Genomic DNA, 58184 nt, shown 5'->3' on the forward strand with positions numbered 1-58184 from the left:
ATCCCATCCCATTCCATCGGATCCCATCCCATTGTATCCCATTCTATCCCATCCCACTCCACCCCAGCCCATCCCAACACAACCCATCCCCTTCCAAATGGATGGAGCTCCTGCCCCTGTTTCCTGAGGGGAACCCTTCACCCTCTCTGTCCCCACAGTGCCGACGGGGAGTTTGCTGTGACTCACATGACAAAGGCCCACCTCTTCTCCAATGGGAAAGTGAAGTGGGTGCCACCCGCCATCTACAAGAGCTCGTGCAGCATTGATGTCACCTACTTCCCCTTCGACCAGCAGAACTGCAAGATGAAGTTTGGCTCCTGGACATATGACAAGGCCAAGATCGACCTGGAGAACATGGAGCACCACGTGGACCTCAAGGACTACTGGGAGAGTGGCGAGTGGGCCATCATAAACGCCATTGGCAGGTACAACTCCAAGAAGTACGACTGCTGCACTGAGATCTACCCAGACATCACCTTCTACTTCGTCATCCGCCGCCTCCCGCTCTTCTACACCATCAACCTCATCATCCCCTGCCTGCTCATCTCCTGCCTCACCGTGCTGGTCTTCTACCTGCCCTCCGACTGTGGTGAGAAGATCACACTCTGCATCTCCGTCCTTCTGTCCCTCACCGTCTTCCTGCTGCTCATCACCGAAATCATCCCCTCCACCTCTCTGGTCATCCCGCTCATTGGCGAGTATCTCCTCTTCACCATGATCTTTGTCACGCTCTCCATCATCATCACTGTTTTTGTCCTCAATGTGCACCACCGCTCCCCCAGCACCCACACCATGCCCCACTGGGTGCGTAGCTTCTTCCTGGGCTTCATCCCCCGTTGGCTCTTCATGAAGCGACCCCCTGTGCTGCTCCCTGCTGAGGGGACAACGGGTCAATATGACCCTCCGGGGACCAGGCTCAGCACCTCCCGCTGCTGGCTGGAGACCGATGTGGATGACAAGTGGGAGGAGGAGGAGGAGGAAGAAGAGGAAGAGGAGGAAGAGGAAGAGGAGGAGAAGACGTATCCTAGCCGTGTGCCCTCAGGGGGATCCCAGGGCACCCAGTGCCGCTACAGCTGTGGACGCCAAGCGGGCAAAGCATCAGGGGGCCCAGCCCCACAGGTGCCCCTCAAGGGGGAGGAGGTGGGCTCTGATCAAGGGTTGACACTGTCACCCAGCATCCTGAGGGCCCTGGAGGGTGTGCAGTACATCGCGGACCACCTGCGAGCAGAGGATGCTGACTTCTCGGTGAGTGGGGGGCAATTGAGGGCTGGGGGCAAGGGGGACTCCCCAACCCAGTGCTCCCTCCATGGGGGTGGGGGGTCAGTGATGGGGATATCTGTTTGTATCCGTGCATGCTGAGGGCCTTAGTTCAGGAGATCTATGATCACCCCCTGGGAAATAAGGGGTGCACTGAGCAACATGGTCTAGAGCAGTCACAGCAATTACAGGCGTGGTCAGGCTTGATGGTCTTAATGCTCTTTCCAACCTTAATGATTCTATGATTCTATGAAATACGGGCTCTGGCAGGTCAGCTCAATGTTCCTCAGGCTGCAGGGTGCAGGATGCCCCTCTCCCAGCCACACTGCTCTACATAATGTCAGTATCCATCACCCAGCTCAGAGCCTGCACCCCAACCCACAATTTGGGAACACCTGGGTGGGGTTTGCTGTGCCCCCAGAAGCCCTGTAGAGATCCATCCCCACACCTTATGCTTGAGACATCTCCTAACCCTTGGAGGCTTCACCCTCTACCCACAGCTCACAGCCCCTCTCCTCCTGGCAGGTGAAGGAGGACTGGAAGTACGTGGCCATGGTGATAGACCGCATCTTCCTCTGGATGTTCATCATCGTCTGCTTGCTGGGAACCGTGGGGCTCTTCCTCCCACCCTACCTGGCAGGGATGATTTAGGGATCAGGGGGTAATGTGGGTACCTCTCACAGCATCACGACCATGGAGGTCACTTGGGTGAGACATGCAGCAGTGTGGGGGGAAGCAAAAGGTGTGCTGGGAGTGCCCTGCTTCCTGCTGTCCTGCTCATGGTGGTGGCCATCCTGGCCTCAAGGAAAGCTCAGCACAGCCTCTCCACCAACAAAACGTGGGATGGAGAGATCTAGAAGAGGCATCCACTTCCTTCAGCTGCTGCAGGTTCCATCTGGAACCCAAGGGACACATCTGGTTGTGACTCCAAGAGAGGATATCACAGCTGCTTCTGGATGCATCCTGCCTCAGAACCACAGCCAACACAATGTGGGGCAGGACACAGTGCTTTGGGGTGTGACAGCAGGAAGGGGCAGAAGTTCCTACTCACACTACGCAGCTCAGGGGCTCTGCTCTTCTCTGCTGTGCAAAGCCCATCAGCACAAGCAACCCACGTGTATGCTGGTGGGTTCATCAGCACAGGGATCCTGGGCAAATTGTCCTCTCTATCCTATACCTGCAATAACAAGCAGACCCCCAATCCCCTTGCTCTGATGACTACTGCAACCCAGCTTTAATTTCTATCTTCCATGCATCCTCAAGGACTCGTGCTTGCAAAGATCTACTCTTATCTGTGCCCCGAAGCCAGGCTTTCCCTGCGGGGTTTTTCCTCCAGGAGACCAACCCAGGAGCTGGATGTGACCTGACGGGTTTCAGAAAACACTTTGTGCTATCAGGAGTGAAATGGGCTGGAATAAATGATTCCACTGAGAAAAATGCACATCCCAAGGGTGTTGCAGCTGCTCATGCATTCTCTGCTGTGTGCACACAGGGCTGAGATAAAGGATATGGGATGTGCAAGGCAGCAAGCTGTATGTATGCATGGGTCTGTGTGCATCTGACCCAACACATCTCAGTTTTGTGGCTCTGCAGAGCGCGGTATGCTCATCTCCTCTCCACATCAGCCCTTCTAAACTCCTTGCTAGTTGCCTCCAGAACCAAAATCCCTCTTTCAGCAAAGCTCTGCCTGGCTGGGGATGGAGCAGAAGCTCTGGAGTGAACGTCAGTGTGACACAGCAAGCACCCCAAACACCCTTCCCAATGGGGCACCCATCCTCTTGACTGTACTATTCCCCAGAACATCTCCCAGCTGCCTCCACCCTGAACTTGCCATGATTTCCTGATGCTCTTTGAAAGGCAAAGTACAAATATCCAAAAATAGTTTCGCTTAGCAAGACCTGGGATGGGAACAGGGAGAGTGGCACCTTGCATGGATTTGGGAGTTGGTGGGGCTCCAGAGCTGGCAGATCCAGGTTGGATATTAGGAAACATTTCTTCTCCAAAAGAGAGCAGTGCTGCAGTGGCACAGCTGCCCAGGGAGGTGGTGGGGTCACCAAACCTGGAGATGTTCCAGAACCGTGGGGATGTGGCACTGAGGGATGGGCATGGGGGGGTGGGTTGGGGTTGGACTCGTGGATCTTGGAGGTCTTCTCCAACCTGAATGATTCAACGGTTTTATGACCAGAGGTGAATAAGAGACACCCTTGCTGCAGGGTTCTGGAGTCCAGCCTGCATTCTTTTCCAGGAGAGGGGGATGTCAGCAAGCAAAGGCACAGCAGGACTTGGTGCATGGTTTATCTCAGCCAGCGCAAGCAGCGTTGTGGGAAGATGCTGGGGAAAAGCCCAAACCGTACGAATTCCAATTCAAGCACAAACCAAACAGAGAATTTGTTGCTGTTGTCGTTTACATGGAGTAGCTTGGAGCAAATTCAGCTGGAAGAGGCCCCATCCTCCCGACTGATTTGTGGCATTGACGGCTGCGGGCACAAGGACCCACCCCTCCCACACTCCCCTGGCTGGGGCTGGACGCGAGAACCGACCCGACGCACGCCCATCATTAAATAAACTCTTCTATATAATGTACAAGGAAATGCAAACAGTCCCTCCAGCGAGCCCCTCCCGGGAAGCCAGCTCCCCTGGTCACTGTGTCCCCAGCTCCCAGCACTGAGCAGCAGGGCGCAGGGCCCCAGTTGGATGTGCTGTCCCTGGGAGGGGCCATGGGACGGACATGGGGACCCATTGGATAGACACATGGACCCACTGGACAGGCCCACTGGGCACACTGAATGGACACACAGCCCTGTTGGTGCCACCGAACCCAAAGGGACCTTCATCCACCCTTGGGGACAGCCAAGCCACCCCCAGTCCTTTGGAGGGATGCGTCACCAGGCACCTCCTTTCTTCAGAAGACTGATGAGATGATGCTAAAGACACAAGCAGCTGCAGGAGGAGGGGGACATGGAGGACAGGGCGGCGAGGCCACAGGAGACACACAGAAGCCAGCTCGTCCGCACCACTCTCCTCCCATTGCTACCGACCAATGCGGCGCTGCCTCTCCTCCTCTTCTCCTTCCCCACCCCTTCATATTCCCTCACTCCACGCACAGCTTCACCAGGTTGGCCTGGACCTTGGCTTGGTCCACAGCGTCCAGCAGGTTCTTGGCGTCCACAGCCAAGGTATGGGAGGCCGTCAGCATCTGCTTCTTGCACTCCTCGCTCAGCGAGGTGACGGCGTTCTGCTGTGCCAGGCGCATCTTGTTTATGAGCTCAGCCAAGTCCTTGTTGAGCAACTTCTGGGTCCCTTCAATCTGGCCATGACGTGCAGAGGTTATAGCTGGGGGTGTCCCCAAGCCCCCTCCCCCATCCCCATCCCCATGGGGCATGCTGCAGCCCTACCTCGGTGCGGGAAGTGGCGGGCAGGATGGGCAGGATCTCATCCACGCTGCCGATCAGCTTGCGGAGGGACAGGCCCACGTTCTGTGGGGTGATGGTAGGGTTAGAATGGATCCAGGCACCAAACAGTGGTGCACAGTCCCTGATGCTGATTTAAGGATGCCAGTGGGGAGAGAAGAATGGGAGGAAATGCTCCCCTTGGACTCAAGAATCCAATGGAGGAACAGGGCGTACTGGAATTGACACCTGGACACAAAGATGTGTTGGAAATGCTCTCACCATTGGTCCAAGGACTCAGCAGAAGAAAAGCGTGGGGTATATTGGAAATGCTCTCCCATTGACCAAAAGAAGGAGCAGGATATATTGGAGGTGCCCCCATCGCTGACCCAAGGATGCAACAGGATCAGGATATATTGGAAATACTCTGCATTGACCCAAGGACCCAATGAAGGAGCCAGACATGTTGGAAACACTCCCACTCTTGACCCAAGAACCCAAGGGAGGAGCACAGCATGCTGGAATTGCTCCTACCACTGAACCAAAGACTCAGTGGAGGAGCAGGGCTCATTGGAATTCCTCCTGCTATTGGTGCAAGGACACACTGGAGGAGCAAGACATGTTGGAAATGCTCCTCTACTGACACAAGGTCACAGGGAAGGAGCAGGGCACGTTGGAAATTCTCCTGTCATTGACCCTAGGAGCCACTGAAGGAACAAGACATCCTGGAATTGCTCCCACCATTGACCCAAGGACCCAAGGTGTGTTGCTAATGCTCCCTCCTATACACGTAAGTCTTTCCAAAAAGGATTCTCGGTGGGAGCTGCTCAGCAGACTGATTCCCAGCTCCCTTCATGATCCCTGCAGGAGGCCTGCTTTCCCTTTGTTTCCCCTACCTTCACCACGAGGATGTATCCCTCTGGGGGCAGGAGGCTGATCTCATTCTTCAGCTGCAGGACAGCTCTCACCAGGTCCATGACGTTGCTGTACACCGTGTCATCCGTGCGGTCCAGATTGGCAGTGGGAGCTGGCTGGATGGACTGGCAGAGAACAGGGCTGTGGTGGGCTCAGGACAACAAGGGAGCAGGGAAGGAATAGACCAACATCGGTGGAGAGCCCTGGCCAATCTCTGCACCCCAGACCCATCCACCTCCCACCCGCAACTTGGACACTGCTTAGTTGGTCCAAGAAGTCCTATCTTGTAGATGAACAGAAGTAAATGGTTGTGGAGGAAGACTTGGACCACAATGGCTGTCTGAGGAAGTCTTACCTGTGCCCCAAGTCTTGGAGGCTTCTGGGGGGGGGGCCGTGAACTCTGCTACACCATCAGTAAGGGAAAGGAAGGAGAGTTACTCTGGATGCTCCCTGGAAGTGTGTGCATGTTCTTCATGCCCCACACCACTCAGGACACCCCAACTTGACACAGCTGTATGCCACCTTCCCTCCACCATCAGGGCAAGGAAAAGGGGATGCCTGCAGCTCAGCCTCCCACTTGTGGAACAGGCATAGCCTTTGGGGCAGGCAGAGTCACTCGTGGTGATGATCTGGGATTGCTGGAACAGGGCTTGTGCAAAAGGCAGAGGGGACACTCACTGTAATCCATCTCCTTCTCCGGGAGCAGCTGCAGGGGAAGAAACAGCAGCAAGTGAGAGGTGGGAAATCCTGTTCAGAGGAGCAAGAGCGGAGGAGGCACTGCCTCAGGGTGGAGGCATCCTCATTCCAGAGGGCTTCAGGGGGCAGGTGTGGACTGCAAGCATTGTACCCCATTAAGAGTTTTGGACAAGTTTTCTGCAATTGGGGGACAGGGATTCCCCAGCATGACAACAGAAAGCAATTTGATCCCAGCAATCCCTAAATGCTTCCAAGAGCAGGGCTGGAAAAGGGCAGCAGGGACCATTGCAAGCTGTATGTATCTTCTGCCCACCCCCAGGGGAAGGGCCCCTCTGCAGATGAATGCAGTCAATAGGGTTCTGGGGCTGGCAGCACTCACCAGAGCAGTGTTGTTGTTCATGAACACTGTCGGGTCCTGAAAAAGGGGAGAAGGTTTGTGAGAGGTGATGGGAAAAAGGAAACATAAGGGAAAAGGGAAGGAAAAGGAAAAATGGGGACCTCCGGAGAACTGTTCCCTTCCCTCTACTCCCTTCATGGCAAAACTTTCCCGAATTCTGATTCTTTCATCCCAATTCCTAACAGAAGAAGAAGCATTCCCCCCTTCATTTTGCCCAACATCATCCAGGAGAATCCATCTCTGATCTTTGGAGACCTTTATGGTTTTCCTGCCTCCAGAAGTCCCCAAATGCACACCCCAGGAGCACGGCCCATCTCTGCAGCCCCACAGCCCCCCATGGCCCTGTCCCTGTCTTCATCCCTTCCATGGGGCACCAGGACCCCGAGTTGCTGCTCCCCAAAATGCTGCTGCAGCACCAGAGCTGGGCATTGCTCCACGGCTGCGTCAGTCGTGCTAATAAAAGATTTTCCATCTCGCTGCCGCTGGTGCATTAGTCACACATTAGCTACCTTGATGCTGGCTTTAAAAAGCATTATAAAAGCTCGTGAAGACGCAATGGCGTTTAAAAAATTGCGCAGGTGTTGAAGTGTTTGCTTCCCATCGCAGCTCGGCGAGGTGCAGAACACAGAGAGATGTGAGTGGGTTGGTGATGGGGGCTGCCCTGACACCTCCGGCTGTGCACAAACCGCTGGAGCTGCACACCTGCTGTGAGACCTGCAGCATGCTGCAGGTGTGGTTATATTGCATGAAGCAAGCTGCAGCTTGGTGCATGGTGGCAATGGGAGAGCTGGGAGCACCCAGCCCAAAGTCTGTCCGCAGCCCAATGTTACCCACCAGGGATTTCTCCTCCTGCCTCAGCCATTGGTAGTCCTCCACCATCTGCTTTTGCTGCTTGTCCAGCACCTGCCGCATCTTCAGCCTCTCCATCTCCCACAGCTTCTGTGCTTCTTCCCTGCTGCTGGGACGCAGGAAGTCTTCCTCCTGGCACATGGAGCAGGCAGAGATGGGGGGAGCTCAGCACCAGGAGCCTCCCCATGCGGTGTTGGCACAGCTCTGCACATGCAAAGCCATGCTCTGGACTCCTGGGCATGCAACTCAGCACCAGAGCAGTGCATTCTGCTCGCGGTGCAGATGCTCACAGTGCTGGGATTGTGTCAAACCATCCAGCAGATCATCACCAGATGCAGGGCAACACCCTGCCCCTGATTCTGGGGCCATGCAGTGGTGCTGAAGAGCTAAACGCCAGAAGACAACGCTGCAGCCACCCATCCCCGGAGCACCCCAGCTGGATTTTGGGTACTCCACGCCAGCATCTCCTCCACCACCACACCTCCACTTTGGTGTGCATGCATGCAAACATCATGGCAGCCCTTCCAGCCTCAAGCAGTGCGGCGCAGGATCGGGTACACGGCTGGAAGCAGCAGCAGCACCAAGCACAGAGCGCTCCCCCGCCGAGCCCCTTCCTCGGCGCGGTCCTCGTGATGCCCTCAGCTCCTTCTCTTACCCGCATGCTGTGGCGCTTGAAGACGTGGTGGCGGTGGAGCGGAGGGGTGTGCAGGGAGCTGGCTGGAGACTGGTACTCGGCGGGGCTGGTGAGGGTGGGTGAGCTCGCACACAGACCCTCGGGCACCTGTGGCAAGGCGGGCACGGGACAAAGCCATGGGAGCAGGCAGACAGACGGACACATGGACAGAGCAAAGAGTGTGGGACAGGGGCTTTCACAGCAAAGCATCACAGAGGAGCAGCATAGGACCGTCTTTACCACAACGCTTGCTCCCAAAACTATGCTCCTGCCCAAACCCCTGCCTGGCTCCAAAAAGCATCCAAGAGTGTAGGGATGCTCCAAGGAATGGTGCAAACTCAGCTGCAGGCAGCACTAGAGTGCAGCAAACCTCCTTTCCTTGCGGCTGTGCATACACATGGGACTGCGAGAGCATTGCCAAAAGGACCGGGGAGCACTGACAACAGAATGGCAAGAGCATTGCAAACAGGATGGGGGGAGCATTGGCAAGGGGAGGAGGGGAGCTTTGCAAACTGCCCTGCCCTGGGACAAAAGCCACTCCTGGAGCTCTGAGGCAGAGACAAGGCTGAGCCCAAAACAGTGCGCTGTCCTACTGGCACTTGGTGGCTCTGAGACCCAAAAGCTACCAGCTCTGAGGACTGGAGCTCTGGGCACAGCTTCCTGGGAACAAGCCCTTGTGCTCCCCGTGGATCGCTTGGGGCATACAGCCTTACCTGGAACTGCAGCTTGGGTGCCAGGAGGTTGCTCTGGGGTGGAGGTTTGTACCTGGGTCTGCTGGGCTGTGGGAGTGGAGGGAGAAAGGTGAGGGGGGGGTGCAAGCAAGGAGATATTTTGCCCTGCAGCATTCTGCCCATGTCCCACCTTGGGGGGTGGCTCCTGGGAAGTTGGTGGCTCCATGATTTTGGGAGGCCGGTGGCGGTTGTTCCGCTCCTGCTCCTTGGCCAGCTCCTTCTCCATCAGGTAAATGTCACTGCAGGGGGACAGAGAGGGGACCTCAGTGCCATGCCCTGATGCAGGGAGATGAATGGGATGGATGGGTGGAGGAGGAAGGTGCCCCAAAATCTCTCCCATTACCTCAAGCTGCAAACCAGGTCCTTGAACTTGGGCCTCTCGCTGGGGTCGTAGTCCCAGCAGCGCGTCATCAGGGTGTAGAGGATGGGTGGGCAGAGGTCGGGCTTGGGCAGGCGGTCGCCCCTCTCCAACACCCCGATCACATCCTTGTTCTCCAGCCAGAAGAAGGGCTGCCGGCCATAGCTCAGGATCTCCCACATGCACACAGCTGCAAGGCACAGGGGAGAAATCACAGATGATGCCAGTTACCAATCTAGGGACCATCCCCTTGCCCAAGGTTTTGGGGACCTGGTGACAGAGCTAGGCTCTGGATGTTTTCAGGGAGTAATGTTTAATCCAGATCCTTGAGCATCTCAAATTCAGTACGCCCTCAATGATGGTTGAGCATCTTGAATGCAGGATGCCTCCAGTGATGGTTAAGCATTTCAAATGAGGGATGCCCCCAATGGCAGTTGACATCTTGAATGTGGGATGCCCCCAATAATGGCTGAGCACCTTAAATGTGGGTTGCTCCCAATGATGGTTGAGCACCTCAAGTTTGGGATGCCCCCAGTGATGGTTAAGCACCTTGGATGTGGAATGTCCCCAGTGGCAGCTAGAATCATAGAACCATAGAATAACCAAGGTTGGAAAAGACCCACAGGATCACCCAGTCCAACCATACACTGATCACCAATAGCTCTCACTAAACCATGTCCCTCAACACAAAGTCTAAACGTTCCTTGAAAACCTCCAGGCTAACGGGTTGACATCTTGAATGCAGGATGCTTCCAATGATGGTAGAGCATCCCAAATTGAGGAGTTGGAACTGCAAAGGTTCTGCTCCAGGAGCCCTTCCCCAAGGCTGAGCTACCACTGCCACACCAGAGCAGGATATGTCCCTGCGCACCATGATGCTGCCCCCAGATGTACCCAGGATCCGTCCCACCTCCATCCCACTGCCTACCAAACATCCAGACATCACTGGCTGTTGTGAAGCGTCGGAAGTTGATGGACTCAGGGGACATCCACTTGATGGGGAGACGGGTGACAGACGCTGGAGGGACAGATAGATGGCAGCCATGCTCACGGCTGCAGATGGGCTGACACAAGCCCACATCCTACACTGCTTTACCTTTATAGTACTCCTCATCTTCGATGTACCTGGAGAGCCCAAAGTCACCCAGCTTCACACACTCTGGGGATGCCACCAGGATATTCCTCACTGCAATGTCCCTGCAAGGACAGTACTTTGACTGGGAATGAGGGCTGGACCATCACATCCAGAGAAACCAGCTCCTCTGACTGAAAAATGACCCTGCAAGGGGTGCTACCAGCTCCTGCTGCTGCCCTGCTGCTCCCACCTCACCTGTGCACACAGTTGATGGCCTCCAGGTACGCCAAGGCTTTGCTGATCTGCAGTGCATACAGGACGAGCGTGGTCACAGCAAGGCAGTGCTTGTTCTGCTCCAGGTATTGACCCAGCTGCAAGAGGACAGGTGGGGGGCTCAGGGGCTAAAAAGTAGCACCAAGGTGGGGGAACAGCCCCCAGCAGCATCAGCCACCGCACCTCCCCATAGGGGTACAGCTCCATGATGATCCAGGTGGGTTCTTCCTCTGCAATGCCAATGAGCTTCACGATGTGTGGGTGGTCCAACTTCTTCATCAGCACTGTGGGGAGACCCTGTCACAGGTTCCCTACCACAGGGGAACCTCCAGCAGCCCCAACCCCACCAGGGGTGCAGGGGAAGCTCTGTGACATGCAGACAGAGCCAGACCAGCAGGAACAGCCAGGGAGCTCCTGCTGTCCACAATAGGGTTCCAAAGGGTTTACGCACAGACGGTGCCCACCTCCCCTCACACAAGATTCCAGCAGATTTCTTCCCCCAAAAGATCTGGGGAAACCCTGTCACAGCACAGAGGGTATGGGACCCCTTCTTCATCCTGCTCTGCATTGCAATGACATACCTGCCTCGCTCAGGAACTTGTCCTTGTTCTCGGGGCTGCAGTCCTTCTTGCACGTCTTCACAGCCACATTCACCCTCTCCCCTTTCTGCAAGCAGAGATGGGGGCAGATCAACCCCACTCCCCCCGGGGAAAAAAGGAGGTGGGTGGGATGGAGGCAGCACTGCACACCCACCGGGTTGGTGTAGGTGGCCTCGTACACCTCGCCAAAGAAGCCTTCGCCCAGGATCCTTCCCAGTGTGATGTCCTCCCTGCAGATCCCATAGTGCTGGACTGAGAGGAAAGGGTTGCACTGGTGGGCATTGGGGCATGGAGAGCTGCTCGCACCCCTCCCCGTGCTAAGAGGGAGGTTTTTGAGTGCACATCTGCTCCATTATCCCGTTGGCCAAGACAGAGACCCATGGGTCCTGCTCCATAGTGTGCACCTCCAGGAGGTAAGGTGGGTAGAGTGGGCAAAACTTAGACCCCAGATCTGGTGGGGTTGGGGTGGGGAGTGGAGAAGGGGAAGGAGAAAATATGAAGATGGTGGGCATAGGGAGATGAGATGATGGACACAGGGAGAGGAGATGTATGGCATAGGGAGATGATGGACATAGGGATTGGAGATCATGGGTAGGGTGGGCAGAATGGGCAAAACACATTTTGGCACTGTTGAAGATGGGGTGGGAAATTGGGACAAGCAGGAGGAAGGGGAGAATAGGGAGATGGTAGCTGGAGGGAGATGGGCAGGAGGGCACCCAAGGGGTGACACCCACCTCCAGATCTCGGGCGTGAGGTCTCGTCAGGGATTTCAGCATAAATCTCAGAGTCTGGGGCAAGAAGAAGGCAGCAGGCAGAGATGCAACCAGGGAAAGCCAAAGTGCCCATCCCAGAGCTCCCCACCCACAGTCCATGGAGAAGAAGGGGATCCCCAACTCACCAACACTGAGGCTGTCAGACACAGCAGAGTGTCGCTCCTCCAGGTGCCTGCAGGCCGGGGGAGGTTGGGGTCAGCAAGCAGGGCACAGTGGGGCAGGGCAGGGGTCCCAGCACCCCCTGTAATACTCACGGGATGGGAATCCGTGGAAGGCTGCTCCTCTTCTCCCTCTCTGTGGGAGGACAACAGCCAGATGGGCTATGCACCCCAGGGGGTGCAATTGTGCATGCTGTGTCCCTCCTTCCAATGCAGACAAGGGGCAGCCACCTCCCTGCTCCCCAGCAGCTCCCCATGTTGTCAGGGAAGGTGTTAGGCCAACTCTTGCTATGGAACTGTCACCACCGCTTGGCTAGAGGTGAACTGGGTGCAAGCATGCATGCAGAGCGTGTGCAGGGTCTCAGGTTGGGCTAATGGCTGGGAAATTGAGGATGATGTTGTAGCTCGAGAGAAAGCCCTCAGAGCAGGGGAGGAAGGCATGGAATGGGGCATGGATGGGCTGCCAATGGGGCTTGGTGGGGACATCCAAAGCAGGAAGGTGCCTGCACCTATAGGTACCCATAGACGACTCACCTCTCCTGGGGAAGACGATGAGGGATGTGTCCAGGCCCCCTTGCAGCCGGCAGTAGCCATCAATGAGGTCAGCCATGTTCTCTGCCTCAGCCAGAGACGATGTTTTGATGGCCAGGGACTAGGGCAGGTGATAAGGACAATAAACAGAGGCTGTTTATTGCCTCCAAATCCTGGAGCTCAGGGGATGTCCCCTCTTCTGCACCTTGGGATGATTTGGGTACCACCTCCCCATATCGTACAGCACCATCCCAGCTGGCACCCCATCCTCAACCCCATCCCCTGGCAGGGCCACTCCAGGCATTTTGGTGGGGACCAGAGCACCATCATGGCCATATGGCTCTAGGAGGGAGCCCTAACCCTAACTTTAACCCTGACCCTAACTAACCCTAACCTAGCCCCCAGTGGGAATGGGGCTGTCCATTGCAGGGACAAGACACCAACCCATGGCCATCCCCACCCCACCTACAAAATCCTGCAAATGTATCCCCCCAGTGCCAAAGCTGCCTCACCTGGGGGGTACCGCTGAGCCCCAGCTGCAGCACAGCCTGGCCATCCTCCACGCTGGAGCATTTGATGGATTTGATGTGTTTGAACTCGGCCAGGCAAGTGGGCTGCAGGCAAAAGTGCTGTCAGACCCCAGCATTTGCCCTGGGGGTGTCCTCACCCCTCTGGACCCCCCTACCTTGGCCTCCTTGCTTGTCATCTGCCGGATGCCCTTCGGCCCAATGACAAGGTCCACTGTGATGTTCCACCCTTGCTGTGCATGGGACAGAGGGAAGATGCACATTTTGGGGGGATTTTCCCCAAATCCATCTCTCCCCTCCCCACTGTGATGCCCGGGAGAGGCAGCGCACACCCACCTTGATTGCCTGGGTGCAGCAGCAGCCCCCCCACAGTGCCCCCATCCCCAAAAAGACCCCAGTGGACCCTTCACCGTGCACTCACAATGAGCTCACAGCGATAGCTCTCCTGGTCAATGTTGGCAAAGGTGGAGAGTGTATGCAGGAACTTGAGGATGCACTCCTCCTCCCGCAGCAGCGCGTACTGCTGGAACGTCTGCTGGATCATCTTGCGGAACTGCTTGGGCTGCGGGCAGAGCAGGGACGTGGTGTATGCCATGGGGTGCACACAGACGTGCATGCACTCAGCTGCAGACATGCACATGCATCTGCATGCACAACCATGTGTGCACACACACATGACCACCCCCAGGCACTGACACGTGCATGCACACCCAGCCTGCACCCAGAGCTGCCCGTTGCAGATAATCAGCTGTCCTCATGTGCACGTCCCTCACCTTCAGGTTCTCCTGCATCTGGCTGGGGAAGAACAGGTCCAAGCCCACCTCCTTCCTGCAGAGCAGAGACCATGCACATGTCAAAGGCCACGTGCAGACTGAGAACACACTGGGGGCTGCAGCAACAAAGCAGGGGATGCACGGTGCAGCAGGGCTGCTCCCAGCACAGGGCTGCAGAATGAGCTGTGCCTACTCACTCCAGGAACTCAAAGTTGGACTTCTTATCCAGCGCATTTTGGGGCATGTCCTTGTAAAACCTCCTGCAGGAAGGGACAGTTGTTCGTGCATTCTCGTGCACCCCTTCTCCTGCTTCCCCCCAGGACTCTGCCCCCCGAGCTGGGTGCTGCAAGCCCCCCTCCTGCTCCCGCTCCCCAAGCACCCAGCAGCACGTACCTGAGCTCGAGGCAGCCCAGCTGCAGGGCCATGCCCTCGCTCACCTTGCTGGCGTAGTTCTGCATGTACTCGCTGCGGAGCTAATGGGGAGAAACAGAGCTCAGGGGGTGGGGGAAGGGGTTGGGGATGCTCACAGGGGTGCATGCGCTTTGGGATCCCTCCTTGGGGTGCGCTGGGCTGGGGGAGAGGTGAAGCCCAGCGATGCCAGGGGTGGGTAGGGGGCTCTGGAGAACCTGCTGGTAGAAGTAGAGAAGCGTGGTCCTGTCCTCTAAGAAACGCTCCATGTAGTCCTCAGGTAGATAGCGGATCTGCAGGTCGTACCTGGGGGCACAGCACTGAGCTGTGGGGGGGCACACAGAGGGACCCCCACCCCGTGCCCAGGTCCCCATCCCCTACCTCCACTCGGCCTCCAGGTGCAGGCACTCGTACTTCTCCTGCACCTCGCCCACCGTCAGCTCGGGGTGCAGCCAGTGGATCTCATCTGACTTGACGTGCTTCAGGCGCAGCCCGTAGCACTCGGACAGCTGGATGTTGGGCCCGATGCGGCCGCTCACTAGGATGGATCTGATCACCTCCTGGGGGCAGGGATGCAGCAAGTGGGGCTCAGAGCCCTGCAGCTCCAAGGGCTGACCCCACGGTTGCTGTGGTTTCGCCCTTACAAAGTACCGCGTCCTCCCATGCCTCTCAAATACAAACTGCCCCTGTGAAAGGGACTCGATCCCAAGCCTTCATGTTCTGCATGAGTCAACAGATCTTAGAAACGAGGAGGAAATGTTACAAACCCACAGTCCCTTTGCAAGACCACAGCCCCTGTGGTCTCCACCTGATGTTCCGGAGATGCCTTCAGCCCATCCTACACCAACCCACAGCTTGCACGTCTCACCCGAGCTCTCTGGTGTGTTGTAATGAGGAGTAAAAGCCTGATCAGGTCGTTCCCCCCCTTGTACCTCAGCAGGGCTACCCCTGATGCATAGCATCAGCTGCAGCATGCAGAGCATTGTGTGTCTGCAGTAGTGTCTGAGGACAGCAGGGACACTTTAGGACAGAGGTGATGGCCTCAGCTTGCACCAAGGGAGCTTCAGGTGTGATATTAGGAAAAAATTCTTCTCCAAAAGAGTGGTGATGCATTGGGAGAGGCTGCCTAGGGAGATGGTAGAGTCCATCCCCGGAGAAGGGCAGGGGAGGTCTCAGCATCTCCCCATGGATGTGGCCCTTGACATGGAAACATCACACCACGCATGCAGGGAGATGCTGAGATATCTCCAACCCCTTCTCCACCAGGTCTTTGGGGTGGAGGGAACACAGGGGCTGCTGCAGACCCAAGCCTCCCACAGAGCTATGATACCATCCCACCCCTCCAAGCATCCCAGGACGCCGTTTAGTGGGTATGGTGGTGATGGGCCTACGGTTGGACTTGATCCTGGAGGTCTTTTCCAACCTTAATGATTCTGTGATTCTATTTAGGGACGTGGTTTAGAGGGTATGGTGGGGATAGCTCAACAGTTTGGACTCGATGATCTTAGAGGTCTTTTCCAGCCTTAGTCATTCTATGATTCTGTTTAGAGATGTGGTGTGGGCATGATGGGGGTGGACCAACAGTTGGACTTGGTGGTCTTGGAAGTCTTTTCCAACTCCACTGATTCTATGATTCTATATGAATCGGCATGGTGGTGATGGGTTGACTGTTGGACTTGATCCTAAAGGTCTTCCAACTTCATTGATTCTGTGTCTACACCACGGCATGGGAACTGCTCTTTGCTGGCCAGAAAGTGGCCTACTGGGCTGCTGGTCGTGTCTAGATCATCTCTTTGCTCTCCAGGTTTTGGAGCCATGGGACCATGGGACCATGGACCTCTGACACCAAAAAGGTCAAAAGGACAAAAAAGTCCCTTCCACCTTCCCCATCCCCATGAGACCCACGCCTACATACCCGGATCTCTGTCGTCACGGGGCACTTGATCAGCTTGAAATTCTTGCCCATGTTGAAGCTGTTGCTGTAGAAGCACACCTTGAGGATGCGCATCTCCTCCCTGTCCTCCTCCAGAGTCCCCATGCCCAGGTTGGCCTCCAGAGTCCCAGCCAGACTGCGGAAGGAGCTGCTCCGTGGGCGGCCCAGGGGCTCAGGAAGGGCTGACATGCTCATGGCCGGGGGGGTGCTAGGGGCTGAGCATCCCTTCCCTGCAGGGAGACAACATGCGTCACCACATGGGGACACCTGGGGCAGGAGGGGAGAGGGGGAGAGGAAGGAGGGATAGGAAGGAGAAGATGGAGACAAAGGAGTGCGACAAAGGGGACCTCTGGAGAATCACCTCTGCATCCATGTCACTTCCAGAGTAACATCTCTGTATCTGTTACCCCCAGAGCAATGCTCCTATGTTTCCAGCACCTCCAGAACCAACACCTCCACTTGTCCAGCACCTCCATGGCAATGTGCCCATTTGGTCCCAGCACCACCAGTGCAAAATCTTTACATCCCCAGCACCACCAGAACAATGTCCCTATGTCCCCAGCACCTCTGGAGCAACATCTTCGTGCCCCCAGCACGTTTTTGCATTTCTGGAGCAATGCATTTGTGTTCCCATCACCTTCAGAGCAACACTCTTGTGTCCCTACCACCTCCAGAGCAACACTGCTGTGTCTCTGTTACCTCTGGAGCAACAGCTCTTTGTCCCCATCATATCTGGAGCAATGTCCCTGTGTCCCCAGAACCTCCAGAACAACGTGCCCACATGTACCCAGCACCCCTGGGGCAGCACCTCTACATCTCTATCACCTCCAGAGTAACACCCTAATGTCCCCATCACCTCTAGAGCAATATCTCTGTGACCCCATCCCCTCACTAACAGCATCTTTTCACCCCACCACCTCCAGAGCAGCACGCCCATGTCTCTCCATCTCCATTAGCTGGAATAATGAACCCCTCCTGCTCCAGCATCCCTCACCCAGCCCCTCACTCACCCCCAAAATCCAAGGCAAGCCTGTTTGTGCTCTGCAGCGTGGGACAGTGCAGTGTGACCCCCCCCCCCCCCGGCAGAGCTGCATTTAGCAGAGGGCTTTTTGCAGAGCAGAACAGGGCAAGCAGCTCGGACTCATCCGCACCCGCAAGGGCGATAGTTATTTATATTGATCAGCTCTTTTATTTTTAGAGGGCAAACAATCTAGAAGCTTGCTCAGAAATGTCCCTTGGGCCGGAACTGAAGTGGTTTGGCTTTTCATTTTGCTGAGAACTACTGGAAACCACATCTAGCCAGCGTTGATCTAACAGATCCCAAGCAAGTCTCGGTTGTCCGCCTTTATTTTGTGGGGAATTTCTGGGCTGTGAGCAGGGCACAAGGGATGGCAAAGGCACTGCTTGCCCCATTCCTTTGCATGCAGCCGGGCTGAGGCCGGGCACACTCAGTGCACACATATCACCAGCAGTCAAGAGGCACTTCTCAGCTATGAAACAGCCAACATGGAAGTTCAGCCCAGGGGCCTCTCCCTCCTTGAGCTCAGCCCTCCAGTTACTCATTAAACAGGTCCAGAGCTGTTTGCAAACAGGAGCACAGGTGGCCCATGCGTTACCCCAGGTTTGCTGCAGGCAATGGCCCCAAGGAGGGAGTCCTGGGCATGGGGAGGAGCTGAGAGGGACTGGGAAAGCACAGAGAGGACGGGGACTATGCTGGGGGTCTGCCCTGCAGCAGGTTCTATGGGGATATGGGAGCAGGTGGATGACATGGGGACCTGGAGGCAGATGGGTGACGCGGGGACCTGCAAGCAAGTGGGTGACAATGGGACCTGGAGGCAGATGGGTGACATGGGGACCTGCATGGTGCTGCAGGCAGGGCACAGCGTGGGTGGCACCAGCAGGGTCTGTGCTCTCCCCATGGCACTGTGAGGTTGTGACACCCTCTGGTGCAGCTGGGGACAGTGTGACAGCCATCCCATGGTGCCCCAATGGACGCCAGCAGGGGACAGGCAGCATTTCCCAGGGTCTGGCTTTGCTCTGGTGGTGCTACAGTGCAACCACAACCTGGGGGGCCACCAGCACGTGCACGTGCTCTCACACATGCTTTCACACCGGGTTATTTCTCATTGTATGAGGGGGGTCTTGTGGTGCTAACTGGTGGCTTCCTGCTCGCTGCGCTGAAAACAGCCATAGGATTGAGCAGAATTAGCAACCCCTGGCCCAACCCTCAGCTTTCCTTTTAGGGTTTGCCACAAAAGCTCAGTGCACGTAAGTGTCGCCTCTTCTCCCAACCTTGGTTTCTCGCCTCACCAAATTTGTTCACACAGCATCACCATCCCAACACATCCCTTTGTGTGGGGCTGAGCTGATGTCCCCTTCCTCTGGGTACCCCCACGAGGACCTGACCACTTGCAGCCCTTTGGGTGGAGAAGGTGCCCCAACCCCAACCCCATCCCCTGCCCCCACCTCACATCAGCACAGTGACACAGCCCACAGCAGCACGGCTCTGTCCCCAGTGTGGCAGCAGCATTTGGGGACAACCTGCCAGAAGGGGACAGAGATGACCATGCAACGCTTCCACCACCAAGCCCTGTTCCCCCACAGCCCCTTCCCAACCCCTCAGGCTGGGACACCCCCGACATCCCCGTCGCGCTCTGCCCCATACCAGGAAGTCCCTCTGGGTGCTCCCACGCACTCCTGAGACGTGGAAAAGTGTCAAACTCGGCACTGTTCCCTCCAACCCTACCCCAAATCTCAGCCGCACCATGGAGTGACCCATCCTCACACACGGGGGGATGGATTGAACCCCCCTGGACCTCAGCTCGGAGTGACGAGATTGCCCTTTCTCAGCTCGCCTCCCACCCCAACACCAGCGCAAAGGGCGAAGGTTCTGTGCCCCACTGCTCCCTATGGGGCACACGGGGCAAGGGTAAGAGGGGGTGAGAGGCACTTACGGTGAGGTGGCCGTTCCTTGTCCCCACCCCGAGCTGACGGAGCTGCTGCTGCTTCCTGCTGTGTGCGGAGGCATTTGCATAGCACCCAACAGGCGGCTCACGCATGTGCCCACATGTGCGTAGGTGGGGAAACTGAGGCACGGTTCACCCAAACCCCCACCCCCACCCCCCCACATTGCCCCAAAACTACTGCGTTGCCCCCAACCCGTAGCATTTCCACCCCCTAAGTGCCAGCTTTGGGGCTGCAAGCTCCCCTCCTTCCAAAGCGCAGGGACAACTAGGACCCACCCACCATTTACCTCGTCCCTTCAGCAGGGTCCCGTTTCCATGCCGCGGTGTGGGACAGACAGGGGGACCCTACAGCCGCACGCCTCACCCCGGCCCTGCCCTGCCCCATCGGTGCAGGTATTTCAGTGACTCACGGTGGATTGTTATGGTTCCGGGGGAGCAGAGAGGCTCCTGCAGGGGTTGAGGCAGTGGCACCTATAGCATTGCACCGCAGCACCCACACCTGGAGGCTGTGTCCTATAACCGGGGCTGCACCACCACGCAGACCCACAGCACAGGCTGCGTGCCTCAGTTTCTCTTTCCTTCTGTCAGCCCCGGGGCAGAGGAATCTGGACACCAAGGAACACTCTGGGGCACACCTGTCTTATCTCAAACGCCTGCTCCCCATATCTGCCCCAATCTGCCCAGCTCCCATCCATCACTTCAGCCCTGTCCCCAGCGGGGAGCAGGATGTCACCACCCAACCCCCCTCCTCATGCATCCAATCCCCAAATCCAGGGGTCTGCATTCATTCCAGCCCTGTAGCGGGGCAGTGGGGAGAAGGAAAACCCTGGCAGCAACTTCAACAGGCAGTGTTGGTTCTGGATGCTGGCTGGATGGGTTTGGAGTGCTGGGTTTGGGCCACATGTGACAGCCCCATCAGAGGAAGAACGTGTTTCGCAAAGCAAAGGAAGTGACACACACTGCAACGGTGGGACAGGTTGCCCCAGGGGGGTTGGAGGGCTGCCCTCTCTGCTTGCAGACCCCAAAATCATTTGCAGATCCCAAAACCACTTGTAGATCCCCAAAGTGCTGGCAGACAGCCCAAAACACCAAAAACTCAACAGCCCAAAACGCTAGCCTCAATAAGCATCCACTGGACATCCTCACCATCAAGGCTAGCTCCTAATACATTTCCACCCATTTGATTCTTTGCTTAGTGCAACTACAACTCCCTTCGTTGTGCCTCCTATGGAGGGTTTAAGCATTCCACCAGGATGCACTCCTGTTTTCAGAGGTGCACCTTCATTTTCAGAGAATCACCCCCACTTTCAGAGATGCACCTCCATTTTCAGACGTGTGCTTCATTTTCAGAAATGAACCCCCATTTTCAGAGATGCACCCTTATTTTCAGAGACGCACTCATATTTTCAGAGATGAAAATCATTTTCAGACATGTACCCCGCTTTCAGAGATGGACCTCTGTTTTCAGAGGTGTGCTCCCACTTTCAGAAAATCACTCCCATTTCCAGACATGTACCCCAATTTCAGAAATGCACCTCCATTTTCAGAGACACGCCCCCATTTTCAGAGATGCATCCCATTGTTCAGGGAGGCATTCCCATTTTCAGAGATCCATCCTCATTTTCAGAGACGCACTCCTATTTTCAGGGATGCACTCTCATTTTCGGAGAACCACCCCTATTTCAAGAGAGGAGCTCTTATTTCCAGAGAGGCGCCCCTATTTCCAGAGATGCACCCCATTTTCAGAGGCATGCCCTCATTTTCAGAGATGCAATCCCATTTTCCAAGTGGGAAAACACTGCTACGGGTGTTTCTGGGTGCAGGAACAGCTCAGGAAGCCCCCTCCCCCCAGCCCCAGCTCTGCACCAAGCAGCTGGGTACGGCAATACGTGCAGCACTGCTGAGGAATCAGAATCGAGACGCTGTGCTGCCATCACGCCCACAGCCGGAGCTCGCTGAAGAGGTGACTCAGGCACGGGGGAAAGATCTGCGTGTTCTGTCTGCGTTGTGTTTCTGTCCCAGCAAGGGGACAAGGCAGGGCCATCTGGGCTCCCTACGAGGCTCCCTCACCAGTACATCACCCCCTCCCAGTGCAAGGCAATGGGGAGGGGAAAGCGAGGACATGGCTTTGGAGGCAAAACGTCCCCAGTGAGCTGCTGTCAGCTCTCCCCTTGAGGGGGTCTCAAACCTGAACCCACTGCAGTGCCCATGAAGAGTCCTCCCTAAAAGCCTCCAACATCAGCAGCAACCACGTGCAACCTGCAGTTTTCCATCACAGCCTTGAGTGAAATGGGATAAAATCAACCGTTTTCCCTGCTGAATGTTTTCAGTGTACGGGACCTGCAGGACCATGTTCCCAGGGCCCCGTAGGTTGTGCCCTAACCTTGCACTGAATCTCAGTGCTCTCACTCATCCTCACAATTAACACAATTACTACTTGGCCAAGTGATAATGCAACTACCACTTGGTTATTTCTTGGATTTCCCCAAGCAAACCAAGGCACGGCAGCACGGAACACAAGGGGTTGAGCACACACCAGCAGCTCCCAAAATCAGGCTGGGCGGGGAGTGGGTGAGGGCATCCATGGGGGATGAGGGTGGAAGGGGCTGAGAACAGCGCCAGGGCAGCAGCGGGGTTCAGCCGCAGCCTTCCCCATCCAGCACTGCTCCCGCAGCTCCGCCAGCCTAAAAATAATCCCGAGCAGCACCGAAAGCTTGGGGAGGGGAGCAGCTTCCCAGGAACAGGGTGGGCGTATTTCCCGGTAACCTTTCAGCGCCAGAAGGAAGCGGAGGGCTTTGCAGCATCATTGGTTGGCACAGCTGGTACTGGTCGCTAGGCATCCCTGTCACCAGGCAACCTGCAGGAACGCGATGCTGCTCCTGCATCCTTGGGGTGGGTAGGGAATGGGGGCAAGGGGCAGGAGCTCTGCTTGTGTCCCACCCCACTGCAGGCGCTGCTACAAACCCATACGGCCCCCAGTACCTGTTCCTGTCAGGCTGATGGATGCTAGAGCTAATTACACTCCTGATATTCACGCTAGCTTCATTAGGGAAACTCATCTCCTCCAAAACTTTAAAATTCCCAGGCAGGCCGGGGCATTTTTGGCAGAAATCACACAAAAGAATGCAAAGCCGCAGGTTCTGCAGCACAGCCCTTCCCCTCCGGCACCAGGAATTGTCAGAGATGCATCCCCATTTTCAGAGATGTACTCGTATGTTCAGAGATGTGCTCCCATTTTTGGTGATCCACTCCTCTTTTCAGAAATGCATTCCTATTTTCAGGAACGCATCTCTATTTCCAGACATGCACCCCCCATTTCCAGAGACACACCTCTGTTTCCAGGCACGCACTCCGTTTGCAGAGATGCACCCCTATTTTCAGAGATTCATCCCCATTTTCAGAGATCCGATGCATTTCCAGAGACACATCCCTACTTATAGATATAGTCCTATTTTCAGAGACAGACATCTCCCATTTTAGGAGATATACCCCCATTTCCAGAGTTGCATCTCAAGCCCAAACCACAGCCCCAATCCCTGGAAAAATCAGTCACCCCACACTCAGGAGTCACCCCTGAGCCCCTTCCCCAAGCAATTTCTCCTTCCCAATGGCCACAACTCACTACAAAATGTTTGTGCAACACTTGCAGGATCACACCCCGCAGTGCCCCTCACATTATCTGGGCTGGATGCAACGTGGCTGCATCTGCATGGTGGTTGTGCACGGTGGTGGTCGTGCACTGTGCTTGTTAGACGTGCACTGTGTTCATTAGACATGCATTGCATTAGTTGTGCATTGTATTCGATGTGCACTGCGTCAGATCTGCACTGTGGTGGTTGCACACTGTGGCAGTGCAGGTGCACAGCACTGTGTAGATGCACAGGGCTCAGGAAGTGGTGCAGCACCCAGCTGTGGCCGCTGACTGAAGCTTCAGTGGGGACTGGGAGGTTTCCCAGTGGCTCACGGGAGCTGTGCGCATCACCAAGTGTTCCTCTTCCCTCTTTGCAGCCTCTTCCCCAAACAGAGCACTGTGGCCCTTCCCTCCAGCAGCGTGCTGCCCCTATATGAACACAAACCCCCAAATTTTGCCCCCCACACTTCCATAGGGAAACACATCCCTGTGGGTTTTGGGCTGAGCCCCCTTCTGCTGCTCCTCAGAGAAAGGGGCCTGAGCACGGCATGCTGCTGCAGGTTGGAACGTAGCAACACTTCCCACGGAAGGTTCACATCTATTCCTCGTGAGTAATAAGTGTGCCAGGGAAAAAGCAACATGATTCAGATGGCGTTTCCCCAGCCCCCATCGCCTGCACGAGCCTGAGCACAGAGCACTGAAAAATGGCTGAACACAAAGGCATGGAGATGTGGAGCCTGGGGACAGCAGCACTGCGCCCCATGCACGCACCAACAACGCCATGGGCTTATGCATCCCTCCCTGTCCTTTGCAGACTGGGAGGCCTGCAGCCCCTTGTCCCACTTGGGTGCTCCTGTGTGGACACCTTTGCGCTGTGCATCCCATACGGTGTGCTCCTGCATGAACACTGCTGCCCCATGCATCCATCCCCACGCACCTAGGCTGGATGCTGTCCCCTGAACCACTCTGATATGCCATGTACATCTGCTGTAGGTGCAGTAGGTGGAAATGGGACCATTCCTGGTGTGTCCCTGTTCCTCACCAAGGCCCTGTCCCACTCAGGAAGGCTCTCACAGCACTCCTGCTCAGGAAGCCCTAGGATACCCCCTGGCCCAGCCTGGCTGAGCTCTCTCCACCTCTCACATAACACCAGAGCCCCATGCCTGGTGCTCCATCCCACCCCCTGCTCTGGCCCAGCTCTCAGACACTCTCGCTCTTGGGGGACCCACCAACAGGACCCTCCCCACCAGGAGATGCAGGCAGTTCCCCGCAGCACCGCCTGCAAAGGGCCAGGTTTGGAGGAGCAACACATCCTGCTTGGATGACATATCCCAAAGCCAACGGCGATGAAACTCCACCGAGCAGCACCCAGAGCAGCCCACAGGCACCCAGTGTCGCATCAGCCCCTCTCGCCCTCCCAGCCCTCCCATCCCCAGCGTTCTCCCTGTGACGACGATGCTGGCACGCACCACCCAACGCTTAGGCAAACATCACAGCACCTCCCGCCCCGCTGCGGCCCAGCTCGCCCTGAGCACGGAGACGCAACGTCCCACTCCCACTTCCTGCCCTCGGCTCTGCGTTTCCCCCTTCTTTTTTTGCACCGCGCTCCCCAAAGTGAGCAGAGCTGCTCACCTTGGCGCTGCCTTCGCCCCCACTGGCCCTGGGGCAGCGTGTCCCGTGCTGGAATCGATGTTGAAACCACTCCTCCCCACCGCCCGCTTCCGGATGAGGCCACGACGCCGGGAAGGAAGAGGAGGGCGGGAGGCGAGGAAGGCAGCAAGACCCCTCACCTGCTCACTCCCTTGACCCCGTAACAGGTTGGGACAGGTTGGGAATTTGGGCACGGGGCCCAGCGTATGGGGCCTCTCCTACCTGGGAAGAGCTGGCAAGCGGCCCCCATGGAGCTCAGCGCTCTGCAAGGGGATGAGGAAGGAATGAAGATGGTGCAAGAACCTCTGTGCCAATGTCCGGGGCAGCAGGGAGGGCTCTGACAGCACCACCACCCTCAGCACACCGCCCCTTTTGTTGGGTGAATTGGGGGCACCCCACTATCTGAGCCCCTCTTTGATCACACAGCAGCACGCAGCCCCCAGCCCCGCAATACGGCATTGGGGGTGTTGGATATTGAGGGCTGGAGGAGGAGGAGGAGGGAAGGGGGAGCAGTGGGGTGCTCTCCCTTCCCCCCTCCCCACCACAACACAGCACTGTGGTCCCAGCAGCGGGGTGCTATGGGGGTGGTGGGCACTGCCACATGGGCTGGTTTCCATGCAGAGAGCTGAGCACGGTAGGGGAAGCAGCAAGGCAAAGCCGCAGACAGGCAGTTCCCCAAAACCCATATGCAGGCACCTTCCTCTCAGCCTCAGGCTCTGCAGACCACAGGCACGGCACAGCTGCAGGCAGCAGCCATGGGGCGAACGGGTTCTTACTGGGAATTCCCCTTCACAGCCACCTCCTGCCCCATAGCGGTTTCCCTACACGAAAGCAAGTTGGGTGTTAGTATGGGGAGGGGTTGACACTGCCCCTGCTCCCATATGGATCCCCATCACTGGAAGAAGCAGCCTCAGGGGGGTTCCCCACACAGTGCTTGGAGAGTCCCTGCTGACTGCACCCCACTGCCCAGCCCCACAGTGGGTCACAGAAGTGTTCCCTGCTGACCCCCCCTCGAGGTGTGACAGAGCCGCTGGACACAAGCCAAGCACCCCACAGCCGGGTGCTGAAGGGCCCCTTTGCACCCTGAGAATTGGAGGAAAGAATCAAGGAAGGCTTCAGGGCATGGCAACCCCCCACTTAGGGGCCAGGAGCACTGAGGGCACCGCTGTACTCCTGTGCCACCGGCAGCACACAGAGCCATACTGGCAGCCCGACCCCAAGCAATTCCGATACGCTGAACATCACAGGGCCACTCTAACACAGGCCAACATCTCCCAGCAAAGGGCAGGGGGCAGCAGGTGGGCTATAGGTGTCCACCTCCAACAGCAGGAACAGCAGGGGACAGCAGCTCCAGGCATCACTCTGCCCAGAGAGGTGCACAGCTCCACGTGCACCTTTCCCTCTCCATGCGCTCCCAAGGAGGTGCAAGTCTGGGACAGATGCTGCGACGCCACTGCTGCGCCCTGGCCAGCACAGCCCCATGGAGGAGGGTTTGATTAAGCCACGCCAAAAATGAACCCAATGCACCAAAAACCAAGCAACCTTTCTCCCCTCAACCCTCCTTCCCCACCTTCAGCCCCGGACTCACAGGAGAGCTGGTTCAACAGCCTGCTGAGCCATCCCATGCTCCCGCGCTGAGCTCGTAGCTATGAAACGCCGGAGAGAAACAGGTTTCCCCCCCGCCTCCCCCCTTCCCCAAACCGCCCTCTTCATTGGCACAGAGAGAAGAGATAAAAGCTGACGGGATTTATTAATAGCACCTCTCCCATCACCAGGGAGCGAGCGGCGCTTTGGGAAACGGCTTCAAGCAGCGGCTGTCGGAGGCCAGAAGGCACCAACTTACTTTTGGCTGAGAGATGGAGGGTTCGGACGGTGGGAGGGCTCTGGGGGACTTCCAGCCGGTGTTGGGATGGAGAAGGAGAAGTGGTGCTGAAGGAGCAGGGAGAGACTCCCAGGAGCGGTGCTGGGGGTGTCCTCCGAGCTGTAGGGTGGGTGGCCGCGGTCCCTACCGGTTCGATTGCTGCGGGTGGTTGCTGCCATCTGCAGGCTGGCCGACCTCAGCTGGAGGAGAGGTACCCTTCGGGCGCCTGCCAGCAAGTTCAAGGTATGCAGTTATCGATGGGCTTTGAAAGTCCACCCATTTTATTTTATTTTATTTTATTTTATTTTTTCACTTTACAGGGGTGAAAAATTCATTTTCCTGTGCTCTGAGAACAACAGGGGGAAAAGCAGATCGCCCTTTGTGCAGACCCGTGCCGGCTGCTCAGCAGCACTGGGTGATGGGGATATCACAGGGGGTGGCACAGCGTGCTGGAGTGAGGTTTGTGCCACCTAGGCGGTTTTGGAGGGGGTTGACACTATAAGCAGTGGCACAGGTTGCCCAGAGAGGTGGTGGATGTTCCCGCAGACAGCCAAGGTCAGGCTGGTTTGGGCTCTGAGCACTGATGGAGCTGAGGGCATCCCTGCTCATTGCAGGCAGTCGAACCAGGTAGCCTTTAAGGGTCCCTTCCAACTCAAACAGTTCAATGATTCTATGATGATTAATGTTGGAAAACACCCCAAAGATCACCCACCCATCATGTGCGCCCCACCTGACCACATCCATCTGTGCCACATCTCCAGGGTTCTTGAACACCTCCATTCACCACAAAGTAACCACTGATCTACTCCTGTTCATTGATCCCATTCAGTCCACGCCTACAAACCCCGGGGTCTCCTCCCTCACCCAGTCCAGCTCACTTCCTGTTTGTACCTTGGGACAGCTACTGTGGGCCCACCCTGCCCAGTCGAGCTGAGACCCTGCAGGGGCTTGGAGCAACCCTAAATTCCCCTATGGGGGATGCCCTTTGGTTACAGCTGGCTCCCACCCCAGGGAAAACACCTGCTGTTGGAAAGCGGTTCCCTGGGCGCCAGGTAGGACATGATGTCCCATTGTGCTGCTGGTGGAGGAGCTGGTGGGGGGCACCCAACCCAGAGCAGGGGTTGGTCCTGCGTGGTCATCGAGGTCTCTTCCAACCGAACCACTCTGTGATTGGAAGGCTGCTCCAGGATGCCCTGGCATCCACTTGCCTCTGGGCTGTGGGAACCAGTGGCATCGCCTGTGCTGTTGCCATGGGGTTGCCATGGTATTTGTCTCTGCTGTTGCCATGGAGAGAGAAGGAGGTTGGGAATGGGGGGCTGCTGCCAGGGCCACCAGCACGGCCCCGGGTCCTGCAGTGAGGAGTCAGGAGTTGGACTGGCCCAGAGCTCCCCAGGTTCTCCTCCTTGCACTTCTTGAAGCTAGGACTGACGTCACCTCTCCCAGAGAACACAAGCTCACCACTAGTATAGCAGCAAATAGATTTATGGCTGATTTCTTGCATCTACGTGAACACGCACATATCCAACATGTCACCAGCACACAGTGCTGTGGAGGAAGAGGTCCACCAAGAAGACAAGGGCCTGGAGCAGGGTGACACAGTGCAGCACTGCCAGTATTCCTGGGGCAGAGCATGGAGGAGCAGTGGGAGCAAGTGGGGAGCCCCCCCAGTAGATCAGTCTGTGCAGGGCCCACTCATGAGACACCCTCTCTTTCTCATGCACCATCACCAGGAATCAGGCCAGGTAAAAATGGGCAGTGGCTGCCCCTGAGCTTCCCTGCTGAGAGGTGACTGAGTGCACTGACTGGGAGCTGGGGCCACAGCAGCCATTGTGTGTTTGAGGGATGTCACCTCCATGTCACAGACATGGCCCTGTTTAGAGTGGCTCCATCAGAAGAGCAGCTGGGAGGAGGAGGTGGGTAGGAGCAGTGTGCTCACCACATCAGTCAGCCTCCAAAATCCCTGAGCCCAGACACCCTTTGGGCTGGTCGTGTCCATGCCACCATCACAGGGCTGTTGCTAAGAGCTGTGTAGTCGTGCTGGTGGCCACACACTTAATGTGACTTCCAAGCAGACGACGAAGCTATGGATTCTGACAGTCATGACTATCCTCCCAGGCCTCAGCATCTGGGGTCGCTGGGACCACAGGGTGTGCTGCACCATTCCTCTGCTGGGCATAGCAGTGCTGGCCATCCTCAAGGCCAAGAGGCACTGCACCAACAACGAGCTGGTGTTCTCCAAATGCTGCCTGGGCACAGCCTGGTACAGTGGCATGGGATGGGATGAAGTGATGGGATGAAGCGATGGGATGGAAGGAGGAAGAGAAGAGGAGAGGAACAGACTAAAATGAAGTAGAACAAAATGCAATGAAAAGAAACTAAATGAAATGAAATAGAGCGGGGTGGGGGGGAGGGCTCAGCTCTACACCAGGCTGAGACTGAAGACGTTCCTATCCCTGTGACTCCATTCCCCTTCCCAGGTCCTCAATTCCCAAGCAGTGCCCACCAAGGCTGGCATTCCCCACGAAGACAAGCTTGTTTGTGGAGCAGGGCACGTCAGTAACAGAGAGCAAGCAGATGGACAGGAGGATGGAGCAGAGCGGCACAAATGGGCCTGGCCCCACACTGCACACCTCGTGCTGCTGTGGCGGCCTCTCCCCATGTCCCCAAGAACCCTTCTGGGCTGAAGCATCTCAGAGCTGCCAGGACAATCCGTCAGAAGACCTGAGTGATGGTGTTGCACCTTTTCTGTCCGACAGCAGAACCCGCTGTCCCACCAGGAGTTCCACACTCAGCCAGGTGAGGTCACATCAAAAAAGACAGCACAGAAGCAGACTGCAAAGAAAATCAGCCTCTGGAAGAAGCTTGCCACAGGAGAGACAAGAAGGAACTTCGAGCCCAGCCGCCAACTCAGAGCTCCTCGGGAACTCACTCTCCACTTCCAGCATGAAGGACCTCCCCAGATCCCTGATGGAGTCCTTGGACACCACACAAATCTGCCTCAGCCTGCTGGCCAAAATGGAAAAAAACAACGACAGCGGTGCTCAAAGGGCACACGGGGGCTACAGGAGCAAATATCCCATCTGCATGCAGTGCTGCCGGTGCCTGGACAACAGCTGCCCACACCACAGCAGCTCCTCAGCCACCGCGGCCATGGCCATGCTGACTGCCCTGATCTTCTCCCTGGATGTGGTGGTGCAGGAGGAGAAGGTAAAGCTGAAGGTTGGGTTGCTCTTTAATCTGTCCATCAGTGGGAAGACACTGCACGCATGGGGGAAAGATGTGTGGCTGCCCAAATGTTGTGGCAGTGAGGAATACTGCGAGGAGTGCAGAGAGCCTCTGCCTAGAAGTCCCAAAAACTGGGGGATGCAACAAGGGGAGTCCCTTCCCACCACAGCCCCTGTGTGGCCTCTGCCCCCGTGGGCACAGCCAATCCCCCCAGATGCCCTGGAAAGGTTGCAGAGAGTAGGGATGGAGCCCATGCCCCAGGTGGAGTACAAGAGCCTGGGGCACAGCAGCACACTGCAGTGTCTCCTCTCCTTCTGGTGGAAGATGAAGAGCAAAGTGAAGAACCTGAAGAAAGTGGGGACAGCTGAGGGCAGCAGAGAGATCAGCATCTGATGGCACTGTGGGAAGGGAGCAGCTGCTGCCTGCCCCTCTGCTGTTTGATTTTGATTTCTCAGCTGCAGTGTAGGGAGCACTAGCAATAAAGGGGACCGTGGCATACTGTGAGCATGGGTAGGTGTTTGATTTGAGGAGCCGTTCTCTCTCATTCCCCTTCATACAGCCTGTTGCCTACTGCTGCTGATGGTGACTCTCCACCATGATGATGATCTCTCCATCACATTCAAAAAGTCATCAGGCAAAGTCCCTGAGGCCTGGAAAGGGGAGACATTGATCCCATTTTCAAGAAGGGGAGAAAGGAGGACCTGGGGGACAAGAGGCCAGTGAGCCTCACCTCTGTGCTAGGAAGATCATGGAGCTGATCCTCCTAGAAAAGATGTTCAGGAACATGAGGGAAAAGTAGGTGATTATCAATCCCCAGATCTCACCAGCACTTGGATCCCCTGTTCTGGACACACATCAAGTCCAAAGGAGGGAGAGGCGCCTCATGGCCAGTTCCAGTGTCTTGGGTGGCCAAACTGGGCTTCCCGGGGCTGGCAGCCTGTGCTGCCTGTCTGCAGAGTGCTGCTGAAATGCTACTGTTCTTAACAATCCCTTAAGTATATTACACCTACCGCAACAATCCTCTTAGAGGAAGCTGTCAAGACGGCTGACAAAAGGCAAGGTGTCATTTAAATACACCTAGGTATTAGTCTGGATGGAAAGAGCATGGCCCAGGGCATGGGAAGAGGCCACAGGGCTCTTGGGCTCCTGCAAGGCTTTGTCTCATCTTGAACACATGTGGGCTTGAATCCCTGGTGGGGGGAGCAGCACCCCTTGGCCCCAGCCAGAGCTGTCACCAGCCCATCTCTCCCCATGTAGTTCCACATCTCCTGTCAGCCTTCCCAATGGAAGGACTGCAGGGCTGCGATTCAGACCTCAGCATCCAGCTCATCTTTGGTGCAATCTGGCGGCCCCACGTGGATTTGCTCAGCTCCTGCAGCTAACATAAGTTTTGCTCAGGCTGATGAGCCACAGCAACCCTCGATGTGCTCACAAATAACAGAGCACCAGGTGTGTGCTCACAACCATGACCCCAAACAGAAGCAATACATCCCTAGAACAGGTGACCCATTGGAAACCCTAGGGGTGAAATCACATATTACATCAAGAGGTCACAAATGATGCGGCAAAACTCTAAGCCAGGGCCACAAGCCAATCACTTCACCTCATAAATAATCTCATATTGTGCCCTCTGGAGCACTGAGCTCAGTGCTGGGCTCATCAGATTGAGGGGGATAGGGAACTGCTGGAGAGAGCCCAGCAGAGGGCTGCAGAGATGGTGGGGGGTCTGGAGCATCTCCTGATGGGGAGAGGATGAGAGCCCTGGGGCTGTTCAGCCTGGGGAAGGGGAGAGCAGATGATTGATGCTGATTAATATCTAAATGGAAGAGGTCAGAAGGCCAGGCTCTTTTTGGTGGTGCCCAGCAACAGGACAAGGGGCAACAGGCACAAACTGGAGTTCCATCTGAACAGGAGAAAGGACCTCTTTACAGTGAGGGTGATGGAGTACTGGAACAGGCTGCCCAGAGAAGTGGTGAGGTCTCCTTCTCTGGAGATATTCCAAATCCACTTGGATGCTTTCCTGTGTGTGTAACCTGCTGCAGGGAACCTGCTTTAGCAAGGGGTTGGACTGATGATCTCCACAGGTCCCTTCCAACCCCTACGGTTCTGTGATTCTACGATTCTGTAAACCAGGGTGATTGCAGAATGCCGTGCTGGGGCTCATGAGAACATCTCCCTAATTCCTGGCCTCAGCACCTCCCCAGCTAAATCAGGTGGCTGCAACACCAAGCTGTACAGCAGCTTATTGCTCTGTACACAGCTTCAGTCATGCTGGCACGAGGATAAAGTGAGGATCACCACGATTAGTGCTGAAGCCAACAGCTAAAAGTTCACTGTGAGCTCAGGCTCCGCTGGGGCAGAGCCGTGTCCTGACTGGTCTGTTTCTGCTAAGAGGATCTGGGCAGTCCAGTTAGAGCTGGGAAAACACCATTTCCATAATACAGTTTCCTCCTTCTCTCAGAACACCAAGCAGATTAGGGGTGAGCACCACAAGGGATGAGCTGTGGTTGAAGCAAGGTGTCATCTGTGCTTCAAGAGAGCAGGAAAAGACTGCTGGGTGAAATGCAGCATCTCTGCCTGCTCTCTGCATCTGGAGCATCCTCAGATACTGCAGCAGCAGCCCTGTGGCCACATTCCCACTCTGCCCCAGATATCCCAACTGTTACAGGCTCACTAGAGGTTTAACCACACATGCAGAACTTAGGGCTGATCCAGGCACGCACGCTGCATTGCAAAGCAGAGCAGAGCAGGCCAGGTTGCATGGAGCAAGGCCAGATCCAGACCCAACTGCCACAGGGAAGGCCTTAATTGCAAGGGCAACGCTTCACCAAAAGCTGCTGGGTGAGAGCAGGGGACAAAGTCCCAGGCAAATGCTGTTCTCCTCAGAGGAGCCCTGACTGCTGCCCTGAGAAGTCTGGAAAGCGATGAAGATGCTTTCTTGCTCTCTGAGGCACAGCCTCACCAATGCTGAGGACAGAGGGATGATCACTTCCCTGCTCCTGCTGGTTACACTATTTGTGATCCAAGCCAGGATGTCACTGGCCTTCTCGGCCACCTGGGCGCACTGCTGGCTCACGTTCAGCTGAGCATCAATCAATACCCCCAGGTCTGTTTCCCCTACACAGTCTTACAGCCACTCTGCCTCAAGCCTACAGCCGTGCGTGGGGCTATTGTGGCCAAAGCAAAGCCTGGCACAAGGTCTTGTTGAACCTCATCACATTGGCCTCAGCCCAGCTATCCAGCCCTCCGCAGGGCCTTGCTACCCCCAGGCAGATGGACACCTCCCCTCAAATCCGTATCATCTGCAAACTTACTGAGGGTACACAAGGATGCTGACAGGCCTGTAATTCCCTGGATCCTCTTTGCAACCCTTCTTGTAAAATGGGAGACACGCTGGCAAACCTCCAGCCCTCTGGGATCTCTCCAGTTGACCAGGAATGCTGATAGATGTCCAAATCAAGGAAATGTAAACAGTTAATGGGAACTACAGGATATTGAAAAAAGCACGGACCTGGGGTTTCTGTCATTCCCTGCCCATTACACTCACTCTTGTAGAAAAGCAAATAGTAGGAGGTGGTTAAATCTCTAACTGGAGATGGCTCCCCTAGAAGGCACTGCAAAAAATGTCAGGAAACGGTCTGCCTACCTTACAGGAATTGCAAGAAAACATGCTGAGGGATACACTCAGGTTTCCAAATTACAGATGGCCATAAGCACAGAACCTTTAGTGTTACAACCTTTTAAACCTGAGCCTACCACCCCTTACTGAGGATACACCAACAGAAAACATTTGTTTCACGGGTGCCTCAGCCAAAGGGCAAATGGTAAATGGCAATATTAGAGCTTGCATTAGGTATTACCATCAGCAAACAAGTAATGGAAGAAGGGGGTGGCAGTCCACAAGTAGCAGACATAAGAGTAGTTGTTCCTATCTGTAGCCTTTTATGCTGAACGGGCCGGTGCCACGCTGTGGCTCTGTCAGTGGGAAGCCTTGAGTTGGGAAGTAAATAGAGCCTCAGTTTGGAGAAAGAAAGATTGGTAATTATAACCAGCTGCAGCTAGGAAACATCTTTCAAGATGGGATGGGTAAAAGCTCACGTTAAAGATAATCAGTCTGCCCCAAAATGCAACCAGAAAGTATTGGTGAGTTATCTAAAATCAGGAAAACCACCTTAGATCCTGGGTGATGCTGGTTGGGAGAATGGTCACTCATTAATGAGGGAAAAACTTCATGGTCTACATGGCAAATAGATTATACGGGATCATTTAAGCCCTCTGTGGGACATCAGTACATCCTCACAGGAATGGAAGCAGCCTCTGGATTGCTTATGGTGACAAAGTGTTGGAAAGCTGTGGTGAAATACAGTGTGGGGGTTGTTGTCTTGGTTCTCAAACCTACCCCGACACCATCCGAAGTGACGCTCACTCACATTTCTCATGTAAGAAAGTACAAGACTGGCAAAAACAAGAGGGAATGCAATGGAGTATTTCACACTCTGTATCACCCTCCATCAAATGGGATGGCAGAAAGAGTGAACAACTTAATAAAAAGGAACCACACACCGCACGACAGAAGCCCCACACATAGTTTTGCCACAAAGCACGACCAATAAAAGCTTCATTCACAGCTCCCACTTGAGCACAAGGCAGCTGCTCACCTGGACCAGCCCTGGCAAGGAACCCTGAGCAGGTTTCTTCCTGCTATCAGGCTGGATGGAGACAGAAGAGATTTAAAGATGCATAAGGCATTCCTTTTATCAACTCAGCATGTCCACCAGCAATGGAAAAAGCATCTCTGGAAGAAGCAATGACACAGACCAGCCCCCAAGCACCCAAAGAGACACCACCACCAGAACACAAGCACCCTCAGATGCAGTTAGCAAGGAATAAATTTATTTTTAAGACTTAAAACCATTATTATTAATAAATAATTTGTTTCTCTGCATGCCACACCCCACCATGGCAAGATGGTTTGGTCTTCCCATTCGTGTGCTTCCGCTCCCCAAGAAGCTGGGTTCAGCAATCACATCATTCCCAACAGCTCAGACAGAAACCCACCCAGCTTCACAGCAGCACGAGTTGGAAACGGTGTTGGACGTACACTGAGACCAGGGCTGCTCTCACCTGGCTCTGCCACAAGCCTGGCAGCAGCACAGATGAGCCAGCCTGCTTTCCAGCACTGATTTAAGCAGATATTTTTCTAGCTTCAAGGTGCATCACATTAAGGCACCGAAAATCCAGGACTCTCCAAAAGATACAGCCTGTGCAGATAGGAAGTGGTTCCAGTTTTTCAGAGGCATCTTTCTCCTCCAGCACAACACGTCATTGCAGGATTTTAAGAGAGGAAGCCCTGCTTCCCACGTGTTTGTAACTTCAATTTAGGGTATGCTCCTCATGCCATTCCACAGGGCATTCAACAGTCACAGAATATCCCAATTTGGACAGGACCCACAAGGATCACAGGATGTTCTTATGGGCTGCACCAGCTCTCAGCCAACAGATGCTGCAGATAGGTGCTAAGGAGACAAAGTGCCATCCCAAGGTGAGGTGGGACATCTCACAGCACGAGTGAAGAGCCAGGATAACACAAGCTCTAGGAAATCAACCATCCAACTGCCACTTGTGCCCCGTGCTGCCAGCACGATGCTGCTACCTGAACATGGCCCATCCCACCGATCCCCCTGAACCTTGTGCAAGCATGACTTCCATTTATCTCCCTCCACGATTGTATTCTGTTGCATTCTCCTCAAAAATTCAAGCACAGCCCAATTCTTTCTGTGCATTTTGGCTGCTTTGGGTTTGTTTGTTTGTTTGTTTGTTTTTCCCTGTACAGTGTCAGTAAAATATACCGTGTATGCTACTTTATTCAATAACTCTGAAAACCATTTGCCCCCTCTCCCAGGCGAGCCACCTTCACAGACACGGAGCCAGACAGACACACAGACAGACCGACCACCGGGTGCTGCCTCGGGGTTTCAAGTCTGCATGACAGTGATTCAAATTCACAACAAACAAAAACAGAAACGAAAGAAAAAAAAACACCAAAAAATAAAAAGCATTAAATAGTAGTTACAGTTTGAAGGTTCCCTAAAGCAGGAAGAAGGGACTTCACCTGCAGAAGGAAAATGCTGTGACCAGGCGTCCACGAAGCACGCCGTACAATGATCAGTGTGTAAGAGACTTTGTTCCCATGGTAGATTACAGATGCACAATCTGCTGTGCTTGTTTGCTTCCGGATGCAGCCTTTCCAGAGCCTGGGTTTAAGCTACACTCTTCATTCAAGCACAGATCTTCATTAAATAAATCGAAAAGAAAATCAGCGTTCAGTCTTCACCACCCCACTCAAGTAACTCAATTACAAAAATGCTCCTTTAAAAAAAGAAATGAATGCAAACATGTCTTTTACAAATGGACAGTAAACAAAGATATCCCTGGATGAGGCATGCAGCTGCTGTGGACAACGAGCTTGAAAACAAAGTGATGTTTGGAAAGTCACCACACACGCAGACACACACACACACAACCTGTGAGCTTTCTGGAAGTGCACACAGAACCAACGTGACACACATTAAGGTGCTTCTCCAAGCTGTGGATTTGCTGCTATTGGTGATCTGGTGGAAGGGTGATGTGCAGCCTGGCTGCACTGCTATGGAAGGAGAGGCTCAGGGAACCAGAAGAGCCAACCCAGAGCAGCAAGTTCATCCCACTGAAAGGAAGGGTTTGGCTTTGTGTTACACAGGTTGGTGTAAGCCACATTTTGCTGCCATCAGAAAGCCCAGCTCGCAGGCAGGGAGCACACAAAGACAGATGCAACGTGGTCCCAATACCCACCACTTGGGCAAAGGAGAGGAAAGCTGCCTTCCCATGTTTATGTTCCTTTGAGCCCTGATTCCTAAGCCCCCTAAGTAAAACGTTACTGTCAGTTTTGTGTGGCTTTAACATCTGCTTTAAAAAAAGAAACAAAAAGGTGCCAGCATTTGTCCAAACAAATGAGTGCAAGAAGGCAGGACAGAATGTGAGAAAACTGTCACCAGCTGCTCCTTAAGTACCAGCTCAGGACGAAGGCTAAGAGGGTTAGGGAAAGACAGGAACTCGACCACAAGGACGTCCCCCTGACCTTGCAGAAATCAGCTGTTATGCTGGGTTTGGTGATAGGTCAAGGTGCTTTGCTCAGGTAAAGCCATTTGCATCCCCAACCGGCTTTACCTGAACAAGTGCTGGGGATTGAGGTTACACTGGGAACATTCAGCTGGTCTGAAATACAGTAGTAGTGACCTGAAGGCGATCTGAAGCTTGTCCAGCTTCACCCAAAACTGTAGGCTTGTGTTGGTTGAACAGCAGCAGAGGCTGCCCCGTACCAGTCCCGCCCTGGCTGCACTGGATACCGCGTGTACGTTGCCCTGATGTCTGTCCAGAGGATAGGTTTACATCTGTGGTGATGGTTGAACTATTTACAGGTATTTGCAGCAGATATTTACAGTACTTCTGCAGACCGCAAGCTGATTTTCTCTTCCTCCGTTTCTAGTCAATCCGGCGTGGGTTTCTTTAGTGAGAAGGGTCGTATATTGAAATGCCTGCTCAGCTGGCTCACCTGGGAACAAGGACAGAGTTAGCAAAGCTGATGGCACGAGGAGGAAACCGGCAGAGCCCTGCTATCCCACTGTGCTTGCTTTCCCCATCATTGCCCACACTGCATTGCCCCTGTTCTCCAGATTTCCCCATGCCCTTCCCTGGAAGGTTTTAGGCAGCAGAGATTTGCAGCAGCTGGATGAGTGCTGAAGAACAGATACAATTAGGAAGGAGTTTCTTCTCTGAAAGAGCGGTGATGCTGTGGCACAGCTGCCCAGGGAGCTGGAGGGGTCACCATCCTGGGACTGTGGCACTGAGGGAAGTGGATAGCCATTGGGCATGATGGGTTGGTTTGAGCTTGATGATCTTAGAGGTCTTTTCCAATGAGTCTGTGATTCAATAGCCTATCTTGCCCTGAAGCAGGCTTATCTCCATCCTCCCCTTCCCAGGCACAGCAGTCCCTGAATGCCTTCACAGTTAGAGCTGGGGGTCAAGTGCTGGGTATTGACACAGGAGGGTTGCAGAGTGGAGGGTAGCCAAAACAAGTTTTGGATCACCAGGTCCTTTTTACAGCAGCCTGAGCTTTCACTGTGTCTTCTAAGAAATGAGAGCACCACAAAGGGCTGAGAGATGCAATGGAAAAGCAGGAATCTGCTTTGTGGGGTGAGGGAATGTATTCAGCCTTTCCATATCAGGGTGAAAGAGCAACACCTGTAGAACCACAAAAAGCAGTGCAGCAGACAGTGGATAAAATCTACAATGTGGCACCGGTGTTCAGTCATTGCAAAGCCAACAGAAAACAGTGCTGAGACCAGCAGCAAGCCAGGGCAGAGCATCTATTCCAAAATGGTGCTCCCAGATTCATAATAATTTGGGATTGTGTGCTATGCATCACTATCAAGGTTATTCCATCCTGAGAGAGGATACTACACAGATGGGCACCTGGAAAACTGGAAGTGGGGGCAACACAAACTCAGGGGAGTAGAGAGCTGGAAAACTCACTGCAGGGATGGGCAATCTGAGCAGATGGGATTACACTGTCCTCAGCCCCGTCTCCAACAGTGACTCCAAGACCAAATTTATTTAAAGCTTCTTAGCTATTCAAATCCTTCTCGCACATAAGTCTCATTACACTAATTGGAAAGACAAGACAACGTGGGTATTACTTCCTTGCTGTAATTACAGTTCAACCTTGACTCATGGAGGCTCTGTGTCAGTGATGCAGCACTGAGGACACAGGGCCACCTAAGGAAGGTGCGTGACATGGCAGCACCAGGGGGGCCCTTGCCCTACTTCCTCAGCAGCTTCCTGGGGCATTTCTAATGGGATTTGGCCTCCTCTGAATTTGTTTTCTCAATCAAAATTCAGGCAGAGTTTGCTCACACCCAGGGGAACAAATCGGTCCCTGGATCTCTACACAGCCACAGCATCACCATGCTCCACGTCAGCTCTGTGTCCCTGTGGCTCCAGATTGAGCTCAACCACAGTGACACCCACAGCAGATCAACTTTTTATACTAAAACTCCCAAACTGAACACTCCTGTCCACCACTCAGACATCACATCCAACTGCTGTGGGTATCCACGAGAGCCCTTCCCACTGCCTCGGGGTGTGGGTCACCCAGATGGGCAGACCTATGAGCTGGTTTCTAGGTTAAAATCACAGCTACAGCGTGCTAAACAGCAGCAGAGATGCAAGGATTTGTTTCAGACTCCTGCATGGCAAAGGAGCCCCCACCCACATTGCTTGAAGCTTGCTTTAAATACAGCTCAGCTCGAGGTCTTCATGGAGAGCTATAAAACTGACACCAGCCCTTTAAAGCAGAGCATTTTCTGCCCCAGGGAGCAGCTCCTGAGCATTCAGCCCATGTGCCAGGTTCACCTACCACGACCACTCCATAGTGGATGTGCGCCAGGGTGAGGAATGCAGTTAACAGGTAGAGGAGAAGTGCTTCGCTGCTGGGTGCAAAACCAGACACCACCACGAAGAGCACCAGGGCTATGGGCAGCAGCATCCAGTTCAGAGGCTGGCAGCGAGTGCTGCTCATCTGACAGACGATCAGCTGGCACTGCAGGGAGAGAAAGCAGTCAGAGCCCACACCAGCAGCAATCCTGCAAACCCACAGCTGTACACAGCGCAGGGGAAAGTCACATGTGTACCTTTCACTCAGCTTCTTTTTCAGGATCTGCCTGCACACCAGAATTCCTTACCATGTTATCCACACTGTAAGCAGCACGAGCTGCTGGACCAGAGTATGGACATGGGGCAGTACAGACACACAGATCTGAGATAATGAGCACAGCTAGCAGTGCTCAACTCTCAAGCAGGCACGGATGCAATATGCAGCTAAATCAGACTTGCACAAAAGCTTCAGCCCCTCCCATTTTAATTTTGTCCCCCAAAAAGAGCGTGCACAAACACACAACATTATTTCTGTAGTTTCTCAAGAGCTGAGAGCTGTAGCACCAAGGCCTGTGATATTTGCAGACCCCAGGCCCTGTCTGTTTTGCTGCTCGTTCTTTCAGTCAGAGCAAAACAGCACAACTGTCACAAGTTAAAACTTCACATCTCCCTTCCTTCCTCTCACTGAAACTGTGTTCTACTTCGTCAAGAGAGGTTTCACTCTTCCCAGGGGCTAAACTGAAGCACAAAGCAAAACCACTCACAGAAATGTTAGCAAAGGCGGTTCCAACCATGAAATAGAAGAGCCTGGGATGGACCTCCAGGATGTCCATAGGCGAAACAAAGATCCAACTGGTGCAGAGAGCAAAAAGCAACACTGGGGACACCAGTGGCAGCATGATCTCATAAACGGAGTGGTGCTTCAAGGTGTTCTTTTTATAGGCCCTGAAAAGCAAACAGTCAGTAACCACAGTCAGGTGAGGAAGATGCAAACCTTCACTGGTAACCCCAAATCCAAGAAGCTCCTGAATTATGTGGGCAGGGAACAACAGGACGAGCCTGCAGAATTTGCGAGCTCTTCAGCAAGCTGCTGAGCAGTTTGCACCCTGCAAAGTGGAACCCTCTGATGTACAAAAGCCACTCTGTCATCCTGAAAACATTCATCTGACAACTAAAGAAACTGTAAAAGGCTCGGGGAGCTCTTGCAAAGGTGCTAATGCCAGGAGGGAAGAACTTACTTGTAGAAGTTATACAGGCTCATGGGCAGCGTCACGGTGAGAGCACAAGCTGAAAGAGAAAGAGCCACATTACTGCCCATGCAGAAGAGGCCACTGTGTGCACCCCACAGTGACTGTGCTCTGGTTTCAGCTGCCTGCAAGCAGAACAGCTCAGAGGTGCACGAAGAGCAGCTCAGCACGTTTCCAAGCAGGTGCTTGAGATTCTGGTTCAGGAGTTGTAATTACAAGCTAAGTAAATGGAATCTGAGTTCAACGCAATGAGTTTTCAGTGTTTAAAAGCTGCATTAAGAAGCTCAGTGTTAAACTTCACAACTGCTCAAAGCATAATTATGATATTGTCTTTAATGGGACCCTACGGTCAAAGCCATGAAAGTGCATCACAGCTCTTCCATGTTTACACAGCAGAAGGTATTTTAACAGAGCTGTACATCTTCCTGCTTTTAATCACCTCACTCCTATTCAGATGCACAAATCCAGTCCACATACACATCCTGCCCTATTTTTCACAAAGGAAAAGTGCATTTATTGTTCACATATGAAAGTACGTGGCTACCAAAGAAAAGCTCAGAATATCCACTTGCTTCAATCTGATGCTTGCACTTTTCTTAATGCAACAACCCAAGAAACGTCGACTTGTAATTAAATAGTAATAATTAGCCCCTATAGAAAAGGGCTTAGAGTGAGAAAAGTTTCTGAATAAGCCAAATAACATTAAGCAAAGATAGCTCTCCCCAGAGAGCTGCATTATTCCCTGCTTTGTTCTGATTCCACTAGGAAGAGCAGCCAGCCCTTCTGCAGGAAGGTTATGCACCCTTGGATTGAACTTTTGGATGGGTGCACAAAGGACAGGACCCCCAAAGAGAGCTGCTTTCCCCACTCCATAGCTACGTCCTCCCTCGCTGCAGCAGCCCCAGCTTTTCTCATTACAGCAAACACAACATCATTATAAAATAATTAAGACATTGGGTTTGGGGAAAAAAAAAGTTGATTTTTTTTTTTTTTTTTAAAAGACAGGCTTCAACATGGAGTTTCTTACCAATAATCATTGTAGTGAATAGGTCTCTATATAAGAAATTAAACAGGAAAGGTGCATACCAGGCCTCTACTCCCACAATGGCTGTCACTATGTAGACAATTGAAATGGTCTGAAAGAAAGCAGAGGACAAGCAGGCGTGAGCAGCATGTAGCTCAGGGGAATGGCAGCTCAGCACGTGCATTTGAGCTACATCACGTGCCATTATCCCCACTGATCAGAAGTTTAAAATAACAGTTTTTTAGAAGCATCCCTTGTGTTGCTGCTGCTGCAGGGAATAACACAACCAGGATCTGCTCCTTGCAGCTGGAGCAAAAATGCCCTTACACAGCTCGAAGTGTAACACGGAGATGTGTTGTGTATCACACACTGATCAGCTCTGGATTCCTGTTATCCATCTGCTGAGGCCATGACTGGGAATGGGCTATGAAGGGATCCTTCAATTGCAGTGGTAGTTCTGAAGTTGTGTGAAATCCTCTACCCTTGCCTTCCTGTGCTAGGCAGAGGTCCAAAAGCATGAGCAATATTTTTGGAGGAGTGGGTTAGAATATGGTCATAGCTACATTGTACCTAGAGATGATTATTGCAATTAACACAGCTGCTTTGGTTACACTTCTTCCAGCCTGTTGCATTCCCCACCCAGGATCTAGCAAGACAGAATACGAATGGTGTGCTGCCTGGTGCTGCACCCTGGCTAGGACAGGCACCTGGAAGCAGCAGAGCTGAACTTTACCCATTCTGACAAACATCCTAATTGCAAAAGGCACCCTAAACTTCTAGGCTTGAAAGTAGCTATAATAGAGACTAAGTAGAGCAACAACTTAGGCAGTTAGGACATGGAGAGCACCTAGGAACCAGGCAGAGGAAACACAAGGCAATATCCATTCTTCAAGCCTCGTTTCTTGCAGAAAGTCCTGGACTATCCTGTGTTGGAAGGGATCCATAAAGGTCATCCAGTCCAGAAAACAAAGTTCCTTGAATTTAAGATTTTGGAGAAGTTTTATTCCTAGTGCCACATGACAGTGATTAATGAATGCAATCGCAGCTCCAAGTGATACAAACAGCCTGCTCCCTTCTGCATGCACAGGACTCCTAGTGCTGCTGAGTGCCTCCTGCTAAAGGCAACCCCCACAAGATCACTGCATTACAAAGCTTAGGGCCTTTCACGCTTCCAGGCACATCAGCAGCCTGCTGAGCTTCTGCTGAAGGCAAGCAGAGGCTGGGGTGCAGACTTACCACCTGGCTGATGTCATATCCCCAGGGCAGGAAGAGAATCCCTGTGTTATACTTCTCCCAGTGGGAGAGGATGAATGAAAACAACACCACCCATAACAGGAGGTAGAGAACGAAGACACTGACACCCGTGGAGCCCCGGCCAAAGGTGGAGTAGACTGTCACAACGAAGTACACACAAGCCCAGCTGTCCAGGCCATGGTCAAAAAGCTCTCCTAAGGGTGTGCTGGAGTTGGTCCTGCGAGCTTGTTTGCCATCAACACCATCTGGAAAGACAGCAAGGAAAAACAGGAGTTTTACTGGACACACTCCAAAAATAGTGAGTTTTGTGGATACCTCTAAACAGAGCAATGGGCCAGGTTGCAGCTGACAAAGTGTGTGCAGCCAGCAAACAGAAACTCCCACGACCTCCATCCTCTATGCAATGCTTTTGGAGGTACCACTCCCCAGCTCTCCTCAGGACTGAAAAATGAAATAGAGGGAAAGTCTGACGACTTTATTTGAAGCAGACCAGTGACAGAATTCCCAGATCACCTCCAAGCCAGTTCCAGCATCCTCCTTTGGCATCAGCTGCTCTGGGCCCCCTTCCTTCCATCCACTTGGCAAAACACTCCCTGGAAATTGCCCTAGAGCAGGGCACGGCTGAAGTTCAGAATCAAAGATACCTCAGTGGGCTCAGAGATAAGCCAACATGCAGCTGCAACAAGAACACAACCAACACAAACCCCCCAGACAGCCAGATGAAGTCTTACCTAACGTGTAGGCAATGAAGTTGAGGAGACCCACAACGACCCATACTCCATTTGGAACGTGCTGGTGGTCAGGAGCTGCAGGGATCAGAAAGACCCAGGGGTAGAGAGCTCAGTGTGTATGCTCAGTGGGTTTATTTTGGCACAAGATGCATAAAACGTAGATCACCAGGTCACCAGGACAAAGTATCCACACAACTGAGTGAAACTGAGATGGCAGCTCTGCAGGATGAGATAGCAGAGCTGTTCCACAACAGGAAACCTACGACTTCACTTTCCAAGACATACTTGTCCCTCTGTGTCACAGGATCTAAAATCTTGTGATGGCAGCTAGCAAACGTGGCCCAAAACTATCCCATGGAAGTGTGTGCAGATCAAGCACTCCTCCACTGCTCGCTCAGAGCACCAAGCAGAATCTCTTAGAGATGTGATTCCATGACTCCACGTGGTTACACCCTGCCTCTGCAGCCACACATGGGGAAATCCCACTCAGTCTGCTTCTCCAGCACTCAGCAGACAGCCAGCTGAGCTGTTTGCAACTCTGGGAGCCCAAAGGTACACCTGAAAAAGCAGGAAGCTGCTTCTTGGCACAGCCTCACATGAGGATGAATAGAGGTCTCCTACGGGCAACAGCAGTGCCACAAAATGTTGCTGTGGATTGATACCATGAACTGTTCTGAGCAACCTAAGATCAAATCTGTCAAGGAAGCTAAAATACAGAAAGAAAACTACCATAAGTGACTGAGAGTTATCACATGCTGAATTCTCTGAGACATTTTCATGAGCAAGGAGACAACAACTTTCAGATTCATTAACAGATTAACAGTGGCTCTGTTACACATTCAAAGCTGTGCACATCCTTGCATGATACAGAACAGTGACATGGTCTTTGTCAGTTTGAATGTGGGGCCAGCATGTTTTTTGCAAGAGGGCAATTAGCTGGGATGCAAATTAAAAGGCTCTACTCCCTAACTTCAGGAAAGCAGAGTTTCCCACACTTTTGATTTCAAAATGAGGGCACTAGCTTTAGTCCATCGTGAAAGCAGAGCTGAATCCTCCTCAGATTTGGCCATTCCTTCCTCTTTCACTTGCACACAGCCAGCCAGGAGCAAATGCACCCAGCAGGAAGGTGTCACTTGGACAAGTCCTCACCGCAAAGCCCAGAAACTTGAGCCCCTGAACACCATCCCTTCCTGACACTGCCTGGGAACCCAGGCTGAAAGTGCTTTGCAACGAGCACAGGAAGTCACAGCAGAGGAGGTGACAGCACACACCTTTCTGATGCTTTACATCCAAACAGAAAAAGGCAGCCTTACCAGAAGCGTAAAAGTCAGGGTCGAAGTATGCCATGAGGAAGAAGTTGAAGACAAGCAGCAGGAAGCCAGAAAATGTTATGAGATTTGGGGCCAGCCAAGTAGGGAAGATCTACGGGAAAGCAGCAAAAGAACAAATGAGCTCATTAAAATGTGCAACAAGGCTGCAACAGAGACCTCATTACAATCATCTGGGCGTTAGACAACACTGCTTGGTTGCATCCAACATCATGGGCAGCACGAAGCTTCAGGCTGCAGTGCAGTGAGCTCAGGGCAGGCTGCCAGCTGGGAAGGTCATGCCCACTTAATTAGTCACACCCCAAACGAAGCAGGTCTTTTCACACAAGCGGGGCCTTTCAGCTACAGAAGTCTTGGCAGCAAGTGGTGTTCTGCTGTCCCAGTCAGGGCAGGAGGAGGTCTCACCTTCACTATCGTGTTCCAGAAGGGATGCATGACATACACAGACAGAGGGTTGCTGTCCACGGCACTGTACTGTGAATGAGAGAAGAAATAAAAGTCAAAAATTATAGTTAGGGCTCCAAGACTTCTTGAAGCAAGTCAAAGAGCCTGAATGTCAAGGCTTCACTTGCTACCCAAGTCTTTGCATTGCAGGAACGCTTGCGCCAGGAACAGAGTTATGAACAGAGCACAGTGAGCAATCACAAAAGTCCTGCGTAAGAGCTGGTACATTTCAGTCCAGATTAAAGCCATTGAGATGACAGCTCTCGCTGTCATACTCATCTCCAGTCACTTGGAAGAGATCTTCTCCTTCCAGAAAGGCAGAAGATATTTATGAGCAAGAGCTCCAACCCCCTCTCTTGTTCTGCAGGTCCTAAATCATAGAATCATAGGTTGGAAAAGACCTCTGAGATCACCAAGTCAACCCATCAGCACCTTGCCACGTACACCACTGCATATCCACAATCACCTCCAAATCCTACACACCCCGTTACAGTTCAAGCAGCAAAGGGTCATTTGGCAGCCCCCAGCACAGTGACCTGGGCTGGATGGAAACATGGGGCACAGAAACAAAAGACTCAAACAATGGAACGGGTTCCAGCTCAAAAGTTAAATTTCGACATCATTTGGCTCTCAAAGCACCACAAGCTGTTATCTGCTCTCCAGCTCACAGCCTCTTCCCAGCCAACATCACTCTGTCTAAAGTCCTCTTCCCCAGTAATCACTTTGATAAGCGCCCCAAGAAAAACAGTTCAATTTACTACAACATTGCTCAGCTCACGTGTTTCAGGTGATGAACCTTGGAACGGCACCCACAAAGCGTTGGGCATTGGTGCTTGCTGTCACCCCATAGCAGGGGAAAGCTCAAGAGCAATGGGGGAGAACGATCAAAGCCTCCACCCAACCTGGGACACAACCTATGCTCTCTCTGAGACAAGGGGAATTTGGCTGTTCAAAGGAAGCACTGCAGTGCTCAGTTCCCAGCCCTGAACCAATCAGTATCCCTCCATGCTGCTGCTTCTCACAGCTCTTCTCTTTGGTTGCAAATCAGGTTGGATATTAAGAAAAATGTCTTCTCTGAGTGATCAGGGCACTGGAACAAGACTGTCCAGGGAGGTGGTGGGGTCATCATCCCTGCAGGCATTCCAGAATTGTAGGGATGTGGTACTGAGGGATGTGGTCAGTGGGCACGGTGGGGTGAGGTTGGTGACCTTGGACGTCGTTTCCAACCAGAACAATTCTGTGATTCCTTGGAAACAAAGGGGACTGCCTGTCCATGTCAGAAGCTGGAAAGTGGTTGTTTGGAGACAGAAGTGCTCCAGCAATCTGAGCTCAACTGGTCGGGTTTTTTTTCTTTGGCAAGATTTGTGAATATTCACAAAGGATCTCCCAATGCATCTATCATGGGCAGCTTCAAGCACAACTCTGCCAGGCTTTCAACCAATGGGTGGAAGAAAGCCCACTTATTTCTCCCAGCCATCTCAGTGCTTGTATCATTCCTTTCCCACATTCCTAACGGGCTCAATCCCACCTTTAGCAGATATTTTTGCTTCCACCAGCCCTTCCCCTCCTAACAGATCACTCTGTGTCACTAGGAGTTAACCAAGCACTATTAACCCACTCGCCTTGATCTTACAGTACCAGCAAGCCCACAGGAGCTGTAGCAGAGCAGCTAAAGCCTGAGCTTGACATCACAGGAGATGAGGGCTAAGCCATGAGGAATTTCCATCCCAGCTTAGTGCAGTTTCAAAGGACAGAATTTCAAACAATTTATGAGATAATAGGATTTGGGCTAACTACCAACTAGGGGAGGAGAGCTGGAGACTGATTAAATCTCATTATCCCCATAACAGTTTGGAACAAGAAAACAGATGCCTCACCAGGAGCAAGGCAGGAGAAGCACTCTGGAGTCTACTCCTGTTTGGAAAGCACCCTGGGGAGGTTTCCAGGCCACATCCCAGCACATCTCTCCTCTCCTCTCTCCACACACTGGGGGTAAGAAGCAATAAGCAGCTTTTCCCCACACTGCTGACTTGCATGCAGAGCTCAAAGATTCAGAATGACCCTATTTTGGGGGGGTAAGGCTCAGCTGTTTTACAGAGGCTTACTGATGCTCTGGTTTCCTTTCCAGAAAGTTGGGGCTGATGGCCATGAGGCTCTAAGCCCAGCAGTGCTCCACTTACCACACATGTACCTGCTGTCCTCCAGCTGCCTCATCCTTCCTGCAAACCAGCATCTCCTTCTCCATTCTGAACCCCTACACATCCATCTAACGACTAACACACACCATTTGTCCTTCCCCAAGTCATTTTTCTATCATGGCCAGCAGTCAGGACTCAGATTTCTGTCTTATTTTCAGGGAGGAAAGGACAAATGGAAGGAATTTCATATGCCCCAGAGGCTCCTTCTCAAAGCAGACAGACAGCTGTAATGGACACTGCTCTAAAATAGCACCATGCACACAGTCACTGCTTCTCCTTACAATAGCAGGAAGGATTCACTCCCATGGGGTTTTGGTTTTAAGCTTCTCAAGAATACGGCCCAGCCAACTCTGCAGCATCAATCTCACAGTTGGCACACTGCAGCTTCCCCCTGCTCCATCCCTGCCAGCTGAGCCCCTTGCATCCAGTCAGTTTATCCACATGCCCTCCACTCTCTTGCCTACACATTCCCTGGCCACACAGGGACATTTCCCATCAGTACTGCAATGAGATTTACCTCCAGGAGGCTTTTTCCAACTCAAGTGGTATCATTTGCTCTAAAACCCCTTCCAGGCTGGGGCTTCCCCCATCCACCGCATCCCATCTCCAATTCTGCTGGACAACATTTCCAAACAAAGGAAGCTACATGAAAGGCTGTAAATACAGGCAGCACCCCAGCACGGCCCACAGGACACCACCATGGTCCCAGCAGCCACGGCACCGCACTGAGCTGGTGCCCATCGTTATGGAAGTTAGAGAGAGGAGTGGCTCTTCCAGCTTGAAACCAGCATCAGTTGTGCAAATGGAACATTTCTCTCCTATAAAGAAAGGCTGAGAGCTGGGGTTGTTCAGCCTGGAGAACAGAAGGCTTTGGGGCAATGTCACGGAGGTCTTTCAACACTTAAAAGGAGCTTATAACAAAAGACACAGTCTGCTAGTGATAAGACAAGGAGTAATGGCTATAAACCAAAAGAGGTGAGGCTTAGGTTAGATGTTAGGAAGAAATTCTTTACTCTGAGGGCAGTGGGGCCCTGGCACTGCTGCACAGAGCTGTGGGTGCCCCATCCCTGGCAGTGCCCAAGGCCACGGATGGGACCTCAGACAGCCTGGTCTATGGGAGGAGTCCCTACCCACAGCAGTGGTTGGTCCCTTCCAATCCAAGTAGTTCAATTATATTCTGTGATTTCTGGAAGATCCAATTACACGCCAAGGAAGAGACACATATTTATAGCCCAGATTCTCCTAATAGCTCTCCCGACCAATAAAACAATGCAGCTTTTAAGTAACCCAGCTACCAACAGCAGAAAGCGTTTCATCACACTGGCGCCCAGCACAAAACACACAGAGGGCTTTGGGGTGGGCTGGGGGAGCCCCGAGGCAAGAACAAAGCAGAAGGAGCCCCAGCACATCCATAAGGCTATTTCCTACAAATCTCCTTAAGTGCAAAGGGAGCACAAGGCTAAGAGCCTCTTCCCATGGGGCCAAGGTAAGCCAGGAGGCTGTGAACTTGACAATCCACGGCAACTGTCATCAAGCAGAGCTGTGCCAGCACAAACAAGCCACATCTGCACTATGCCCACGCTCTGCTGATGCATTACAAGCCACATCGTGCTTTAATGGTACTTATTAACTTGAGTCCTGCTGATCTTCTCTAAGGTCAGTTAAGAATGGAGCACATTGGCAGTGGTGAGCACAGGACTGTCGCGTGAACCGAGGGCTTGGCTCGGAGGGATGCCAGCATCCCCAAGCCTTACCCACCGTTACAAATCTCAATGCTGGCACCATATCCCTCCTTCGGCCATTTTTCAGTGCTCATTCATTAGAGGTTAAATATATAGCAAAGTCAGAACTGCTTTCCTGCGAGAACTCCTTTCCTACTACACTGAGAAGCCTTGCTTGCACTCTCCAAGCCCCACAGGGCGTGCAAATTAAATTGGGATAAGCAGGATTTCTGCCCTGCCCACAGCCTCTCATGGTCAGAACCACAGTTCTTGTGAAGATTATCCCTGCCTTCTGCAACACACCCATAGGACTGCTCCTGCAGCAAAGCCACTGGGGAGAGGCTCGTTCTTTGCAGATCAGGAGGTAGGAAAGGTGCTCATTGGGACAACAGCTTTATGGCACAGCAGATGTACTGCAGAGGTAGAAAACACACAGAGGGTTGCACAGCACCAGTAAAAGCCATCCAGGCAGAGCTGCTGACTCCCAGAGCTGGCCACACGCTGGGTGCTTAATCCTGCCTATTTCAGCCACATCCAGGAGCTCGCTGTGTTTGGGAGTGTTAAATATCTGAGGTTACAGGAAGGCTGCACAGATGGTGAGCACGGGGTGGGAGAGCTCAGAAGTCGGTGGCAGGGATGCAGCTCTAGGAGGATCAGCCAGCAACAAGCTCCTGGAACAGGGAACGAAGGGACCAGGGTAGGAAAAAAAGCAGAAATATTAATGTTATAAGAAGTTTCTCTCTATGTGATGTTGCAACTACCACCAGACCTTCTTACTCTTGCTTAAAAGAGGAGGGCTGATGTACGTAAAGGGGAATGAGATTTCAAGCTGACAGATCTGGCAGCCTGCTCCTGGTGCCAAAGAGAACCAGGGGAGCAGGGAAGTTGGTGTGGAAAGAGAATTCATTGTGATTGCCCTAAAAAGAAGTCAGTCCAATTTTTAACCATACCTATCAAAGGAAAACACAAACCCACGCACATCAGGAAATGACTGCAGATGAAGCGAGGCACCACCAGAAAGGAGGGGGAGGGCTACCTTCACGTTTCAACAGAGGCACTTTGAAAGAGACAAATAAAGCACTTTTTTTTTTCCCCCAAAGCACCCAACCTCACCCTGTCTCCTTTCTTCCTTTCTGCAAAGAGGAAATTCATAATTAACAAAAACACAGCAAAATATGCACTACTCTGCAAGCCCTGACAGCTGCTTCGTGCAGGGCTCGAAGCACAGCGAGTCGGGGCAGTTACACAAGGCCTCATAACGAAGCCATTTGGTGAGCCAGCCATGGGAAGGGAGGTGTCAGTTTCCACAAGGTTCACTTCCAAGCAGTCCCAGCAGCCAAGTTCTCGCTGTTAATTAGCAGAGAGTTGACTTTCATGATGGAGTTCAATGCAGCTGAGACTCAACAGGCAACAAAACAACAGCAGACTTTCCGTGCCCATTCAAAAGACCTGAGGTGGACCGATCCTCCCTTTGGTTTCTTGTGCTCTACAGCAAACAGGGAAACAATATAGCAAACAGACCTCAGGGGGGAAGCTACAATCTCTCCAGATTAATTACATTAATTGCCCAGCATCTCTTCCCCACCCAACAGAGGACTGCTGTGGTAGAACACACACGGATTACCTCCCAGAGAATCACAGGATCATGAAGGTTGGAAAAGACCACTGAGATCACCAGGTCCAACCATCAGCCCATCCCCACCATGCCCACTGACCCACTGTCCCTCAGCGCCTCATTTTCAGGGCTCTTGAAAGAGCTGAAAGAGCCACCACCTCTGCAGTACGCAACCTAAGCTATTTTTAAACCCATTTAACACCACTCTGAGAGCCAAAAGCTTTGGGCCACAAAGTGGTATCCCAAAGGTGAGCTGCTCCATCCTTACGTGTCACTGCAGCCATTGATCTGGGGATGGGCTCTACACCCACACAAGGTGCATCCAGGCAGCCCAGCACACACCGAGCAGGACAGCAGTGGAGAAGATGTGTGCAAAGATCTATCAGGCACTCAAAGCAAAAATGCAAAGCAAAAGACAGATTCTAGAATCATTTGAGTTGGAAGGGACCTTTAAATGTCATCTAGTCCAACACCCCTGCTATGAACAGAGACATCTACAGCTCAATCAGGTGCTCAGAGCCCCGTCCAGCCTGATCTGGGCTGTCTGCAAGGATATCCACCACCTCCCTGAGCAACCTGTGCCACTGCTTCATGGAAGAGAATCACAGCATCATTCAGATTGGAAAAGACCTCTAAGATGACCAAGTCCAACCCCAGCGACCTCCATGAAGCTAGGGAATCCCTAGCCAAAATGTGCTCAATATGTGTATTGCATTTGGCAGAGGTTCAAAATCCTGAATTTAACAGATGGAAAAAAAAAGAAGAGCACCTCTATCTTCTATCTGCTCACCTCAGCAGTTATGAAATCTGGCAGTACTCTGGGGTTTGGGCATCCTGTGCAACACAGTACTTCAGGAAGTGGCTGATTAAAGGCAGGCACATGCAGAGCCTCAGAACAATTAAAGGAGACACTGGAGGAGGTAAGTGATTCAAAAACAGGGCTCAAAGGGTTCTTTTCTCCTGCACGGCACCCTTTCTGCTAAGGACCCCGCAGGAGAAGACAAGCTGCAGCCTCAAGCCTCCCATCCAGGTTGCTAACATCAAAAGCCTCTCTTGCAGTTCTCACTACCAGCTGTGGTGTTGTTCCACTGGTCCGAAGAGCCACTGGCACACACTTGGGTGTCTGCAGGGATCTCTTCAGGGCTTGTATTTCCAGAGGAGCCTGTGAGGCTGCCAGGACAGCTTCCAGCCATCTGCTTCCTGCAGTGCAGTATCTGCAGCCCCGCTCTCCACAGCACTTGAATCTGAAGTGAAGAGGATTTCCTGGGACAGGACAAACACGTTCAAAGCACCCATGTACCTGTGTGCCCGTGCCTCTCTGGGGGATGGTTGCACATGAGCATCCTTCTGTTTGGCTCTGGAAATGAGGAATCAAGCTTTCTTGCAAGAAAACCATACAATAGCTTGTGGTAATTCTGTCATATAAAGAGATATACGATTCTCTATACAATTCTCACAGTGTCAGCTCTAACAAATAATATTTTAAATGGCACTTCACAGAGCACCTTTCTCACTGGGGTAACAGCCCAGCACTTCCTGACATAAAACATCTGCTATGTGGGAACATGCAGAGGGCTTGCTTGCTCTGCACCATACAAGACATCTCCTCCTCTAGAAGCACACAGCTGGAGAAGAACCTTCTTTCTTCCTTCTCCTACGCAAGAGACATCACCCATCACAGTTCAAGCTCTCCATGCGCAACACACAAGGCACTCAACCAATGCTTGGACCTGCTGTGGCCCCAACATCAGGACAATGGCACAACTCATAGTGCTGTTGCCATTCTCAGCCCAGCAAACACGAGGGCAACACTATGAGGGCTTTGTTCCACTGCCCACGCAGGTAAGGAGACAAAAAGCCTTTCACAAGAGCACGGGCGAGGGGGCAGCTGCCAGCCTCCTCCGCAGTGCTGCTGTCATCACTGCCCCTTGCACAAAGCACAGGCATGGAAGGATTCCAGGGTGCAACGTTTCCCAAACCCCCAGTTCACTTTTCTGTCACACAGTTTGCTCCCAGAGCATCCCATCCCACCTTTGGACCCAAGCAGGACACGTGTCATCACCTCCCCTCTCAGGGCGCAGCTCTCGTGCCATGCAGGTGCAGTGCTCCAACACCCTGCTTTCCTGTGTCCTCCCCCCACCCTCGGGGCATGAATCACCCCCAGCAAAGATAACACTGGGCCAGGAAAGTCTGCAGGAACCTTGGGACATGTGACTGGAACCCCAGAATACTGTGAGCAGCCGTGGAAGCTGGCACTATCACCAAGCTGTAGCGCTCTGCCCTCATTCAGTTTCCCCTTCTGCAGCTGCTCCTGGCATTTTGGCAGCCCCCAGAAATGAGTCCCAGGAGCTGCAAAGACTGCATGCAGCTCATCGAGATGCACAAGAAGAAGCAACACCAGTGCAGCATGCAACACACAAAGCGTCCTTCCCCTCTCTTCTGCATCCAGCTCCAGGCACCACACTCAACAAAGCTTGCACAAGGGCGAGACGTTTGGGTTGCTCTGCAAAAAACAGGACTTGGGGGCAGTCTAGGAGGAAGGAAGGTCTTTTTCCTTGAGAATGCCAAACAGGAGCAGACATCTCTGTGAATGTTCCACACAGACCCACTTTCCCCTCTGCAGACTATTTTATAGAAGCTTGCCAGAAAGTGATTTGCAGGCTGGTTCTTAAGAAGCAGATCGTGACTTCTGGCATCCAACTGAAAGGTTTGCAGCCCTGAGCAGCAAAGCCTGGCTGAGGGCATTCAGTGCTGAGCAGCAACAGAGCACCTGGTTTTAGTCAAAGACATTCAGCATTCAACAGGAAGGTCAAGGCATGCGTTGCTCTGCAGCCTTAAAGCAAACTTTATTTCTGAAAACAAGCCCTCCAACCTGCCAGAACTATCAGTCTTCTGCACCAGAAGAAATACTGGAGCAGACTCACTTAGGATCTGTTTGGCTTTCTGACCACTGTGAGCAGCATCTCCTGGGGAAAACCTCAGCACCAACAGGCAAGGGGGTAAATTTGGTACAGCAGAGAAACCTTTCTGTCCCATGGATTAAGTTATACCCAAATGTACGTACCCAAATAGTACAACCTCCTGCTGAAGAAGTGACAGGAGTACAATGTAAGGTTAAGCCAACGCTGAACATTTTGCTGCTCAACCCCAACAAGGGCACTTTGGTGTCCCATCAAGAGCAGATAAAGGCAGAGAGGCTGATAGAAGATGGTTCCCTCCACGTCAGCCCTACCAGCATTCAGCCAGCCTATGCCAGAAGGCACACACCTACCTTCCCCAGCCAGAAACGTGCACACTGCAAAGCTGAAGCCATCTGGCTCCCAGCTCGCCATCTGCACTCCTGGCAGCCGCGGGAGGAGCAAGAGCTGGAGGAAGCAACTCTGCAGAAAGCGCTTCTGCTTCAGGAAAACTAACCACCACTGCGGGGAGAGCAGGGTTGTGCTCTTTCCCTTGTTGCCTCCTCTGGGTTTTTCTCCAATCTATAACATGCCGGCCAAAGCAGCAACAGGAACAGAGGGACTCCTGTAGCACAGGTTTGCCACTGGCTGCGCATCGCCTTTTTGGCTGATCCCACCACTTTCCAGCTGTGGGTACATACTCAAGTTACATGGCTGAGGTTTAACACACGATTCAAAGAAAGCCACGCAGCAGAAGTTAAAATGCTCTCCTGACATTTTGTATTAACATCCATTCACACATACCCCTCTCCGCACTCTCCTTAGGAGCATTTCACACTGTTAAAGTTTTCTGGCTGTAGCCAAAAGGGAAACCAGCTTTGCATCAGCAGTAACACACTCAGGGTCACCAGGTAAGGAAAGGGCACAGGAGGACAAGGTGCAATGCCCACAGCAAGGCTGGAACGCGCCACTCAGTATCACAGGGTTGTGCCACTTCATCAAGGCTAAAATAGCATAGAAAAACAAACTCCCAGAGCAAACAAGACAAGCAGAGCCCTGCCAAGCAGACAGAGACATCATACAGCAGACACGATGCGCTCTGAGCACTAACTGTGAACCTGCCTGCTTTTATCAAAGTCCTTATTGACTCAATAAAACCACAATCTTTCGAGCAAGGCTACTCCTGCCAGCAAGACCGTAGTCCTGCCCCTGGAGCACACGCTCTGCTGGCTTCTGCCCCTTGATCCAGCTGGGAATGGAACCTCTGCACCAGCAAGGCTCACATTGCTTACAGTGTGGAAAGTGAGGGTGGAAAAGGAGGGCATGAGTAAGCCCCAGCTACGCTTGAATACACAAACTGCTCCAGGAGGAGAGCAGAGCAGCATGGACAGCACTACCCAGCTCTACAGATAAGCTCATCACCTGCTTTGCTCCACAGATGCATTGAAACTGTTTTAACACTCCTGGCATGCTTACATAGAATCATTAAGGTTGGAAAAGAACTCCAATATTGTCAAGTCTTACTGTCTACCCATCATCACCATCCCCACTTGAGAATCACAGAACTATTAAGATTGGAAAACACCTCTAAGCTCACCAAGCCCAACCCCAAACCATCCCACCATGCCCACTGACCACGTCCCTCAGTGTCACATCTCTACCTTCATTGAACACCTCCACGGATGGTGGTCCCACCACCTCCCTGAGCTGCTGTGCCAATGGCTGAGCATTCTCTGAGAGAACAGATACACCCTAATGTCCAATCTGAACATGACACCCCATCAGCCCCCAAAAGGACAAGAGCACCACAAATGACACTTCATATGACCACGGCATCCCCCTTTGTGGGGGAGAGCCCCACGAAAACTACCTCCCACCCTCCCCAGAGTACCAAGACCCACAGCAGCCCTCCCAGCAGCAGCAGCAAGACTCCTCCATGGCACAGACCTACAGCCAGAGGACCTCACAGTATCAACCTCCCCCAGCCAAAAGACCCCACAGTGTATATCTCACTCCTCTCAGCCAAAGACCCCACAGTGTCCCACAGCCCCCCCAACCAAAGGACCCCAGTGTCCCACTCCCCTCCCAGCCAAAGGACCCCATAGCGTCCCCCACCCCCCCAGCCAAAAAATTCCATAGTGTCCCATTGCCCCCTTCAGCCAAAAGACCCCATAGTGTCCCTCACCCCCCCCAGCCAAATAACCCCATCGTACCCCCAGCCAAAGGACCCTACATTGTGCCCCCCTCCAGCAGCAGGACCGCAAGCCCCAGACCCCCTGCACTCTCCCCACTCCCCACAAATTCCCGACATCTCCCTCCCTCCAGGCTCCCACGGATCCCCAGGACACACTCTAAGCCGCTCTACCTTATACTTGCTGAAGCCGGCCAGCTGCTCGGCCGTCACGTACTCCATGGCGCCCGCACCGACCCGACCCAGCCGCCCCACGCCGCCCCACGCCGCGCCCGCTCGGCCCCCACCGGCCACCGTAGGCCGCCTCCCGCCGCCGCATCGGCCCACCCGGCGTGGCCGTGACGTCACTACGCCGCGCCACTTCCCACCGCGCGGCGCAGCGTTACCCGAGCGCGCCCCCTGGCGGCGGGGAGGGCTCTATCTGAAATGTTTTTCATCGCGTCGAAGAACGGACTTGGGTTAGAACGGACCTCAAAGTCCAACCGTGACGTAGAGACACCTCCTTTAGGGCCTCACCCATGGCCTTGGGCAGCTCCAGGCATGGGGCATGTAGGAATGGAATGCTGCTTCTGCATTAGATATTGAAAAGGTGTTGAAGATGTAGAGCACAATGTATTTGTATTTTGTAACTTCTCCTTAGAAATAGCTGATATGAAAAAGTAGAAACACCATAAGTTAGTAAAATACTTTAGAAATATAGTTGCTGAATTGTGTGATTAATTCTTGCTTGAAAAACTTCAATAGTTTTTAAATGTTCCAGATAGTATAGGTATAATGTTCTGGACTAGAAAGCACATTGTAGGGCTACTCTGTTTGGACAAGAGACCCTCAGCAAAAGAAAAACAGACTTAACAAACATCAAAAGAAGCTGGGGCCTCTACACAAGGCTGGATTGCCTTGCTCTGTGGGTAGGCTGGGATGCATCAGGCAGGCATCAAGGTACTCCCCCCTATCCTCCTTCCAAGCTTATTTCTATGCAAGGACGAGCAGATGTCCAGAAACAGTGACCAAGTGTTGAATGTGTGAGTGTGAGAATTTAACTAATTAGTGATATATGCTTAGCTAGCAAAAATTGATGTTTCTCCAGTATCCGTATGTTTAGTTGGGTGTCGAGAAGATCGTTAACCTGAAGTACTCAGCCATTGAGGAACCAGGGGAGGAAGAGATAAGCGTCAAGTAATAGTGAATAAAAGATGTAACACTGTTTTCTGCGTGCTCTCCTGCTTGCAGGAAGCCCGCCTGCTTTATCAGAGATACCGTCCTAAAAAATTATTTGGATATTTCCAACAGGGCACTCCAGCTCCCTGGGCAGCAGTGCCAGTGCCTCACTGCCCTCTAAGTACAGAATTTCCACCTAACATCTAACCTAAATCTGGCTTAAAGGTTAAAGGTTCTTTGTTTTTCATCCAGATCCATGCCTGCCAACTCTGCTTCTCAGAAATCAGAGCTTTTCCTGTAAGAGGCTCAGGCCCTTGTGAAACTGAAAGTGCTTCTCAGGCACATTTTGCTGTCAGAGAAGAATGCCCAAGACACCTCCTAAGGTCAGGATTTGATTGGTAAAGACCCAGCTGGCTTCCAGAGCTTTCCTGAGGATGGAGGATTCTGAGAGATGACGCCTTTGTAACCTCTTGGCAGGAAACAGCAACCTGGGAGCTCCCAGCACGCTTGTGGTCTCGGTGACAAAGAGCCTGCAGGGTTCACAGAACCCCAGGGTGCTTGGGGCTGCACCAACATATCTCTGGGTCCCCCTGGTCCCCCCCTGCCCCAACAGAGCCGCCTGGGCTGTGGGAGATCCCCCAGGAGGAGCCCCCACTGCTCTCTGCACCCTGTGCCAGGGCTCCAGTACCCACCCAGCACTGCAGTGCTGCTGATGGGCTCCACTGCTCTGCTCATGGGCTCCAGGCTGTGCCCTGTGCCCTGTGACTGCCTGGGCACCACAGAGCAGAACCTGAATCCAATCCCCTGCACCTCCTGTGAGGATTTATGTGGTCTGATCTTGGCGAGACTCCCCTGCTTTGGGCTGAGCAGCTCCGGCTCTCTCAGCTCTCCTCCCAGCACTGCTGCTCCAGGCCCCAGAGCATCTTGATGGCCCTTTTCTGGGTTCACACCATGTTGTCCCAAACATTATAAGTATTCCAATGACTTCAATTCCTATGCAGAGCCAGTCTAGTTGAGAAATCACTGATAGGAAAGAGAAGGGGTCAGTGCCTCTGAGCAGCTGTGCTTGTCTTGCTCCAGCCCTGGGGCTTTCCCTGTGCTACAAGAACTCCCTGAGCTGACTGCTGTTGGTTTCAGGATTGCTTTGGGAATCTCAGCCTCCCAGAGAATAGGATTTAGTGGTTGTGCTGTCACATGGATAAGGAATTGACAGCTGGTGAGAGAGCTGATGAGGAGCTGCCCCGCTAGACCTGCTGT

The 58184-nt window shown here is 53.2% G+C and overlaps 4 protein-coding genes across 12 annotated transcripts; 2 read left to right on the top strand and 2 right to left on the bottom strand.

Annotated features, from left to right (window-relative positions):
* Positions 1-181: 181 nt before the first annotated feature.
* On the top strand, positions 182-2796 carry CHRNA2 (cholinergic receptor nicotinic alpha 2 subunit). The gene is made up of 2 exons (XM_042820099.1): positions 182-1245; positions 1783-2796. The coding sequence occupies exons 1-2, from the start codon at positions 187-189 to the stop codon at positions 1906-1908; spliced, it is 1185 nt and encodes a 394-aa protein (XP_042676033.1). The 5' UTR covers positions 182-186; the 3' UTR covers positions 1909-2796.
* A 676-nt stretch (positions 2797-3472) lies between these two features.
* Positions 3473-24616, bottom strand: PTK2B (protein tyrosine kinase 2 beta). 9 transcript variants are annotated; one of them, XM_042812972.1, is made up of 30 exons: positions 19270-19323; positions 16298-16545; positions 14764-14942; positions 14601-14688; positions 14368-14447; positions 14172-14234; positions 13975-14029; positions 13623-13763; positions 13360-13434; positions 13187-13288; positions 12678-12795; positions 12240-12279; positions 12111-12157; positions 11947-12000; positions 11367-11464; positions 11195-11279; positions 10797-10897; positions 10596-10711; positions 10362-10462; positions 10194-10283; positions 9251-9455; positions 9038-9146; positions 8890-8955; positions 7489-7635; positions 6637-6672; positions 6236-6267; positions 5917-5959; positions 5543-5686; positions 4653-4733; positions 3473-4564 (listed from the first exon to the last, which is right to left on the bottom strand). In XM_042812972.1, the coding sequence occupies exons 2-30, from the start codon at positions 16508-16510 to the stop codon at positions 4349-4351; spliced, it is 2925 nt and encodes a 974-aa protein (XP_042668906.1). In that variant the 5' UTR covers positions 16511-16545; positions 19270-19323; the 3' UTR covers positions 3473-4348. The 9 variants fall into 9 exon arrangements, with proteins under 9 accessions (XP_042668906.1, XP_042668858.1, XP_042668866.1 ...); XM_042812924.1 differs by lacking the exons at positions 3473-4564; positions 4653-4733; positions 19270-19323 and adding exons at positions 8159-8284; positions 24545-24616 and having other exon boundaries at positions 5560-5686; positions 5917-5973; positions 6240-6267; XM_042812932.1 differs by lacking the exons at positions 3473-4564; positions 4653-4733; positions 19270-19323 and adding exons at positions 8159-8284; positions 19569-19659 and having other exon boundaries at positions 5560-5686; positions 5917-5973; positions 6240-6267.
* On the top strand, positions 24572-30135 carry LOC122157369. Its single transcript, XM_042812984.1, has 2 exons — positions 24572-24729; positions 28901-30135. Exon 2 carries the CDS (start codon positions 28998-29000, stop codon positions 30039-30041), a length of 1044 nt encoding a protein of 347 aa, XP_042668918.1. The 5' UTR covers positions 24572-24729; positions 28901-28997; the 3' UTR covers positions 30042-30135.
* A 4384-nt stretch (positions 30136-34519) lies between these two features.
* Positions 34520-56026, bottom strand: SELENOI (selenoprotein I). Its single transcript, XM_042820767.1, has 10 exons — positions 55944-56026; positions 45109-45177; positions 44689-44797; positions 43376-43450; positions 42627-42889; positions 41394-41502; positions 40358-40406; positions 39884-40064; positions 39103-39285; positions 34520-37239 (listed from the first exon to the last, which is right to left on the bottom strand). Exons 1-10 carry the CDS (start codon positions 55989-55991, stop codon positions 37123-37125), a joined length of 1203 nt encoding a protein of 400 aa, XP_042676701.1. The 5' UTR covers positions 55992-56026; the 3' UTR covers positions 34520-37122.
* Between the last annotated feature and the right edge of the window lie 2158 nt (positions 56027-58184).

This window comes from Centrocercus urophasianus, unplaced genomic scaffold (genome assembly GCF_019232065.1).
Source record: "Centrocercus urophasianus isolate 14NV4802_14NV808 unplaced genomic scaffold, USGS_Curo_1.0 seq_10, whole genome shotgun sequence".
NCBI classification, from domain to species: domain Eukaryota; kingdom Metazoa; phylum Chordata; class Aves; order Galliformes; family Phasianidae; genus Centrocercus; species Centrocercus urophasianus.

Coding starts and splice junctions, on each gene's coding strand:
- PTK2B (XM_042812972.1), bottom strand. CDS start 16,510: ATGAGCATGTCAGCCCTTCCTGAGCCCCTGGGCCGCCCACGGAGCAGC. Junction 10,898..11,194: donor CAAGTTCCTGAGCGAGGCAG/GTATGTCATTGC, acceptor GTCTCCCCACAG/TGCTGATGAAGAAGTTGGAC. Junction 9,147..9,250: donor GACCTGGTTTGCAGCTTGAG/GTAATGGGAGAG, acceptor GTCCCCCTGCAG/TGACATTTACCTGATGGAGA.
- CHRNA2 (XM_042820099.1), top strand. CDS start 187: ATGACAAAGGCCCACCTCTTCTCCAATGGGAAAGTGAAGTGGGTGCCA. Junction 1,246..1,782: donor CAGAGGATGCTGACTTCTCG/GTGAGTGGGGGG, acceptor TCCTCCTGGCAG/GTGAAGGAGGACTGGAAGTA.
- LOC122157369 (XM_042812984.1), top strand. CDS start 28,998: ATGGACAGGAGGATGGAGCAGAGCGGCACAAATGGGCCTGGCCCCACA.